At 36.6% G+C, this 72,089-nt stretch overlaps 3 protein-coding genes, 1 long non-coding RNA gene and 1 other non-coding gene across 6 annotated transcripts; 3 read left to right on the forward strand and 2 right to left on the reverse strand.

The window, feature by feature from the left end:
• Positions 1 to 25,283: 25,283 nt before the first annotated feature.
• Positions 25,284 to 26,141, forward strand: LOC121990260 (protein DMP7-like). Its single transcript, XM_042544431.1, has one exon. The coding sequence runs from the start codon at positions 25,331 to 25,333 to the stop codon at positions 25,949 to 25,951; it is 621 nt and encodes a 206-aa protein (XP_042400365.1). The 5' UTR covers positions 25,284 to 25,330; the 3' UTR covers positions 25,952 to 26,141.
• Positions 26,142 to 26,276: 135 nt separating this feature from the next.
• Positions 26,277 to 26,348, reverse strand: TRNAG-UCC. Its single transcript has one exon. It is a non-coding gene; the product is annotated as a tRNA-Gly (tRNA).
• Positions 26,349 to 27,520: 1,172 nt separating this feature from the next.
• On the forward strand, positions 27,521 to 28,873 carry LOC121991098 (protein CUP-SHAPED COTYLEDON 2-like). Its single transcript, XM_042545123.1, has 4 exons — positions 27,521 to 27,682; positions 27,750 to 27,928; positions 28,008 to 28,291; positions 28,415 to 28,873. The coding sequence occupies exons 2-4, from the start codon at positions 27,757 to 27,759 to the stop codon at positions 28,871 to 28,873; spliced, it is 915 nt and encodes a 304-aa protein (XP_042401057.1). The 5' UTR covers positions 27,521 to 27,682; positions 27,750 to 27,756.
• Positions 28,874 to 29,470: 597 nt separating this feature from the next.
• On the reverse strand, positions 29,471 to 41,695 carry LOC121992619 (elongation factor G, mitochondrial-like). Its single transcript, XM_042547112.1, has 20 exons — positions 41,176 to 41,695; positions 40,213 to 40,434; positions 39,417 to 39,538; positions 39,186 to 39,336; positions 38,966 to 39,037; positions 34,570 to 34,665; positions 34,382 to 34,470; positions 34,201 to 34,267; positions 33,386 to 33,424; positions 33,218 to 33,278; positions 33,017 to 33,126; positions 32,867 to 32,941; positions 32,725 to 32,793; positions 32,463 to 32,584; positions 31,285 to 31,410; positions 31,086 to 31,206; positions 30,899 to 30,999; positions 30,734 to 30,794; positions 29,922 to 29,975; positions 29,471 to 29,819 (listed from the first exon to the last, which is right to left on the reverse strand). The coding sequence occupies exons 1-20, from the start codon at positions 41,566 to 41,568 to the stop codon at positions 29,715 to 29,717; spliced, it is 2,256 nt and encodes a 751-aa protein (XP_042403046.1). The 5' UTR covers positions 41,569 to 41,695; the 3' UTR covers positions 29,471 to 29,714.
• Positions 41,696 to 53,468: 11,773 nt separating this feature from the next.
• Positions 53,469 to 55,863, forward strand: LOC121992621. 2 transcript variants are annotated; one of them, XR_006114966.1, is made up of 4 exons: positions 53,469 to 54,185; positions 54,288 to 54,362; positions 54,582 to 54,690; positions 55,701 to 55,863. It is a non-coding gene; the product is annotated as an uncharacterized LOC121992621 (long non-coding RNA). The 2 variants fall into 2 exon arrangements; XR_006114965.1 differs by lacking the exon at positions 55,701 to 55,863 and having other exon boundaries at positions 53,470 to 54,185; positions 54,582 to 54,988.
• Positions 55,864 to 72,089: the final 16,226 nt, after the last annotated feature.

Consider the following 72,089-nt stretch of genomic DNA (forward strand, 5'->3'; position numbering starts at 1 on the left):
TTGGATCGAACGTGTTAAGTTCCGCAGGAGATCCGAGTCTAAACCTAAAAGAACAAATAGATTAAACTTTGGATCAAACGTGTTAAGTTTCGCAGGCGATCCAAGTTTAATTTAAAAGAACACATGGTAGCTAGGAAAAGGTTCAGACCTTTGTACAAAATTTTTGTACAGTGGAACTATTAGGTTTTCCGAGTAGCAACCAAGAAGGCGTATCTCGATGGGTAGATGCTCCATTCAGCCATTATCTCTGTGCTTTAGTCGACGGTTAGTCCTTTTGAGGTATTCTGGCTCTGATTGCACTTGTCGGTGTAGTGAGGCCGACAAGAAGGGGTGAATTTCCTATAAATTAAAAAGGGACATTTTTCTTGTTAGAATTTGAGGGATGTCCTAAGGCAATTACCTTACGATTTTTAATATTTATTTGATAAGTATAAATTCACTATTTGAGTGTATATTATATGTTTAATTGTCTTAAATTCATCTACTGAATGTTCATAATATAATTCATAGCATGAGAGAATTTGTGATTGGATCATAACTAATGACTATCTCTACATGTGCAATTATGAATATATTGAAATTTCCTTAGTCGTCGAATTAATGTATTCGGACACCATCAATTATGTAAGACTAGCACGGGTTATACTGCTTGGTTCAATCAAGTAGCTATTTTCTCACTGGCTGGAGACATTAAGATGTCAAGAGTTAAATGTGGATGCTGGTTATGGTAACTAGTTCATTGGAGTAACTAACTGTAAGACTTCATATGGTTCTCCACATATATATAGATATGTATGTGAAGTTCTTACTGCAGCACAAGTGCAAGTTTCCTTCAGCTTGAGATATACAAGTCATCTTAGTCACGGAGACTTATACTTTGACATCTTAAGCAAACATCTCATTGAGTTGTGGATCCGGGATGATTGGGTATAAGTTGAAGTACCCGAAGATATTTGGATAGCGTACAGAGGATTCACCGCTCCTTGCGAGGAGACGTATATCCTATGGTCACTCGTTAGGATTATTATTCAAAGTCTTTGGCCAAAGCATCACATGTTAAGAGTGCGAGACTCTTGTACACATGTATGAATAATTTGAATCCGTAGAACGAGTAAATATTATTTGAGCTAGGTGTAATGTAGTCAGTCTAGTAGGGACAAGACACATAGATCATACCTCAAACCAAGTGGGTAAAAGATGAGTGAAAGAAATGAGGCACGACTCACTATATCTGTTAAAGGGTTTAGAATTAATTCTAAGATAAACTATGATTTTCTGACCAATTGGGAATCATAATGTACTACTAGGTGACACTCATGATCATTCTATAATTAAGTAGTTAATTATGAGCAGCTAAGATAAACCAGAAACCTATTGGGTCTTATGCACTAACAAGTCTCTAAAAGACGTAAAACAAGTTAAAGAAAAGGATTCTTAGATCAAGAGATAAATGTTTAGTTGAACCATACATAAGACAAATATTGAAATATTTGTCACAATGGAAGCGCAGATGGACCACATCTCTTATGAAAGAGTTGGACCATGTTTAGTTTAATCATGAATTAGTCATGAATCAACTTGGTTTAGTTGTGAACCAAACTAAGGGGTTAATGAGCTAATTTTTAGTTAAGGGATAATGGGTTGAATTTGGGCTTTCTAATTCAACTCATTAATGAGGGCTATATATTGATATGGTTGAAAGAAGATTATACACATGAGATCATTAATTGGCTTGTATGGTGTTTGGAAAACCTTAACCCAATTTCTCTTCTCTTCTCCCTCTCCCCTCTCTCTTTGTCACCGCCAACAAGGGGAATCCTTTCCCCTTGTTGTCGTGACCACCACAAGGGAGAAAACTCTTCCGTGTGTGCTTCTCTTCCTCTTGATCCCTCTTCTTTGCTCGTGGCTAATAACTTTCGAAGGAGAGGCTTGTACTCAAGGAGTTGTCTTAAGGAGCTTGGTGTGGATACGAATAGAGGTGAGATTTGACAACGTCGCTACGGTTGATACCCTTCTCGTTACAGATCATCTGTAAGATACATCTAGCGTAAATTTACTTTCTGTAAAAAGATTAATTATGCGATCATGTTTGACATGTTATATCCTTGTATGTGTGTGATGCGTGTGATGTAATAATTTAAAAATTATTATTGTTTTATTTTTCACTGCGCATGTTTACGAAATATGTTTTAGCACACACCGTATCGGACATATCCCAACAGTGGTATCAGAGTCTGATCGTGTTTCGATATGATTGTAAAATTATTTTATGATTCATAATTTGTGTTGTAATTAATTTTAAAATTTTTCTGAAATTATTAAGATTTTTCTATTTTTGGAAAGTTTCCTAAATTGTTAGGAAATTTTATTTTTGGAAAGTTTTTGATATAATTTTGAAAAATTAAATTTAGAAATATTCTATTAATTTAGAAATTATCATTTCTGAAATTTTGTGAAATTTTAAGAACTATTCTATTTTTTAAAAAATATCTTAGTTTGTTAGGTAATACCAAATATGGAAAGATTCTAATTTTTTTTAAAAAAATCTAGATCTAAGATATTCTAAATTAAATTATAGAATTAATCTTTTTTGGATTTATTAAAATATTTCATTTTTGGAAAGTTTCCTAAATTGTTAGGGAATACAAAATTTGGAAAGATTTAAAAAAATCACAAAAAATCAAGATTTGAGATATTCTAAATTAAATTATAGAATTAATATTTTCTGAAATTTTTAGATTGATTAAAATATTCCATTTTTGGAAAGTTTCCTAAATTGTGAGGAAATACTAAATTTGGAAAGATTTAACAAATTATAAAAAATTCAGATTTGAATTATTTTGTAATAAATTAAGTAATATCAATTATTTATTTCTTAAATAGTTAGGAAATTAATTTGAATTTTTTTCTAAAATAATTAAAGATTCTTGATTGATTGAAAGATTCTAGATGAGATATGTTAATTAAATTTGAAAATTGGTTTCCTAATTTGATTAGATAAATCTTTATTTATAAAAATCATATTTATAACATATTTTTCTTTCTAAAATAGAATTATAACACATGTAAATTTATTTATGAACATACCATATTGTATGCCATGTAGATGCATTAATTATGACATGATTAGATTTTTCCATGCGTATGATGTGATTAGATCTTACCATAACTATGATGTGTCATGCGTGTGATGTTTCATGTCATCATTTATGTCATATGCGCGACGTGTCATGTTATCATTTATGTCATGTGTGTAATGTCATGTAGATAGAATTTTGCATGATGTAGATGAGACCTAAATTCCTTACTCAATATTAAAACCTACACCTTTCGTTAATATAGTAAGAACCAGAGTTTAAGTTCTTGTTTGAGTTGTTGGCCAAAGTCAAGATCAACTTGAAATTAAACATGTTCAAACCATACAGATGCAATCTCATGATTAACGAGTTGGTTTTAAACTTGAACTGTTGATTTGTTGTGCCAAAGTCATGATCAATGTGGATAGAGGTGAAGTTGGGTGATGTGCATTTGATGTATATTTGTTAATGTGTTAAAAATTGATGTTTATGTGAAGATCAATTAGTTGCTAGCATAATGTGATAGTTGCATATAAATGATATGCAATAGGTAAATATGTTATCTACCGCTATAGCTAAGAATGACTTGTTGGCCAAAGTCAAGGTTATTCTTATCGATGGAGGATATCAACCCACTTGAAGAAAACCTACCATCTCCTCAATTCAAAATAAGGATATTTGAATTTGATAAATAAGCGGGTTTTTATGTAAATTATTTACATAAATAAAATCATATCTCTTATACATTCTCATTTTTGTATTTCTAGGTTAATCGTTTAATTATGACTTCTGTTAATCTGCATTCAATTTTGGACTCAAACAAACTGACTAGGCCGGACTTCTTGGACTAGTTTCAAAATTTGAGAATTATTCTCAAAGCTGAGAATCTAGCTTATGTCCTTGATCAACCTCTTCCCTCCAGTCTTGATGCCGATGCAACTGCGGACCAACTGTTGACCCTTTAAAAACATAAGGATGATTCTGTACTTGCTAGTTGCATCATGCTAGCCGCTATGACTCCTGAATTACAACAACAACATGAGCATTTGGATGCTTATTATATTATTTATCATCTTCGTGAGCTATTTGATGAGCAAGCTAGATCCGAAAGGTTCGAGGTCTCCAAGCTTCTCTTTTGCTCAAAGATGCAAGAGGGTTCGTCTACAGTACAATATGTATTAAAGATGAACGGCTACATAGAGCGTTTAGCATCACTCGATTTTACGATGGATTATGAGTTAAGTATTGATTTAATTCTACATAGTTTATCGAAAAATTATTCACAATTTATGATAAGCTATCGGATGATAATTTAGAATCGACCATCCCTGAGATGATAAATATGCTCAAGATTGTGGAGCCTTTTGCTAAGGGTGAACAGAAAACTGTGATGTTAGTAAACTCCTCCAAGAAAGGTTCTAAGAGGAAGCCAAAACATCAGGCTAAAGGGAAAAGCAAAAAAAACCAAGACAGTAGAACTGGCACAAAAGGGTTGATGCCATCATTATGGTAAAATGTGACACTGGTGAAGAAACTGCAAGATCTATCTTGAATCCGTGAAGAAGAATAAGGCATCCAATGCCCCATCCTCTTCAGGTATTTTCATTATTGATTGTCATGCTATTTTCTCAGACACTTGGATATTGGATACTGGGTGTGGGTCACATATATGTAATGACATACAAGGGCTAAAAAATAGCAGAACACTCGTCAAGGGAAAAACAAGTCTGCGAGTTGGGAATGGAGCAAAGGTTGCTACAGTCGCCATCGAAACATACTTGTTAAAGCTTCCTAGTGGACTTGTCTTAGAACTAGATAATTGTTATTTTGTTCCAACATTAATAAAGAACATTGTTTCTATTTCTTGTTTAAATAGAAAAGGTTTCCATTTAACTTTTAATAATAATTGTTTTTATATAACTTTAAATGACATTCTTAATGGCACTGGAACTTTATGCAATAACATCTACATGTTAGATATATCTAGTGACGTACTCAATATAAAAAAGAGCAATAAACACGCCTAAATAAATAATCAATTAACCTCTTACTTGTGGCATCGTCGCCTTGGACATATAAACAAGAAACGCATGTACGAATTGCAAAAGATTGCAGTTATCAAATCATTTGAATTAGATACATTTGATACATATGATTCATGTTTAAAAGACAAGATGACAAAGTTACCTTTTTCTCAAAAGGGTGAACAAGTTGATGAGTTACTTGGGCTCGTACATATCGATGTATGTGGACCAATGACAACTCATGTATTAGGAGGTTATAGCTATTTCATTACTTTCATTGATGATCACTCTCGTTATGAGTATGTGTATCTAATGAAACACAACTATGAAGCCTTTAAAAAGTTTAGAGAATTTAGAAGTGAAGTAGAAAAATAACTTGGTAAAAATATTAAGATACTTCGATCTGATTGAGGTGGTGAATATTTAAGCCAAGAGTTTCTAGATTATCTAAGGGACAATAGTATATTGTCTCAATGGACTCCGCTTTATACGCCACAACATAATAGTGTATCAGAAAAGCATAATCGAACCTTGTTAGACATGGTTAGATCAATGATGGATCATGCAGATCTTCCCAAGACCTTTTGGGATTATGCACTTATGACAGTTGTTTACTTGCTAAACAAGTCCCGACGAAGGCAATCTCAACTACTCCATATGAGGTATGGACTAGTAAGAAACCCCTCATATCTTATTTGAAGATATAGGGATGTCCTGCTTATGTGAAGAGGACTATATTAGATAAGTTGAACGTCAAGTCTGATAAGTGTTTATTTATTGGATACCCTAAGGAAACTAAGGGTTACTAATTCTATCACCCCTTGGAATAAAAAGTGTTTTGTTTCAAGGCATGCTACCTTCTTAGAGAAAGAATTTCTCTTACAGGAAGCAAGTGGGAGTATGGTTGAACTTGATGAAGTTGAAGAGACTCTAATAAATACTAATGAGATGCCTAGTCAAGAACCACAACCGATTATGACATAACCTCCTCGTAGATCAGGTAGGATACACAATATTCCTGAGATATATGGATCTCTTGTAAGAGAATCGAATGATGTGTTACTTATTGAGGATGAGGAACCTACTGATTACGAAGAGGCTCTGAATAGTTTAGAAAAGGATAAGTGGCATACATCCATGAAGTCAAAAATGGATTCAATGTACAAAAACTAAGTTTGGAACTTGGTGGACCCACCTGAAGGCATTACACCTATAGGGTACAAATGGGTTTTCAAGAAGAAAACTGACATGGATGGTAATATTATTACCTGCAAGGCAAGGTTGGTGGTGAAAGGTTATTGTCAAAGGCAAGGCATTGACTATGACGAAACTTTCTCACCTGTGACCATGCTTAAATCCATTCGTATACTCCTGTCCATATCAACTCATTATGATTATGAGATATGATAGATGGATGTGAAAACAACTGTCCTTAAAGGAAATCTGCTCGAGGATGTGTATATGACACAGCCCGAAGGCTTCACATTTATCAACAAGAATAAAATATGCAAACTTCAACGATCCATTTATGGACTAAAGCAAGCATCCAGGACTTGGAATATCCATTTTGATGAGGCAATCAAATAGTTTAATTTCTCACAAAATCTAGACGAACCTTGTATGTATCAAAAGGTTAGTGGGAGTGTAGTCGTATTCCTAATATTATATGTTGATGGTATATTGCTATGTTATGTACAAGACCCGATGTATCATATGCTCCGAGTGTTACGAGCAGATACCAGTCTGATCCAGGAATGGATCATTGGGTGGCTGTCAAGATGATCCTTAAGTACATAAAAAGAACTAAGGATATGTTCTTAGTTTATGGAGATGGTGATATGACCATACGTGGATGTACATATGCTAGTTTCTAGATGGACAATGATGAGTCCAAGACTCAGTCTGGATTCATATTAAATGGAGGCGTAGTTAATTGGAAAAGTTCCAAGCAAGACATTGTTGCATATTCTACCTATGGAGCAGAATACATTGCAGCTTCGGAAGCAGCAAAGGAAGCAGTTTGGATCAAGAAGCTTGTTACTGAACTTGGAGTGGTTCCATCCATTGTTGAAGCATTACCTGTTTACTGCGACAACACTGGAGCCATTGCATAAGCAAAGGAACTGAGGTCTCATCAATGATCAATACATGTACTTCGTCGTTATCATCTGATCAGGGAGATTGTTTGTAGGAATGAAATACAACTCGAGAAAATTTTCACTGAAAGGAATCTAGCGGATCCTTTGACAAAGGCTCTACCACAAAGTAAGTTTGAGAGTCATGTCTGTGTTGGAGTGTATACTAAAAGCCTAGCTTTTGTAAACATTTATTTTTGAAATAAAAAATCACATTGGTTAATATCTGTATTTATTTAATGTAATTATTTAATTAATTTATATAGTATATAACATGGAGTGTGGTGTCACACTCAGAAGATCATGTTGTCAGTTCTCTATAAATTATAAACAGTTGCTCACGACTAAGATGGAAAGGAACAAACCATCAGAATAATCGTAGTGTAATTAAGCATTAGTTTATCTTGACTAATAAATTACACTGATACACTTTAAGTGTATTGAGTATGACCATTTAGGTAAGTTCTTTTTATACTGACTTAGTAAAAGAACTAGACCTTAGTTATTATGGAAGTGTGTGCTCTTAATCCTAATATAATAACAAGCACATATATTTAATATTTATTTCTTTGACTTATCAAAGGGTGAGATTTAGCTCGATAAATTAATATGCCCTATAAGTTGGGAAATGATATTACTTATAGTGTGTGTTGTTGATTATAGAAGGAATCTGTGTCTTAGTTATCTAGGTTGAGAATGTCCCCAAGAGGAGCTCATAAGGATTGCCATGTTAAACCCTGCAGGTGGACTTAGTCCGACATGACAATGAAGTTGAGTGGTACTACTCTTGGAGCTAGATATTAATTAAGTAAGTTGTCAGTAACTTACTTAATTAGTGGACATTCGTAATCTTAAACACAGGGAGACTAACACACTCATGATGAGAAGGAGCCCATAATGTAATTTGGGATTGATGCGGTAGTGCGATAATAACTCTCTAGTGGAATGAGTTATTATCGATGAACTTGAGTTGTGTGATCGGGGCGAACACGGGATACTCAAGCTCATCGGAAGGCCAAAACTAATTTTTCCTCTAGGTCCCTGTCGTAGCCTCATTATAGCCTTAAGTCCATCCAAATGTAAGACTCTTCTTGGTGCCCAAGAAGTGGGTCGGTCCAATGCTTGGTGACCAAGCAAGGGTCGGCCACATCCTCTTCTATAGGGGTTGGCCCTTTGCTTGGTGACCAAGCATGAAGGGGTCGACCACAATATTCAAATAAGGAGGGTTGTTTTTGAATTTTTAAAATTTTCTCTTTGTAGAAAAATATAAGTTTTAAAAGAGAGATTTTAATTTTAAAAACTTTCATTATTTGAATTTGGCCACATGTTTTAATAGAGAGTTTTAAAATTTTTAAAACTTTCCTTTTTAACCATCCTTATGGTTTTAGAAAAAAAGGAAGATAAGTTTTAAAATTAAAATTTTCTATCATCATGTTAAAAAAGGAAATTTTATAAGAGAAGTTTTAAATTTTAAAACATGGTTTTAATTTTTAGAACTTTCCTTTTTTAACTCATACTTTAGGAAAGAGAGCTTGTAAATTTTATAAGAAGATTTCTTCTTGTAAATTTTTTTAAAAAATTATATTTCCTTTTCTCTTGATGAGGTGGTCGGCCACCTTGCTTGGTGCCCAAGCAAGGGGCCGACCATAATTAAAAATATAAAATCATCACAAAAATTAATTTTGGTGATTGATTCAATCAAGAGGAAAGAAAAGGAAAAATTAAAAGGGAAAAGGAAAAACTCTTGGATGATTTTATTTTTTGTAAAATTTTTTTCCTTATTTGCCTTGGGCAAGTAATATAAAAGAAGGGGTGAAGGGGCTTTATGAGACATAATTCTTATTCTCTTGCTTGGAGATCATCAAGTGGCCGACCCCCTCTCTCCCTTCTCTTTTCCCTTTTGCTCTCTTCTCCTTAGTGGTGGTGGTGGCCGGATTTTAGAAGAAGAGGAGGAAGCTTTTGGGTGGTGTTCATCTTGGAGGATCGTCGCCCACACGACGTCCAAGGCGAGACGAGAAATACGGCAGAAGATCTCGAGGTCATTAGCATACAAAGAAGGTATAACTAGTAATTTTCTTCCGCATCATACTAGTTATTTTCTTTGTAAGAATTCTAAATACAAGAGACAATTAGATCTAGTTTTTCGAATTTATTTTTCGAGTTTGTGTTTTCTTCTTTTTCGAATTTGTGATTTGATTGTTCTTTTTGGTTAACCTAGAGTTATTTAAGGAAATAAATATTAGCTTTCCTTAAAAGGCTTTGCCTAGGCGGTGGTGGTTGCTCCCATATCCAAGAAGGTCATGAGCCTCGCCATGCAGTCCTGGAAGCCAATTTTGGAAATTAATATTTATGGAATTAATAACTTAGGTAGATTTGAATCAATAGTGTTAAGTTCCGCTTGCGATTCAAATCTAAAGCATTAAGAATAGATAAGTTAAATTTGGAATCAATGATGTTAAGTTCCGTCTACGATTCCTAATTTAACTTCTAAAGAACACAATAGGTTATTTAAGGAAAGATTCGACACTTGTACAAAAAAATTTTGTATAGTAGAACCGGTACGTTATCCTAGGATTAACCAACAATTGGTATCAAAGCTAGGGTTTACCTCTGTGTGTTTAGAATTCAAATAGGTTATGCACATGTCATACATAATTTAGGCAGGATAGTAGTAGGATGTGCTAACTCTTTGGCTGCAGGCTCAAACTATTATGGCTTATAGATGTTGTGTGTGATTGGACCCTTGGACATGTCAAGGGCATTATTTTATGTGCATGATTGTATGTATCAAATACAACAGGAGCTGTATTATTTTTAGAATTTTATTTTTTGTTCGATCTAGAATACATGTACATTCCCTCGTGGAATATATGATCAATATATGTAAAATTATATTTTTGTCGCAGATCAAATTCTTGCGAGACGTGGTACTTTTGGAGCACCAGAGGCGCAGCGGAATAAGAAGCAAGATGGATGCGACGACTCGACCCGATGGCGGTGGCTATAGATGGCAGCAGCTAGGGTTGAAGCATACTAAAGACAGTAACAGAAAAAGACCATAATAGTTGGAAAATGATTTCCATATTTATTGCTTTTATTTACTGTGATGTGTGTGTATGCATGTGATGTATGCTAGCATAGGTTAAAATCCTCATTTTTAAATAACTAAGTGAGAGAGAGATTTTAATAAATCCCATGGTCTCCATTACTAGTTTGTAAGTGATGCAACAAGCTTGCGTGTTGGCTCTGAGTGCCTCCCTCCACAACGGATAGGTTTGTTGTGGATCACTAGATCAAACTTCCTTTTATGGATGGTTATAGGAAATTATTTAGGAGCGTGTGATATTCTCCAACTGAAGGGGCACAATCCTATTTAATGGACTTAGTATCAAGTAATGGTATACACTTAGACGCATTCAATAGTATCCTCCCCAACGAAGTCTCTGCTATTGTTTTGTGTGACCAAAGTGAAACAAACTATTAATTTTATTTGTCCTAAAGTTAGGATGATAAGATAATAAAATTAATGGGTCACACCCTCCTCTTACAAATGTTGAATTTGTATACGTCCAAACTAACGTGGCATGCAATATTCACGGTGATTTGATGTGTTGGTTAATTTAAAATAATATTGTTTGAGGAATCAATATTATTCTAAATTTAGAGTCTTGACCAAAGTTTATTTTTTTGATTCTTAGGATGACTTTCAACCCACTGGCCATTATACTGAAAGAGAACAAACTTACTGGTCCCAACTATATTAATTGGAAAAGAAACCTGGACATTGTTTTTACTGCTGAGAGCTAAAAGTTTGTACTGACTGAGGCTTGCCCTGATGCACCTGACAGTGACTCTACCCCAGAGGAGATTGAGTATCATAAGAAATGGGTAAAAGCTGATAAGATGGCGCGGTGTTACATTTTAGCATCAATGTCAAATGTATTGCAACATCAGCATCAAGATTTACCAACAGCTTATGATATAATGAACAATCTCAAAGAACTCTTTGGGCATCAGAGTCGGACTGCTAGGCAAGAGGCAATGAGAAAGCTAATGACAGCCACCATGTCTGAGAGAACACTCATATGGGACCATATCCTCAAAATGATGGCTTATTTGAATGAAATACAAGTCCTTGGAGGAGAAATTGATGGGGAAACCCAGGTCGATATAATTCTCCAAACGCTACCCAGAAGTTTTGAGCAGTTCCGCCTGAACTATAACATGAACAAAAGAGAGTATACGTTGGCGGAACTTCTGACAGAACTACAGGCAGCAGAAGGAATATTTTGTCATAGTTCTCAAATTTACTATGTTGAAAATAGTTCTACTTCTAAGTCGAAAGGCAAGAAGAAGAAGAAACAGGTCTTTTCAGCAAAGAAGGTGAATAAACCTCAGGGTACAGAACAGAAAGCTGGAATGAAAAACCCCGAAGGGTAAGTGCTTCATCTGCAAGCAGTCTGGACATTGGAAAGCGGACTGTCCTCGTAGGAACCAGAACAATAAAGGTATATCTCATACTTTAGTAGTTGAAACATGTTTAGCGGTGTTATCTACTAGCACCTGGTGTGTAGATACGGGAGCCACTGATCATGTCTGTAATTCTTTGCAGGGGTTCCAGGAAACCCGACGACTATTTGATGGAGAGATAATTGTCTACATGGGCAATGCTACTAAGGTGGCGGTTGTTGCAGTGGGAGACGTCTATTTATCATTTGATAGGAATAGAAATTTGATTTTAAGAAATTGTCTTTATGTACCCAGTTTTAGAAAGAATTTAATTTTAGTTTCTAAACTGTATTTGGATGGATATTCAGTTTCTTTTAGTAACAATGTGGTTATAAAGAGAAATAAAGTGATTATCTGTTCTGGTGCATTAGTTAGCAATTTATATACTTTAAATCTAATTTCTCTCACAAAGTAAAATATGGAAATTAATAACACATCTTCTAACTCTAATAAGAGAAAAGAACCTTCGGAAATGAACCAAACGTATCTTTGGCATCTAAGGCTTGGACATATTAACTTAAGTAGGATTCAAAGGCTTGTAGCCGATGGACTCTTGGGTTCATTAGAGTTGGAAAATTTTCCAACATGTGAATCTTGCTTGGAGGTAAAATGACCAAGAGACCTTTTAAGGCCAAGGGGTATAGAGCCAAAGATGCGTTAGAACTGGTTCATTCTGATTTGTGTGGTCCTATGTCTATCCAAGCAAGAGGTGGTTATGAATACTTCGTCTCCTTTATAGATGATTATTCAAGATACGGATACATTTACCTGATGCGCCGCAAGTCTGAATGCTTTGACAAGTTCAAAGAATATAGGGCTGATGTGGAGAAACGTCTTGGTAAAAGTATCAAGACACTACGGTCTGACCGTGGTGGCGAATACCTCTTTGGAGAGTTTAGGAATTACTTATCAAAAGTCGGGATTCAATCCTAATTGTCTGCACCTGGTACACCCCAACAGAATGGTATGGCAGAACGAAGGAATATGACTCTTATGAAAATGGTTAGATCAATGATGAGTTATTCAGAATTACCAAATTCGTTTTGGGGATATGCTTTAGAAACAACAGTATACATTCTGAATATGGTACCTTCTAAAACAATTCCTTCTACTCCCATGGAATTATGGAATGAGCGTAAGCCTAGTCTGAATTGTATCCGGATATGGGGTAGTCCAGCACATGTGCTGAAGGGAGATACTGACAAGTTGGAATCATATACAGAAGTTTGTCTGTTTGTGTGATATCCTAAGGGAACGAAAGGTGGTTTGTTTTATAATCCTAAAAATCAGAAAACCATTGTTAGCACCAATGTTCGATTTTTAGAAATGAACCATAAGCTCATGAGTGAAATAGTTCTAGAATAAATTAGAAAGGACACGTCTATTTTAGTACCAACAGTACAAGATAAAGTACCACAAGAAATTGCAACACGAGTCACACATGATACACAGCAAGAGACAGTGCCTTATCGTAGTGGGAGGGTTGTGAGGCAACCTGAGAGATTCATGTTTTGGGAGAGTCTTCGGACTTGATCCCAGGTAAACATGAACCTGATCCCCGAACATATGACGAAACACTCTAAGATATAGATGTAGTATCTTGGCAAAAGGCAATGAATTCCTAAATAGAATCTATGTATTCTAATAAGGTCTGGGAGCTTATAGAACCACCTGATGGTGTAAAAGCCATTGGATGCAAGTTGATCTACAAAAGGAAAAGAGGGATAGATGGGAAGGTAGAAACCTTCAAAGCAAGGCTTGTTGCGAAAGGGTATACTCAGAAAGAGGGAATCGATTATGAGGAAACTTTTTCACCAGTAGCCGTGCTTAAGTCTATCCGGATACTCTTATCCATTGCCGCTCATATGGATTATGAGATTTGGCAAATAGATGTCAAGACAGCTTTCCTTAATGGAAGTCTTGAAGAAAACATTCATATGAAGCAACCAGAAGGATTCATTGAAAAGGGAAAAGAGCATCTAGTGTGCAAGCTTAATCGGTCCATTTATGGACTGAAGCAAGCTTCAAGATCTTGGAACATCCGGTTTAATGAAGTAATCCAGTCATATGGATTCATTCAGTGTCCGGATAAGTCTTGTGTATACAAGAAGTGTAATGTAAACGTGGTGGTATTTCTTATACTATACATAGATGATATTTTGTTAATTGGCAATAATGTCAAGGTATTATCGGACGTAAGAGTATGGTTGTCCAAACAATTTGATATGAAGGACTTAGGAGAATGTGCACACATTCTTGGGATCAAAGTTATAAGGGATCGCAAGAAAAGAATGTTGTGCCTATCCCAAGCTTTATATATAGATACAATCCTTGCTCGTTTTAGCATGTAAAACTCCAAGAAAGGTTTCTTACCTTTTAGGCATGGAGTAGCTTTATCTAAAGAGATGTCTCCTAAGACATCAAAGGAGATAGAGGGCATGAAGGCAGTTCCTTATGTCTCGGCTGTAGGAAGCCTTATGTATTCAATGTTGTGTACGAGATCTGATATCTGTTTTACCATGGGCATGGTTAGCAGATATCAGAGTAACCCTGGACAAGGACATTGGACTACGGTAAAGCATATATTAAAGTACCTGAGAAGGACTAGAGACTATATGCTAGTTTACCAGGCAGATGATTTGCTCCCTGTGGGTTACACAGATTTAGACTTCCAATCAGATAGGGACAATAGTAAGTCTACGTTAGGCTATGTGTTTACTCTAGGAGGTGGAGCCATTGCATGGAGAAGTGTTAAGCAGAAATACGTCTCGGACTCAACCATGGAAGCTGAGTATGTGGCAGCCTCTAAGGCAGCCAAAGAAGCTGTATGGCTAAGGAACTTTCTAATGGACTTAGATGTGATTCCTGGTTTGCCCAAGATCATCACAATTTATTGTGATAATAGCGATGCAGTTGCAAACTCGAAGGAACCACGGGCCCATAAAGCAAGTAAACATATAGAGCACAAGTACCACCTGATACGAGACATCATCAAGCGAGGAGAAGTTGTCGTCGCCAAGATTGTATCAGCAGATAACCTGGCAGATCCTTTCACTAAGGCCCTTCCAGCGAAAGCTTTTGATCGGCATGTGGAGGGGATGGGAATCAGATGTATGGCAACAGATATGGCAGCTTAGTCTTTTAGTATAAGTGGGAGATTGTTGGAGTGTATACGAAAAGCCTAGCTTTTGTAAACATTTATTTTTAAAATAAAAGAATCACATTGGTTAATATCTGCATTTATTTAATGTAATTTTTCAATTAATTTATATAGTATATAACATGGAGTGTGGTGTCACACTCAGAAGATCATGTTGTCAGTTCTCTATAAATTATAAACAGTTGCTCATGACTAAGATGGAAAGGAACAAACCATCAGAATAGTCGTAGTGTAATTAAGTATTTGTTTATCTTGACTAATAAATTACACTGATACACTTTAAGTGTATTGAGTAGGACCATTTAGGTAAGTTCTTTTTATACTGACTTAGTAAAAGAACTAGACATTAGTTATTATGGAAGTGTGTGCTCTTAATCCTAATATAATAACAAGCACATATATTTAATATTTATTTCTTTGACTTATCAAAGGGTGAGGTTTAGCTCGATAAATCAATATGCCCGATAAGTTGGGAAATGATATTACTTATAGTGTGTGTTGTTGATTATAGAAGGAATCTGTGTCCTAGTTATCTAGGTTGAGAATGTCCCCAAGAGGAGCTCATAAGGATTGCCATGTTAAACCCTGCAGGTGGACTTAGTCCGACATGACAATGAAGTTGAGTGGTACTACTCTTGGAGCTAGATATTAATTAAGTAAGTTGTCAGTAACTTACTTAATTAGTGGGCATTCGTAATCTTAAACACAGGGAGACTAACACACTCATGATGAGAAGGAGCCCATAATGTAATTTGGGATTGATGCGGTAGTGCGATAATAACTCTCTAGTGGAATGAGTTATTATCGATGAACTTGAGTTGTGTGTTCGGGGCGAACACGGGATACTCAAGCTCATCGGAAGGCCAAAACCAATTTTTTCTCTAGGTCCCTGTCGTAGCCTCATTATAGCCTTAAGTCCATCCAAATGTAAGACTCTTCTTGGTGTCCAAGAAGTGGGTCGGTCCAATACTTGGTGACCAAGCAAGGGTCGGTCACATCCTCTTCTATAGGGGTCGGCCCTTTGCTTGGTGACAAGCATGAAGGGGCCGACCACAATATTCAAACAAGGAGGGTTGTTTTTGAATTTTTAAAATTTTCTCTTTGTAGAAAAATATAAGTTTTAAAAGAGAGATTTTAATTTTAAAAACTTTCATTATTTGAATTTGGCCACATGTTTTAATAGAGAGTTTTTAAATTTTTAAAACTTTCCTTTTTTTAATCATCCTCATGGTTTAAGAAAAAAAGGAAGATAAGTTTTAAAATTAAAATTTTCTATCATCATATTAAAAAAGGAAATTTTATAAGAGAAGTTTTAAATTTTAAAACATGGTTTTAATTTTTAGAACTTTCCTTTTTTAACTCATACTTTAGGAAAGAGAGCTTGTAAATTTTATAAGAAGATTTCTTCTTGTAAAATTTTTTAAAAAAATATATTTCCTTTTCTCTTGATGAGGTGGCCGGCCACCTTGCTTGGTGCCCAAGCAAGGGGCCATCCATAATTAAAAATATAAAATCATCATAAAAATTAATTTTGGTGATTGATTCAATCAAGAGGAAAGAAAAGGAAAAATTAAAAGGGAAAAGGAAAAACTCTTGGATGATTTTATTTTTTGTAAAAAGAATTTCCTTATTTGCCTTGGGCAAGTAATATAAAAGAAGGGGTGAGGGGGCTTCATGAGACACAATTCTTATTCTCTTTCTTGGAGATCATCAAGTGGCCGACCCCCTCTCTCCCTTCTCTTTTCCCTTTTGCTCTCTTCTCCTTGGTGATGGTGGTGGTCGGATTTTAGAAGAAGAGGAGGAAGCTTTTGGGTGGTGTTCATCTTGGAGGATCGTCGCCCACACGACGTCCAAGGCGAGGCGAGGAATACGGCAGAAGATCTCGAGGTCATTAGCTTACAAAGAGAAGGTATAACTAGTAATTTTCGTCCGCATCATACTAGTTATTTTCTTTGTAAGAATTCTAAATACAAGAGGCAATTAGATCTAGTTTTTCGAATTTATTTTTCGAGTTTGTGTTTTCTTCTTTTTCAAATTTGTGATTCGATTGTTCTTTTTGGTTAACCTAGAATTATTTAAGGAAATAAATATTAGCTTTCCTTAAAAGGCTTTGCCTAGGTGGTGGTGGTTGCTCCCATATCCAAGAAGGTCATGTGCCTCACCATGTAGTCCTAGAAGCCAATTTTGGAAATTAATATTTATGGAATTAATAACTTAGGTAGATTTGAATCAATAGTGTTAAGTTCCGCTTGCGATTCAAATCTAAACCATTAAGAATAGATAAGTTAAATCTGAAATCAATGATGTTAAGTTCCGTCTGCGATTCCTAATTTAACTTCTAAAGAACACAATAGGTTATTTAAGGAAAGGTTCGACACTTGTACAAAAAAATTTTGTACAGTGGAACCGGTACGTTTTCCTAGGATTAACTAACAGTCTGTGCTTACGGTTTACGACACCATGGTGATTGGCTTTAGGCCAAGTTGGAGTGTTAGAATTTGAGGGATGTCCTAAGGTAATAACTTTACGGTTTTTTCTATTTATTTGATAACTATAAATTCATTATTTGAGTGCATATTATATGTTTGATTATTTTAAACTCATTTACTGGATGCCCGTAATATAATTCATAATATGAGAGAATTTATGATTGGATCGCAACTAGTCATTATCTCTACATGTACAATTATGAATATATTAAAATTTCCTTAGCTGTCGAATTGATGTATTCAGACACCATCAATTCTATAAGACTAGCACGGGTTATACTCCTTGGTTCGGCCAAGCAGCTATTTTCTCACTCGCTGGAGACATTGAATGTCGAGAGTTAAACGTGGATGTTGGTTATGGTAACTAGTTCATTAGAGTGTCTTGTTGTAAGACTTCATATAGTTCTCTACATATATATAGATATGGCTGTGAAGTTCTTACTACAGCATGTTAGAGTGTCTACTAAAAGTCTAGAATTTAGTATAAACATTTATTTTGAAATAAGAATCACATTGGTCAAATGTCTACATTTATGCTAAGTGTAGTTGTCCGTTTAATTTATATTATAGATAACATGGTGTGAGGAGACACATAGAAGTTCATGTTATCAGTTCCTTATAAATTATAAATAGTTGCTCACAACCAAGATGGAATGAGACAAACCATTAGAGTGGTTGTACTGTAATTAGGTATTAATTTATCTTGACTAATAAATTACACTAGTATACTATGAGTGTATTGAGCAAGACCATTTGAGGTAGTTTCTTTTTATACTGACTATATTAAAAAACAAAACCTCTGTTATTATGGAAGTGCGTACTCTTAATCATGATATAATAACAAGTACGTATATTTAATATTTATTTCTTTAATTTATCAAAGGATGTAATTTAGCTCGTTAAATCAATAGGGCCGATAAGTTGAGAAATGATATTATTTATATGGTGTGTTGTTGATTATAGAGTGAAACTGTGTCCTAGTAATCTATGTTGATGATGTCCCCTTGAGGAGCTCATAAGGATTGTCATGTAGGATTTAGTCTGACATGACAATAAGGTTGAGTGGTACTACTCTTGGAACTAGATATTAATTAAGTGAGTTGTCAGTAACTCATTTAATTAGTGGATATTCAATATCTTAAACACAGGGAGACTAACATACTCATAATAAGAATGAGCTCATATTGTAATATGAGATTGGTGTGGTAGTGCAATAATAACTCTTTAGTAGAATGAGATATTATTGATGAACTTGAGTTGGGTGTTCGGGGCGAACACGGGAAGCTCAAGCTCATCAGGAGACCGAAACAAATTCCTCCTCTCGGTCCCTATTGTAGCCTCTTATTTATAAAGTCTTATATCCACCAAAACCCAACTTCTTACCCACCTCTTGGTGGTCGGCCAAGCCTAGCTTTGAGCCCAAGCTTGGGTCGGCCAAACCAAACCAAGAAGGGAGCCAAGTTGTGGTCGGCCCTAGCTTGGAGCCCAAGCAAGGGTGGCCGGCCACATTAAGATTAAAAGAAGGTTTTAAATTTTAAATATTTCCTTATGTGGAAGCCATGGTTTTAAAAGAAATTTTTTAAAATTTTAAATCTTTCCTTTTATAGCTTTATACAAAAGATTAAGAGAAAGGTTAGATATCTTTCCTTATTTGTAGTTAAAAGGAAGATTTTAATTTTTGATAAAACTTTTCTTTTTTGCAACCATCCACATGTTTTAAAAGAAAGATTTTAATTTATATAATTTTCCTTTTACAACCAATAAGGGATTTAAAGAAAGAATTTTTTTAATTAAAATTTCTTACCGGAAACAAATAAGGAAGTTTTAATTTTATGTTTAAAACTTTCCTTGTATGAGGCAATAGATATGGCCTGCCATGACAAGTATAAAAGGGAGTTTTAATTTTTTATTTTAAAAATTTCCTTTTAGTCATTGGCAAGGAATATAAGGAAGTTTTAATTATGTTTAAAACTTTCCTTATTTGCCAAGACCAAGGAATATAAAAGAGAAGGAGGGGGTGCCTCACCGAAGAACACTTCTATTATTCTTCCTCTCTTATTCCTTGTGGTCGACCCTTCCTCTTCCACTTTCTTCTTCTTTGTGGCCGGCGGCATCTACCTCTTGGAGCTTCATTGGTGGCCGGATTTCACTTGAAGAAGAAGAAGAGAAAGGTGACATTGTTTCCTAGCATCCCTTGAAGATTGGTTGGTGGCCGAGACTCATCATCCTTTGGAGGTTGTTGTTGGCCAAAACTTGGAAGCAAGAAGAGAAGGCTTGGGTGGATTTCATCTTGGTAGATCGTTGCCCACACGATGTCCAAGAGAAGGAGAGGAATACAATAGAAGACCAAGAGGTCTATAAGCTACAAAAGGTATAACTAGTTATTAGTTTCCGCATCATAACTAGTTCATCTTTTGTATAGATCTTGAAAAACCAAACACAAGAGGTTATCGGTTTAAGTTATCATTTTTGTTATCGATTTTATGTTTTCGATTTCATGTTTCGATATTGTGTTTCTATTGAGGTCTCTGTAGTTAAACCTAGTTTACTGTAAGAAGTTAAATATTCAATTTCTTTGTGAGGTCTAGGAAGTGGTGGATGATCCCATACCCAAGAAGGCCTAGTGCCTCGCCATATTTAACCTAGAAGCCGATCCTTGAAATAGATATTTGATAACTTCTATAATGTGGTTTAGCTTAGGAAGATCACATCGGTTGAACTTGGAGTAAGAATGTTAAGTTTCGTTCCCAATCCAAGTTTAAATTCTAAAGGGAAAATTTGGATTAATAATGTTAAACATCGTTTGCAATCCAAATTTAACTTTAGTAGAGTACATGGGTAGCTAGGATAGTTCTATGCTTGTACAAAACTATAAGTTTTTATAGATCACTTCGGTTGAACTCGTTGAATTTTTAAAATCTTCTCTTTGTAGAAAACTATAAGTTTTAAAAGAGAAATTTTAAAATATAAAACTTTCCTTATTTGAATTAGGCCACATGGTTTAATAGAAAGCTTTAAAAGTTTTAAAACTTTCCTTTTTTAACCATCCTCATGGTTTTAGAAAAAAAGGAAGAGAAGTTTTAAAATTAAAATTTTCTATTTTTGTAACCATGTTAAAAAAGGAAATTTTTAGAAGAGAAGTTTTAAATTTTAAAACATGTTTTTAATTTTTAAAACTTTCCTTTTTTAACATTCACAATAGGAAAGAGAGCTTGTAAAATTTTATAAAAATTATTTTTCTCTCCTTGATGATGTGGCCGACCACCCTTGCTTGGTGCCCAAGCAAGGGGCCGACCAATCAAAGATTAAATCAAATCATGATTGATGATTGATTCAATCAAGAGGAAAGAAAAATAAAAATAAAAGGGGAAAAGGAAAAAACAAGAGGAAGATTTTAATTTTTGTAAAAAGTATTTCCTTATTTGCCTTGGGCAAGTAATATAAAAGAAGGGGAGGAGAGACCACATGAAATAACAATTCTTATTCTCTTGCTTGGTGATCCTCTTGTGGTCGGCCTTCTCTCCCTCTCTTTTCCCCTTGCTCTCTTTTGCTCCTTGGTGGTGGTGGTGGCCGAATTCTAGAGGAGGAGGAAGAAGGCTTTGGGTGGTGTTCATCTTGGAGGATCGTCACCCACATGACGTCCAAGGCGAGGCAAGGAATACGGCAGAAGATCTCGAGGTTATTAGCATACAAAGAGAAGGTATAATTTGCAATTGTTTTTCGCATCATGCTAGTTATTTTTCTTTGTAAGAATTCCAAACACAAGAGGCATTAGATTCTAGTTTTTCGGATTTGTTTCAAAGTTGTGTTTTCTTTGTTTTGTTTTTCGAATTTGTGAGTCGATTGTTCCTTTTGGTTAAACCTAGAGTTATATAAGGAAATTAAATATTAGCTTTCCTTAAAAGGCTTTGCCTAGGCGGTGGTGGATGCTCTCATACCCAAGAAGGCCATGTACCTTGCCATGTAGTCCTGGAAGCCAATTTTAGAAATTAATATTTAATGAAATTTATAACATAGGTAAATTTGGATCAATAGTGTTAAGTTCCGCTTGCGATCCAAATCTAAACTATTAAGAACAGATAAGTTAAATTTGGAATCAATGATGTTAAGTTCCGTCTGCGATTCCTAATTTAACTTTTAAAGAACACTATAGATTATTTAGGAAAGGTTCGACACTTGTACAAAATTTTTATACAGTGGAACTGGTATGATCTTCCTAGGACTAACCAACAACAACATTATTGGTAAGAAAATTTAATAGATTTATTAGATCTAACAAACGATGAAAAAGGATTTAAGAAGCAAAAGGAAGATTCGATGCTATAATTGTCAAGAAGAAGGGCACATCAAGGATGACTGCCTTAAACTGAAGAAAGACAAGGGCAAAAGACCAATAAAAGCAAAACTCAAGAATTTAAAGGCAACATGGGATGAATCTTCATCCTCTGAATCCGAGATCAAGGCCTACGTCGGACTAGCCCTACTGGCCGACCACCAAGGAGAAGATGAAAGCAACTCAGAGATGAGCATCGATGAAGGGGGAGGATCATCAGAAGAAAGTTGTGATGAAGAGGAAATATCATAACACAAGGTAAGTAAGGTACGCGCCTTAACTCCTAAAAAGTCATTTCAATTTATTAAAATATTTTCCAAGGATTTAGTAAAACTAACATGAGAAAATGCTGAATTAAAAATAATCTTAGCAAAAACCTACCCTTTAGAAATGTATGATAAATTAAAAGAAGAAAATAAAAAATTGAAGGACTAAATTAAAAAATCTACAAACTTTGCATGTCTTAATGAAACTGTCTAGAAAAATGATAGAAGTTTAAATTGGTATTTTAGATACCATAAGGGTCAAATTAGAAAGTTATCAACAAAATATGTTCCTAAAAGATACTTAATCAATTCAGTATAAAGAAACCTATATTAGGTTCTTAAATCATGCTTAGAATAAATTAAATTTTTTTAAGTTACAATTTACAAAAAGAAAATTAAATATTTAATTTTTTTAAAAGGTTTTGTCTAGAAGTGGTTGTTGTTCCAATATCCAAGAAGACCTAGTGTCTCGCTACAGTTTAGAAGCCAATTATTGAAATAAATATTTAATAGACTAACTGTTAAATAGTAAACTATCATAAATTTTTCTAAATAAAAAATAAATAAATTTAAAAAGGTAGTTTTAAATTATTTTTTAAATTTTCTACTTAAGTTAACTCCTTTGTGTAAAATTTTATAACTATTAAATAATGAATTTTCTATAAATTATTTGTCCAAAACTTCATTTCTAAATCTGAAAAATCTTGAAACTTATTTTTGAAAATTTTAAATTCTGTTGACCCTTAAGAAAAATTTTCTTTAACCCTTAGAAAATTTAATTCTTTATCTAACTTTGCCTTTCTCACTTTATTTTTGATGTAATCAAATGGGAAGAAATTAGTACAAGTTCAGGGGAAGTTTGGATATTTGTATAAATAATTATTTTTACTAACTTCTTTAATTCATTGTATTGCAATTGCTATTTGGAATTTATTTATGTTATTGTATTTTTTTAACCCTAACTTGAACTTGGATTGATGAACATAAAAAATGGAGAGATTGTTAATAGAACCCTAGGATGGTTTTGATGTGGTCAACCAAGTTTAGTTAGGTCATGTTATACTTGATCCTTGTGTCTAAGTACGCAAGAGTTTAGGAACACAAGAAGTCGAGTGGAAGACGCAGCTAGCGAGAAGGGTGGAACCGTAAAGGAGTTGACTGCCTCGGTGCATCTGAGGAATGAAATGTTGTGAAAGAGTATACCGATGGACAAGAAGAATATGCACGACGTTCCAGGCATGAGAAGTCGGGGAGGAAGTTTGCTCGATGAGAAGGTCGGAAGATGGCTCCAGGTGAGCCTAATTCCGGATGAACGAAATCACCCGGACGATCGGAGCAACGAAAGAGCAAACGGAGCTGCTGAAGCTGCTGAAGGCACCTCCAATGCTTATGGAAGCGCCCTCGCGCCTTTCTGGTGGAAGGTGCCTTCGACCCTTTATAGAAGGCGCCTTCAACTACTTGAAGGCGCCTTAGACTAGGCAAAAGCGACTGTTGGCGAAGTTAAAACATTATCTTCACTTGCCTCGCTGGAGGTGCCTTCCACCTCGTTGGAGGCGCCTTCCAGCTTCAGATAAGATTTTCTAGGGGCTATAAAAAGACCCATAGAGTTAAGAAATAGATAACAACTTCTGTATTCGTTTCCTAGCAACTTTCTAAGTGTTCAAAGTGTGTAAAAGATTTTTCTGCCTTCAATGAAGGAGAATTGCTAGTACTTTTCAACGTCTTGGATTAACAACCACCTACATTGTAACCAAGTAAGCCTCTGACCTTTTACCTATTCTTTATTTTATTAGTTGTTCATTTATTGTTATTATAATTGTGCTATCGTGCTGCTACTCTATGTTGAAAGAACGAGAAGGATTTTTCTATTTTATCTTATACAGGCAATTCACCCTCCTCTTGTCGGCTCTCGCTGGGCCAACAAATCCAAGGCAAAAGAAAGCACTAAAGATTTCCTTCGGTGAAGGCAGAGAAGCCTCTTACACTTATTGAATGCTCAGAAAATTACTAGAAATGAATAATTGAGTTGTTGAATATTTCTTAGGTCCAGGGATTTTTTTATAGCCCCTGAAAAATCTTATCCAAGGCTAGAAGGCGCCTCTAACAAGGTGGAAGGCGTCTCCAGCGAGGCAAGCAAAGATAAAGTTTTATCTTCACAAACGGTTACTTTTTGCCCAGTGTAAGACGCCTTCAAAGGGTTGAAGGCACCTTCCATGGGTGGTTGAAGGTGTCTTCCCACAGAAAGACGCGGAGGCGCCTCCAACCACATTGAAGGCGCCTCCAGCAGCTCCGCAACTCCTCGTTGGCTCTTCCGCTACTCTGATCGCCTAAGTGATTTTGTCCATCTGGAATTGGGCTCATCCGGACCTATCTTTCGGCCTTCTCCTCGAGCAGGCTTCCTCCCTAGCCTCTCGTCCCTCGAACGTCGCGCACGTCCTTCTTGTCCGCCGATGTAGTCTTCTGCAGCACCTCAACCCTTGGATGCACTAAGCCCGTCGGCTCTCTCCCATGTCATTCTCCTCGCTAGCTGCGTCTTTCGCTCGATTTTCTGTGCTCCTAAGTTCTTGCACACTTAGACACAAGAGTTAAAACACAACCGAATCTAACTGAACTTGATTGATTATATCAAAACTACCCAGAATACTTAAATATTATAAATTATTAATGATAATATTTACAGATAAAGCTCCTAAACTATATTGACCAATAAAACTCTCATTAGCTTATAAAAAAATTTAAAGAGATTTCAATCAAATAATCTTATCTAAATAAGTCAAACTCAAAACAAACAAAACAAACTGAAAAAAAAAAAGTAAAGTCGAACTTAATCATCATTTCAATAGTTTACTTTATCCAAAAAAAAAAAATAACAATACAAAATTATATAAAGCCCTATATCACATACTTTCAAACATATTCACATAATTACTTAATGCCATATTTAACATTTATTTTAATATTTCTCAAGTCAAATAATTGTATGGTTCATGGCATTCATGCTGACCTTTTCAATTACTCCATTTATTGAGATCCAACTAAACTTCTCTATCACGAATCACATGTATAATTTTTATTATTTCTATTTCAATCCATTTAACATATCTCGGAAATAATTTGTTTTGAAAATAATTAAAATATTCAGTAATATTAATGTTGGGTAACTTCTTGCCCTCCCCGTGGCTTATTAATTATCCAATTATATACTTATAATTCTTTATAAATAATTTTTTTATTAAATTTTTCTTCATTTATTCCTATCTCATGTTTCATATGTTTTTCGGTATCGAGCACTACATTTATATCTTCTAGTTAATAATTCAAATTAAATTCAATATTAATGGCGACGCACCAAGCTGCGGCGGCCGCCGGCGGACATTGTCTGTTAGCCGACGACAACGGCCGACACGATCCGGCGCCGCCGACGGCCCTGCAGCGGGTGTACGAGAACGCGGCCCACCTGGCCAACTTCCTCCCCACCGGCACCGCCCTCGCCTTCCACGTCCTCGCCCCCGTGATCACCGACGACGGCCGCTGCCCCGCCCCGACCGACCGCGCCATGACCGCCGCCCTCCTCCTCTCCTGCGCCATCTCCGCCTTCCTCCTCACCCTCACCGACAGCTTCCACGACCCCGCGACCGGCCACGTCCGTTACGGCTTCGCCACCGCGCGCGGCCTCCTAGTCATCGACGGCCACGGGCCACTTCCTCCCGGCCTCGCCGCCCGCCACCGCCTCAAGCCCGTCGACTTCGTGCACGCCTTCGCGACGGTACTCGTCTTCGCGACCGTCGCCGTATCCGACAACAACGTCCGATCCTGTTTCCAACCGATTCTGTCGGACGACGTGGACCGCGCCGTGACGGCGATGCCGATGGCGGTCGGGTTCGTGGTCAGCGCGGTGTTCATCGCTTTCCCCACGACTCGCCACGGCATCGGATACCCTGTCATGCACAAATCTTGAAGCCATCGATGTCTAATTATTTGTTCGTTAATTATCAGATCGATATGTATCTATCTTACGAAGTTGATTCACTGGATTGTTCGTGCGCCGTATGTTTGTGTTCGTGTCCAATTCGACTTCATGAACAAAAAAGTCAACGTTGTGCCGCCACTGATCGTCGTATCGTTGACATATAAGGTCAATTCAAGTTTGGTGGATTGTCTTTTGATACTTCATTTGATTATAATCAAAGGTTTCTTCATAATGACTATAATTATAAAGGAAAAATAGTTATATCGAGCCAAGAACAGATCCACAATTATAAGAACTATTAAAAAAACAAAATTGCGTTTGCCGGGAGTCGAACCCGGGTCTATTGCTTGGAAGGCAATTATCCTAACCGTTGGACTACAAACGCTTCATATTCTTCAAGCTCAAAAAGTGTTACTCATTTACATTAATTATTGAAAAATACGTATTTACTAACATAACATATATTAAGCCTAATTTAAATATTTTATCAACCATAATAAAATTACCAGTAACGCAAGTTTATCTATACCAATTGCCAATTGCACCAATAGTACATGAAGATCTTTAATAATATAATATGATTTAATGCAATTGGCAAAAAAAAGAAAAATCTATATAATATTTGACTAATAATAAGATTTCAAAAAAGTACTCTACCTCCTTTAATTTCGAAACAAAGAGAAGGTATCATTGTACACTGCTGCACAATTGGACGTGACAAGTCAAATACATCCCGTCACTGCATCAAATCAATCCAACACTGCAATACTACTCATTCACATGAACCACTCAAACTGCTGGAAATTAATTAATTAATTAATTACTACTGAATCAGCAGTTTAAGTAGTTGATGGACAATTTTATAAGCTATTAATTGATGTGTACGACAGTACGAGCACTCGACCAACGGTTCATTTGATGGACCGGGTTCATTAATTTGGTGACCAACTGCAGGGTTTATATATAGCTGGTTCAGTCGGATCACCAGCAGTCTATTGGATGCATGTAGTTTACGTGATCCATGCAAGAGAGGCAATTAAAAAAAATAGAAATATCAAATATATAATAATTTTCAATTTTATTTTTTTTATTAGAAAATGGATAATTTATCTCCCCTACTCTTCGACCTGTCAAACCCCCACACACAGACACAATGAACATCTAATCGCCATCGTCTCTCGACTCGACGGATCGATCGACGTATGCATGCAATGCCATGCACCACCTCGGCATGGCAACGATTCCTTGAAGCCGCCATGATAATCCTCTTCTCCTTGCTGTTCTTGATGACTTGTGCATGCGGCGAGATGCATAAAGTTGATGTGATGGAATCCGCCTCATGATTTATTGAATCCTGTACTCTTCCTTCTCTCTGACAGATTGAGATTTCGCAGCAGCTTTATCTAAGGCGAGATCACCTCGAATCCCTTCTTCTGTTTATACCTTCTGTTCCCCCACTCTGACACAGAAAATACCTGCACACTTGCTCATGTTCTCCATCTCCGCCATGGCTGGGCTCATGAGGAGCTCTGTTCCGTAGCAGAGCGGAACAGAGCAGAGAGAGTTTGCTCTCTGTTTGGCTACTTCTGACACGCCTTGATTCGTCGAATCCCTACCCGTCTGTTTTTTTTTTTATTCTTTATAAAGTGAGGATTTAGAGAGCTTGTTGAGAAGTATTCTTGGAAGAGCTAGAGAAGCTCGATCGAGTTCTTTCTGAAGGTGATCTTGTGTGTTTTATTTCGAGCTTTTTGGTGTCTGATTTCAGTCGTGGAATGATCTTTAACAGTGTTGGAATGGAGATCTACGTCGCCGGCGAGGCTCAGCTGCCGCCGGGCTTCCGATTTCACCCCACCGACGAAGAGCTCATCATGCGTTACCTCCTCAAGAAAGTGCTCGACGGCAACTTCGCCGGACGCGCCATCGCCGAGATCGACCTCAACAAATGCGAGCCATGGGAGCTCCCTGGTTCGATCTTTTCGCTCTTCTCTTTGAATCGATCGGCGAGAGAGAATCGTGATTGAATTGGGCAAGAAATTAATTGCAGAGAAGGCGAAGATGGGGGAGAAGGAATGGTACTTCTTTAGCCTTCGAGACCGGAAGTACCCCACCGGACTGCGGACCAACCGGGCCACAGACGCCGGTTACTGGAAGGCGACGGGGAAGGACCGTGAAATCTACAGCTCGAAGACGATGTCGCTGGTGGGGATGAAGAAGACGCTGGTGTTCTACAGAGGGAGAGCTCCGAAGGGGGAGAAGAGCAACTGGGTCATGCACGAGTACCGGCTCGAAGGCAAGTTCGCCTACCATTTCTTGTCGGCATCTTCCAAGGTGAGAACGAAAGATGCGATTTTGATTTTGATTTTGATTTTATTTTAAGCAGGATTTGTGGATCTTCTGACGATATTTTTTATGGAAAGAATGGATTTTGATCAGAATCTAGTGTTGTTGCAGGACGAGTGGGTGGTTTCCCGCGTGTTTCAGAAGTGCGGCGGTGGTGGAGGAAGCGGCGGGAAGAAGGCCCGCCTCGCGCTCGCCGACCAGGGATGCGGAATGAAGGGCCCTGACCGCGAGAGTTGCGGCTCCTATAGCAACGCCTCTGAGAGAGAGGCGGCGCACGTGCCCTGCTTCTCCACCACCACTATCTCCGCCGCCTCTACCGGCATGGACCTCCACTTCCCACCGCCTCCTTCGGCGATTCCTCCGACAGGCTTCTCAAGCCTCAGGTCGCTGCAGAATAAGCTTTACCTGCCGGTCTTCTTCTCTGATGCGACCGCGTCGGCGGCGCTGGAGGCGCCGCAGTCAGCAATCGCGGAGACGGAATTCGATCGGGCGTCGCAGGCTGACGCAGCGGTGCGCGCCCACCCGATGCCGGTAGGGTCCACTGAACTAGATTGCATTTGGAGTTTCTAAAGTCACCCTGTTACAAGTAGTTGCTACGAAATCCATTCCGCTTTGTACTCCGAAACGTTCGCTTTGTTATGTGAAATTAACGTAACTGTCACGTACGACTGCCGTTAAACGGTGCAGCGTTAAACGTTACCGCGGGCTGTTACGTTCAACCGCGTGCGTAACAGTCGCCGATACCAAGTCCACTGTGAACATTTTGTCGTTTTATTATGAGAATTTATCGCTTCTCTCTCGTAGATGGCAACAACAGAACAAAGGGACATTTCATTGGAAATTGTTAGAACTTCACATTTTATATATGACATAATATTATTTGTTAAAATATTGTAAATAATATCTTATTTTTCAAATTGACAATTTAATATCTGATATTACTATTATGGCAAAAGCAATAATCAAAGGAAGAGTAAGCATGCAATAGACCAATTCACTTTTGTGTGTGTGCACTATCATGAATGAAAAATTAGATTAAAAAATAAGATAATAATTTCATTAAAACTATCAAGTACATATAGAGGGCATATACTAGCATTTTTTGGCATCAATTTACACAACAAAAATCCATATCTTTTTCACCAAAGAAATTGGTAGTTAAGCATATTTTGGTAAAGTACAAGACCAAGATTATTCATTTTTTGAATAAAAAGGTCTAAACTCAAAAATCTTAAATATTGTGCAGCTGATATCTATCCTTGCTTATTACAATAAGTAATCCTGATAGCTATCATCTGCTTACAGTTGGATCAAAAATTTGGCATGTAGTACACAATAAATAGGAAGTTGAAATAATGGTTTCTAGTGAATGGTCTTAATATATTAAATTTGCAGCATATATCGTGTGCATTTACTGTTGGGACTTGTCTACATTGTGTTGATTGACTAGTTGTGTTTGTACTTCTTGTGAGACAGGAGAGTGTTCCAGGTATTCCATGGTGAACTCGCCTTTGCCCTACCGAAACAATTATTCGTAAAAACCATTTACGAGATAGCAAACCTGTACAACACCATTTCTTCCAAAAGACATGAGGAAAAGGAATGGCTAATTAGTTACCTGTGTCATGGAGCGGAGGGATGTCGAATATCCAAACATGTTGTTTAGTGGTACCTGAAATTCCAAAAAGGGGTTTTCATCAGCACAGTTTTTCTACTAATCTTTGTTCGGGTAATTAATGGTTGGTAGGCAAGCATTGTATTAATATGCTATGCAAGTAGAAGTGTCTGAAGACAGACGGTAACAAGAGATCAGTAAAACCTAAAGCGAAATTTTATGATTATGCTGACAAGTTTTGGGATTTTCCTGTAGGCTTAAGGTCAGAGCTCTGTGGTGTATGTATACCATTATCAGACTTTGGTACAAGTATCAAGGATAGGTATGAATACAAGTGTCTACAAATTTTTTATATGAGAAACAATAAAGATATTGGAAGTCCACCTGAAGAGTAAATATCCGAGTGTCAGTACCAGAAACAGATGCAAGGATAGCATCATTACTACACAAACTATAAATTACAAACTAGAGAAAATATTGTATTTCGAGAAAATTCAACTGTTATACTCATAGGCATAGGCATCACCATTACACATTAATTTACAGTATGTTTATGATTGTTTCAACAAAAAATTAGCTTAAAAAGTAGTTTATAGTTGCTTTCAAACTGAAATATATTGGTTTGGTTTAGGTTTTCGTTATCAAACCGATAAATTGAACCATGTCTACTATTATGTTCATTGGCTTTAAAATAATTATGCACATATGGTTTTCAGCACAGTTATTGCAAGTTTGATACAGAGCCAGTGGAACCAAAGCAAAACATTATCACTGTGTTATCTGATCATTCAAAGAGAGGATTGAATTGTACATACATGAGAAACCACCACTGTATCATCGCCATCCTGGTCATTTCCAACGATCAAACCTTTCCGCCTATCATTCATACAAAGAGATTATATACTCACAGGAACCATTTAGAGACATCAGTTCATGCAAACACAAGTAGCTAAAACATAGTTCCAAAATTAGAAACCCACTTGTTAATATCACCAGTAACAGTGCCCTGAAATTCTGTCGGAAATTTCAACTCCACCTTCATCACTGGTTCCAATATGATAGGTCTAGCTGTAGAATAACACTATCGAGGAAATACTATCAGAATTTTTTTGGATAAAGACGGTTCTTCCTCGAGGGAAAACATAAAAGGAAAGCAAAACATTCAACCTTTCTAAATGCATATATAGCTGCCAGCTTAAATGCAAGCTCACTCGAATCAACAGCATGTGATGCCCCATCTGTCAAAACTATTCGGATGTATTCAACAGGATGTCCAATCAAGGAACCACTGTGGAAGCAAGATTCATGATAAAGGCTAATTATCTTCTACATGACCATGGAGTAAGGAAAATATGGAGTTACTCACGAGTTGCAAGCTTCTCGGAAACCTTTCTCAATAGCTGGGATGAAGCTTGAGGGTATTGCTTGTCCTACAATATTGTTCTCAAATTCAAATTTTACAGGAGAATCCATTGGAAGAGGTTCAATGTACCTAAATAGACAAACAAAGAATATTATTTCTTTTTAAGAAAAGAAGCAATAACAGCTAATAACTACATTTTTCTCAACCTATGCTAACAATCTAGTATATGTGAAACACTTATGGCCTGTGTAGTTCACAAAATGGAATGGACAAGGAATAAGAGAATGGACCAAACCTAGATTAACTATTCATATGTTCGATCCGTACAAATATTAATAGTTTTGCAATGAAAAAATATTCCTGCATGAAATATTTTGTTCAACTCTAGCTCAGACGATCAATACAATCCAGTCCACCTGATCTGCCTAGCTGATAGGACCAACCAATCTGTTGATCCACCTTCCAAATTTGAACAGCACATTGGCGTGACCGACAAGGTTGACTCACTCATATGGGTCAAACGAAATATTTGACCCGACTAGCCCAATTGGCCTGTCAGCCTGTTCAGCCTAACAGTCTGACCAGTCTACGTGGCATGATTAGCTTGTCAGGACTGTCCAACCTTACATGTTTGCCAGCATGACCAATTAGTCTGGCATGTAGACCCACCAGCTCACCCAATCGAACCCGACCCACTTTGCACGTTAATATTTTGGGGATTAAATAGAGTAAAACCATGCACTGTTTAGAATTCGAATAGATAAGAAATAGTATTTCTAGAATAGAGTAAGGATTCCTTATCAATAGAGAATGATACTTTCATGAAAATTGGGATTCTGGATTAATTTTTGGAACCAAACATAAGAATGATTATTCCATGGAAATTGACAGGCAATTGAGATATAGCATAGCTAGATTTAGAATCTATTAAATGAGGAACCTTAGCTTCTAATAATGCACAGAGTAAGACAACAACCATGATAATGATTTATTCTGACTTGACTATCTCTCTCTAATTATTTCATGTGTCAGCATTTGTTTGTGAATCAAACTCATACACTAACGAAGTGTGATTTGACAGGTGCAGTATTATTTTATACAAATTAAGGCATCGAATCTACAGAAAAAACCAAAAGTGAACACTGAATAGCCAAAAATAATGATTATGCAACTAAGCTTACCCGCACACTCGTCCATATTGACCTTGACCTCCAGTTTGTTTTTTGTGAAGATAATCAAAATCAGAGCTTTGAGTAACAGTCTCCCTGAAGTTAACACGAGGCTTTCCAACTTTTGCATCGACCTTCATTCCCAGATACAAGTGTAACTCAGTTAATTTTGTTTCAAGAATCAGGAAGTATTTTAGAGATTAGAAACATCTCCAGTAGTTGATTACTGATGCATTAAGAGATATATGTCCTAACACAAGTTAAATATTCTTACTTTGTATTCCCTCCGGATGCGCTCGACATAAATGTCCAAATGCAACTCTCCCATCCCAGAAATAATTGTCTGCAATGGAATGACAATGGTGTTTAGTCTTTATCCCTAAAGAGAAAAGATACAATCAGCTGAAGTAACTAACTTGGCCACTCTCAGTGTCCAATCCAACACGAAATGTAGGATCCTCTTTCTGGAATCGGTTTAAAGCTTTTGAAAACTGAAAGGAGGAGTAAGTCAGTAATTTTAAAATGAAAATTTCAGTAACTAAATTCAATAGCATTCAATTAATTACTTGTCCTCCAGAATCTTTTGATATAGGTGAGACAGCCAAAGACATGACTGGCTCAGGAACATTCATGGAAGTCATGGTATATCTAACTGAACCATCTGTAAAAGTATCACCTGAGGGAAAGCGCAAGAATGTTTTAAAAAAGCAAGAATAGGCAATCATTCAATAAGGAAATTGGATAAGTTGACTGATTAAACACATTACCTGATGCACAATCTACACCAAAGACTGCAACAATCTGCCCAGCATGGGCTTCTTGAATATCCTGCAAAGAATAGTATGATTACATGCATCAATAATGCAAACACTATATACATGAATGACACTCAATTTACACATGAAATAAAGATAAGGAAAAACTTGTTAACCAACCTCCATCTCATCAGAATGCATCCTAACCAGACGAGGAACCTAAACATGGAAGATTCCTCATATTAGAGTAGGTATATATGAGAGTAAAGAGATGCAGCACAAGAAAAGGGAATTCTTTGCATGAAAATCTGAATTAAGTTAATGCTAAAAACAAAACAGCAACGTGTATATACAAGAAGGGGCACGAAGTTCCATGCTCAAAAAACCTTCAAACAAAACCTTGGTATACAACTAAAAGAAATAAATATATATGGACATAAGTATGAATTTATGAGATACTACATTGTAAAGGACATAGAATTGCTACTTATAATCCTAAAGATTTTTTAATCAAACCAAAAAAGATGAATGTTTGATAACTATTCTAGCATTTGTACAAGATAACTGAAAATTGATACTAATCTATCATACGTTTTTACTGAAATGCTAAAACTATGCCTTAGCCCTATAAAAAAAACTAATCCAGGATAAGGAATATCAATATGTTAAACATCTAAAGATAATATGGATTTCCTATACCTAGTGACACAATAACAATGATAAAAAACTAACAACCATTACTAATAGCAAAAACAGACCTAAGTTGAGAAAGTTTAGTAGATTCTAATTCAAAAAGAGGTTTTATTTCCTAAAAGAAATTATATATCAAAATACTTGATTACTAGTGTAGGTGCATTGATAGGCAAATATTTTCATGTAAAAAAAAAATATGCCCCGACGAAGCAATGTAAAGAGAAAAGAGCAACAAAACAAGATCCAAGGAATTGTTTGTTGACTAATAATATATAGAAATAAAACTGATGATCAAAACTCACTTTAATCTTTTTCCCTGTGTTTACATTTATCATAAAGTCACCTCTGCGAATGACACCTTCATAGATTCTGTCAAGCAAATGAATAACATTACTAATGTTCTTTGATAGACCATTTGTGTATAAAACAGAGTAAGAAAAATAGATGGCAGAGAGCAATAAACCACCCAGAATGGAGTAGTACCTCAGATAAGTCAATTGACCAAAACGACCTTCTTCCAGTTTGAAAGCTAAAGCAACAAATGGCCCAGATGGAGTCCCAGATAATAAAATCTTTAACAAAGTCCAAGAGAAACATTTGACTTTCGAATACTGATTCTGGAATACTAAAATAAATAATGGTGTATAATTATAAAAAAAAAAAGCTGGTACCTTTTCTTCATCCTTGTTTTGGTCAAGGGCAAAGTTTTCAACTTCAGTTGGGCAAGGCAAATAATGAAGAACTCCATCTAAAAGTGGTTGTACCCCCTACAAATTGCAATCCAGAAGTTTTCTCAAATCCAAATCCCCACAGAAACAAGATGAACTAAACAGTGTTATTTAGATAAGAATTGCCTATAAAATTACAAAAAGGCCGATCATGAACTAATAGCATAGTTATTTAAGGCGTGAGGCATCCAAAAGCGCATATGTGTTGTGGGGCCTAAGGCGCTAGGTGCAAAGTGAGGCACACGCCTTACCGAAATAAGGCTTTGAGTATAAATTTTTACAATTTAAACAAATATAGAAAATTTCTAGTAAAATATTTCACTAACAAAATTATAGTCCATAAAATATTAAACAATAATGTAAATATCAAATTTACTAAGAAATAAATACATTATACGCATAATTCAAATTAAAGAAAAAATATATTAAATTAATGAAATAATTTTATTAGAGTTTCATTAAGCCTATTTAAATTATCCCTACTATAGCTAGGAGTTGATTGAAATTATTAACTTAAATTTTATTTAATTAAACCCTAATTTACTTCCTGTTACACGCCGCCTATGACTACGGGGCTCACACGGCTCGTCCGTTGCGATTGCAAGGCTCACACAACACGTCTACCATGGCCGCAGGGCTCGCGTGACGCCTCCACTGTAACACCCCAAATTTCACTATTTGGAGTCCTAAAAGTCCTTATAAAAATCTAGAAATGCTTTAGAAAAATTCTAGAGATTTTTAGGAATTTTTAGAGTATTTTTATATAATTTTTGGAATTCGTTTGGTATTTTTACCAAGAGAAAGAAGTAAAAATAATAATAATAATAATAATATATGTTGAAGCCGGGTTTTGAACCCAAGAACACGGACCCGAACCCGAGTCTTAACGAACTCAGCCCAACCGTCTGGTCTACGAATGTTTTGTTAATCATATATGGAGCAATATATATTTAAGTAGTAGTTAGGAACAGTAAAATAAATTGGAAATAAAAGTGTGCGGCTGAGGAATCGAAGCCGAGATCCCTGACCTGAGCAAAACCCGGCTAACCAACTGGGCTAGCAGTTGTTACTTAATCAAATAAAGGGAGAATTTTATTTAAGTAGTAGAAGTTAATAACAAGAAATAATAGGGAGAAAAATGGTTGCAGCCGGGATTCGAACCCGCGACTCCAACCATGAGCCAAGCCGCGGCTGACCAAGTGCTCCAACCGTCGGTTCTGCTTAGAAAAGGTAGGAAATTTATTTAAAGCAGTTAACAGAATATTAAGGTTATAAGAGGAGAATTTGGGGCTTGATTTACCCGAAACAAAATTCTTTCTCCTCTTCCTCCCGACACGAGCGACGTTTCTGTGCTTGGGCGAAATCGAAGCCGAGTTAGATTTCCTCCCTCCGGCAGCCGGCGAAGGCTTTCTTCCGGCGGACCTTGCTGGTTTCGAACCTCCCGTTGAAGAGAACGCACGGACACAAGGAGAACGTCGAAATCTCAAGCTTTACCCGAACCCTAGCTGCCTTTCTTCGGTTGTAAGTCCAAGAACAGCGAAGTAAGTTGCTACTCACCTGCAGTAGGATAGCTCCGAGGTTTAATCCTTGATTCTCTCCTTGTTCCCGAAGTTTTGCATGAGTTCCCTTGCTTTCTCTGTTTTTGGATCGTGCTGCACAGATTTGCCTATTTGCTGTTTCCTTTTATTTCTGCGGAAGCATGCCTAAGAATTCTGTACAAAGTTAACATGCTAGGGATTTAGTTTTCTAGTTTTGATTGTTCCTTCCTTGCCTACGGAACATGTTGTATAGAATTGTGGGTGCAAGGGATTTAGTTTTCTTTTCTTGCTTCCGGAATATGCCATGCAGAATTTAGTTGATAAGGATTTAGTAACCTTTCTTCAGTTTTCGAAGTTGCTTTTGTTCCTTCCATTTCCTGGATTCTGTATAGATAGGTGTGGCTTGATTGTTTGATGCAGATTTTAGGTTCTGCCGAAACCATATTTAGGTTGCAGATTTAGGCTTCAGGTTTCAGGTTTCAGATTCTGTTGCAGAAACCATATTTAGGTTGGATTCTGATTAGTTGCGGTTAGATGATTTAGGATTGCTGCAGATTTCAGGTTCTGCCGTGGGTTGATAAGCTTTACATAGTTTCAGTACATGAAGAACAGTCATGTTTTTCCTATGCTTTCAGTAGTAAATCTTTGATTAGTTGTAACATGTGTAAAGATCTCTATCACTCTATAAAAGTATAAGCTTTACATGGGTATCAAGCTTTAACAGATTTTTAGTGTTGAATAGCTATGTGTAGCATTTTATTTCTAGTTTCCTTGCTATTAAATGTGCACGAGCAGATTTCTAGATTTATTTGCTATTGGGATAACATGAACACCTGTAGAAGCAATACAGATTTTTGAATTATTTAAGCATGACCTAGGTTTCATTTTAATATGAATTTATCGCTTCTAGTATGCATAGCTTTAAGTCCATCATATTCCTATACATGATTTACCTTAAGCTCTAACTGTTTATACCCAAGTTTAGTTCTAAGTTCATGTTGTTATTTGAACCTGTTGTAGCATGTTTAAAGAAGTTAGATATGCTTTCTTTTGATTTGTCTCTGATATAGCATGCTTATAGAAGTCAGATTTTCTTTCCTTTGATTTAATTCTGTTGTAGCATGCCTATATTCTTTTTAAGAGTTTAAGAAAAATATAAGAAAGATAAAGAAAAGAAAGAAAAAGGCCAAGGCCTTAAGTAGATCCCAAAGTCAAGACTTTAGGGATTTTGGCACACAAGATGCTAAAGAAAATGCCGAGGCATTATATAGAAGTATTAAAAGATAACAAGTATTTTACTTTTATCAGTGGCACTGTGTTGGACTCTCAGTTGTCCTTGGGTTGGGCTCCCATAGTCGTCCCTAGGTTTAGATAACCTAGTAGTAACGGCACGGTCGACGGTCGACGGTCGACGACCCGAGGGTCGCCAAATGGGCCGTCGAATGGGTCGTGCCGTTACAAAAGTAAAAGCACAGTTGCCGGGCCCAAGAGAAGTTGATTATTATTTTAAAGTATTATAAGTATAAGTTTTTGAACAAGTAAAACGAGTTTTACATAAGTATAAAGTATTAAAGAATAAGTCTTTAAACAAGTGGAATAAGATTCAGAAGGTGTTTAGAATTCAATAAGTTTAGTTCTTTATTCTACCATGTTTATCTAGTGGAAGAGTAGTTTCATGTTTACCTATTAGATGAGTAGCATGATTAGCGAGTAGAATTACATGAGTAGATTTCTTAGCCCTTCTTTGCTATTAGTTTGACATGAGCAGTTATGTTTATGCTTTATTTCTTTTTAGAGCATATAGTTTTTAGTTCTTTTCGTATACATGCACATTCGTGGTTTTGTGAGTTAGATAGCGCTTACTAAGCAAATTTTGCTTATAGACTACACTTCCTCTTACTGCAGATACAGGAAAGGAAAAGATATAGAAAGGAAGGCGACAAGGTGACGCGGATGGTGTGTGATGTCAGGACTATGGAAGCCTTGGGACTTAGTTTAAGAATTTATTAAGATTGCCATTTATTAAGAATGTATTAGATGAGTCATTTAGTCTTCCGCTGTTAGTTAATTGTATGTTTATTTTGTTTCCGCTATTCATTACTTGCATGATTTGATTTCATTAAACTGCGTGGTGATGTTATTCCTTTTGTGTGTTTGATATGTGTTCCAGCCGCATGTAGCTTTGTATATTATGTTATGTATGTCAGTTTAAGGTCACCGGTACAGGGAAGACTCTGCCGAAATTTTTCGATAGGGTTTCCATGTGATTTTTAATCATACCGGTTAAGTAGAGTTAGTAGTTAAGTAACGGTCATCCTTAGAGAATAGTAGTAGTAAGAAGGGTGGTTGTTACATCCACGGCCGTCACAAGGGTTAGGCTTTTAAAAAAATTCGCACTTCAATAAGGCGAGAAAAATCGCGCCTTACGCATAACTGTCGCCTCTCAAAGGCGCACGCTTAAGTGTGCTTCTCTCAAGTAGTGTGCCTGGGTCACTGCCAAGGCGCAAATGGCGCGCCTGGCTGTGCCTTGTGCCTAGGCACAGTCAGGCGCACACCTTTCACAACTATGACTAATAGAAACTTGACATCAGGTTATACTCCAAAACAAGTACTTTTGGCAAAAACTGGTATCTCGACCCAAACATCATTGTTTGATTGATCCATCATGTTATATTGTCATTAGAATTACAAGAAAGATATTCAACAAACGTTGTCGCTTAAGATATTCAGAAAAATAAAAATAAATAAAAAATGTGAGAAATGGAAAATGATGGAAATGAAAAAAAAAAGACTTTATGCACCTTATTCTTGAAAGCACTTCCCATGAAGACAGGAACAAATTTGCGTGCTATTGTAGCTCTCCGAATTGCCATCTGGTATAAATAACAAAGACAAAAGATAATAGCATGAGAAAATCATAATATTGTTGGGTAGCTACTTCAGTTACTAGTGCCTTGCATTTCAATCAAATAGAAATGAGAGGCGGTATGAAAATAAAACATGAACATATTTGAGATAAACCTTGAGTTCACTGGGAGAAATTGGTTCGTCATTGAGAAAAGCTTCAGCAAGCTTATCATCTACTTCAGAAACAACTTCGATAAGTTCACGCCGCTTTTCTGCAACCAGAGCCTCCAAATGCTGTGGGATATCAGCTGTTTCAATCTTCTCACTGAGATAGTTAGCAAGTGTTATAAGTAAAAAAATCCTTTTGCAATATTTAAGATTAAGAAAGAAAGAATATTGGAGTACCCATTTGATCCATGAAAGTAATACGCTTTCAGCTCCACAAGATCCACAAGACCCTGAAATGCTTCTTCTAATCCAATGGGAAATTGTAAGGCTGCACTGTGGTGCCGTAGTTTATGTCGTGCCTAAAAAGGTATTAGCACATAAGAAACCACTACATTAAACCAAATGAAAACTGATGTGAAGAAAGGAAAAGAAATATTTTTTATAGATATATAAAATGATAAGACTGCAGCAAATTTATGAAAAAAATGTATTGTAACTCAAATTTAAAACTTCAACAATTACAACAGTTTTTTCATCCAGCCTAGGGTCCAAGATGATGAAACACAAAATGTTAAAAATCAAAATGTACAGATGGCTAGGGAACCAATAAGAGTAAACATACACTGGTAATGCATTGGCAGAACAAAAATTTACTTAAAATGCCAATTAAAATAAATTGCCCAAGAGTGTCACAATTATATTGACTAATAAGTTGAATTTTATATTACTAATTCCTTTAACTCTAGGATGTTGGTGTCAGGGGCATCAAACACAAGCAGTTATACATAACAGAAAACACATTGAGAAAAATTTTATAATACATGTGCATCCTGCATTCATAGCTTGGGCAGAAGCAAATTATATACAACATGAACTTACATCAACTATGCTTGTTTCCATTGGGTTAGAGACCTAGAACCATTAGATCATGACAAACAATACAAGCAAACTAGACCACAAGCTCAGAATCATTTTGATAAAACATGTGCAACCATCAAATGAGAGTAGAGCATACGAAAGATATACACTTTACCTGATTAAGAACCTTCCATGGATCTGCTCCCATCCGGTCTAACTTGTTGATAAATGCAACCCTTGGGACTTCATACCTTCTCATCTGACGATCAACAGTAATTGACTGACTTTGTACACCCCCGACACTACAGAGCACCAAAATAGCACCATCAAGAACACGCAAAGCTCTTTCAACTTCGATGGTGAAATCAACATGACCTGGTGTATCAATGATATTAACCTGCATTGCAATTCAAAAGTTCTGTAAAAAATAATGTTTTTTTTAAATTACTTGTATCAATAGCTGGCTTTGAATTTTTGTAAAGTTCTTATAAGCAACAAAAATATGAAGATAAATTGCTTCGTCAAAGTATGCCTCTTGGGGCGTCAAAGAAGGTAATTTCCAAATCAACAAGTCAATATGCAAAATAAGCAAATGAAACATTATACTCTAAAGGAGACATGGCATAAGATATAAACAGAATTTATCTAATCCACGAGTATATGAATGAGTAGCGTGTAATCCATGAAATTCTTCTGAATGAATCAAGGAAATTCAAAAAAAAAAAAAACTCTGATGAACTAAATCTCAAGTCAACTAAGACTTATAACACCAATTAAGTATACATCGTGGATAGAGTAGCATACTCCTGGCAATATAGCACGCGCATACACAAAAACAAATTCCAGTTAGATAGAGAGATTAAATGGTGATGAATAAAGTAATTCCCAGAAGTAAAAGAAAGAAATAAAAACATAAAATCAGTTGTCGGCAACTCATTTTTCGCTAGATGATACTTCACGTAAACAGTTGAAAATCTTCAACTTTAGAAATAGAATAGAACTAAAGTAAAGAAGCATAGAATATTACGACCATCCATCTCATTTTCGCAATGGAACAGCTATTTTTCGGCAAAAAAAAAAAAACAGAAGATATATATATCCAACCAAAGATGAAAATTTTAATCGGAATAATGCCTACCTGATATCCGCTCCATGTGCAGTAGGTCGCGGCTGATTGGATCGTAATTCCCTTCTCCCTCTCGAGGTCCATCGAGTCCATCTTCGCGCCCACTCCGTCCTTGCCGCGGACCTCATGGATCTCGTGAATTCTCCCCGTGTAGAAGAGCACCCGCTCGGTGAGGGTGGTTTTTCCGGAGTCGATGTGGGCCGAGATTCCGATGTTGCGCATCCGGCCCATCGCCTCCCTCCACCAAGGATCCTTTTCCTCGTTGGCACGCGCCGCGGTCGACATCGCCCGCCGCTCGACGCCGTTCGCGGCGCCCTCGAAGACGAGGATGGACAGCGGGCGGAGCCGGTTGCTCTGTGCGCGGCGGATGGACGAGAGGAGGCGGGTGGCGCATGGTCTCGTCATGGCAAACGGCGGCGGCCGGCGGAGGAGCGGAGTCGGTTCAGCTAAACCCTAAATACTCGCTGTTAACCCCACCACCGCCTCTGCTTTCCGCCGCCCTAGATCAATTTCGAACCTAACTGAAATAATAGGTGCTGATTATAAAGTAAAAAGAGTATTCATTTACCCCCTTACTATAACTACATTCTTAGAATGCTCCTTCCATTTCACTATTACCGTTTTTTCAAATTCGAGCTTGGCCAGGATTATCAGATTTAGCATCAAACCTGGGCTGAAAAGAATATCTAATATGAATCAAATTAAGGGGTGCTTGATGGGAAGAGATCCTTGGTTCGTAAATACTGGACCAGATGATGGTCCAGCATTTGTATTGATGGGAGTAAGAATCTTCACTTGTTTAATATATGGAAGATATTACCCCCTCACCAATCCATTTTTTCTGGTCCAGGAGCGAACTAGGAAAGGTGGTCCAAAAGATTTCATTTTGTGTTTGGTAGGCTATTTTATCATTCTCATTACTGGTGTTGGATAGACAAAAATCGAAATCAAAACATGAGTTTGATACCTTTAATTTCATAACTCACCCCTCTTAGGTTATTGCTAAACTTATTCTCATCATTCTTACCCTTTTTTTATCGGGCAGCCCAACCCCTACCTCCTTCCTTTTCTTTTCCTTTTCTTCTATACCCCTCTTCTCACCCACCCGCTTGCGCCTTTTCATCCTCATTCTTCTCCTCATCCTCCTCCTTTTTCTTTTCTCCTCCCTTCCTTCTCTTCCTCTCGGCCGGCCCCACCCTTTCTTCCCCACCTTTTTCTCAGCACCTATTTCTCATCCTTCTCCTTGCTCGGTCGTTCGAACTCCTCCACCCCCTTACCCTTCTCTTCCTCCTCTTCTTCTTTTTCTTCTTTTATCCTCCTTTCTTCTACTTCTTCTCCTCCTCCTTTATCCTCCCCGTCCCATCCCAAATTTGTCCGAACCAAAGTTGTCATCAAAAGGAGGGGACTTTGGATTTTGGGACAAACCAAGATAGGAGTTTAGGATTTGAAGAAGCTACTATCTAAAGAATTCATTCAAGAATTCTAGCCAAAAATCTAATAATGATAGTGTTTGTGAAAAGGATTTTTTTTTTACCAAAAATTCCTTCATGTCATGTATAATGTTTATATTTTTTTTGGTGTTGAATAATGTTTATCCATTTATTATTTTAGGCATGGTTGTAAGTTAGATCTGTTTATTTTTTCGGTTGTGAATTGATCTGTTTATTTTTGTTCAATGTTTATGTGATATTGGATGCTATGAATGGTTTTTTGGAATTATGGTTTTTCCTAAGTGAATGGCTTCTGTTCACCTGTGTTGGATTTAATTTTAGATAATTATAAGATGAATATGTTTGATATGAAGATGATGGTATAGAGAATGGTTGTTTGGTATGATTTTGGTTCTGATTTATTATTGGTGACATCGATTGTTATGTGATGTAGATAAATATGGCACGACCACCATTTAATTATAGAAGACGTAGATTAATATGCATTTTGTATAATATGTAGGGAATGCTCATGGTTTGTTTGGTTGTCATACTTTATCAAATTACAATACTTGTATATCGTCGAAGTAAGATTGATCAAATAAAAAGTAAGGAGGATAAACGGATTACACGTGTGGAATGGATGTTCAGCCTTACAAAAAAGAGCAATAAATAAGTATCAGTGAACTTCGAAGGGATAAAAGAACATTAAAAAAATGTGGAACTGCCACATTAGCGACCCCCCTAGAGTCGGTCCCACGGATATGGAGGAAGGTAAATGCAGGTATACAGCTGAAAGCACATAGCCGGGACGCTAACCCCAGGCAATGACACCCCAAGGATCGAACCCTGGACCTCTCGGCCACGAAACCATGCGGCCCCAGCTGTGCTACGCCCTGAGGACGGGATAAAAGAACATTCAAGATATTATATGATATGGTACAAGATGTTGAGGGTTTTAAAGTCATACACAAAATGCCACTACTAATGAAATTGTGGCCTTATTTGTCTATTGTAAGTAGGGGTATAAATGAACCAAGTCGCTCATGAGCTATTCGAAACTCGATTCGATAAAAGCTCGTTTGAGCTCGTTTAATGAGGCTTGTTAAGATAAATAAACCAAGCTCAAGCTTCACAATATTCAGCTCGTTAGCTCATGAACATGTTCATTAAGCTCATGAATCAATTTTTAAATAAAAAAATAATAGTTTTGTTATTGAATTTATAGATTTTACACTCTACTTATGAAATATATAGATAAATATATTAAATTTATTTATTAGAATAAAATTATAAATTTTAATAAACATATAATATTTTTATCTAAATATATAATTTAGTTTTTAATGAATATTTAAATTTATAATTTATATTTATTAAGTTCGATAAAAGCTCAAATAAGCTCGTGAGCCATGAATATATTTGTTAAATAAAGTTCGAGCTCGGCTCGATTACACCCCTAACTGTAAGTTCCCCAGATTAGTTTTAGTGTGATCAACCGAATTAAGTTAGGCTTTGCGTATTTAATGTCTTATGTCTAAGTGCACAAGGACTTAGGAAAACAAGAAGTCAAATGAGCGAGAAGGATGGCTGGGAAAGGAGTTGATGGACTTGGTGCATCCAAGGGACGAGGAGTTTCGGGGCACCGGTGGATGAGAAGGACCACACAACGCATACGAGAGATGAGAAGTTGGGAGAAAATTTGCTTGAGGAGAAGGCTGAAACATCACCTATTGGATCGAGATATACGGGGGGGGGGGGGGGGGGGGAATCGCGTGGTTTTCAAAAACTTTTCTTTTCTGTTTTAAGAACTCAGAATAAAGTACGTAGCAGAAAATTAAAACGAAAAAGCCAACACCAAAATACGCAAGTGGTTTACTTGGTTCAGAGCCTTCGATGACTCCTACTCCAAGACCCAGGTCCTGTAAATACTGCACTTATCTTTTTGTGGTAATCAAGTATACAAGTGAAAAGTTATTGACACTTTAGAAATAGAAGTAAGGCCACTCGTGTGTCAGTGTCGGACTGCCAGCCACGATTAGAAGTTCTTGGAACAGTTGTCAGGTGCAACAGCTTCACAGCAGAGTCGTAGCAAAAGCCTGGAGCAATCGGAAGTTCAATCGGATGCACAGTAGCTCATATAGGTGTTGTGTTTTAATGCCTTCACGAGATAGCCTTATAAAAGGCATGGAAGGTACCTCCAATGAGGCAAGTTCAATCCCGAATAGCCCAGCAATTATCCAGGCTTCGGCCAAAATTTATCATGTGGAATGTGCCTTTCATAACCATAGAAGACGCCTTCTATGAATAGTACGAATGTGCCTTCCATCAAGCTTGAAGGCGCCTTCGGACGCTGTTCATTCGAAGGTAATTTTACTTCTTTGTCCTGCAAAACCATGTTAGTCCAATAAACAAAATAATAACCTGCAAGATAAATGTTAGCACAATAATAATGAGCGGTATGAATTAGTTCTTGTCCTCCCAGGAACAGGAACTAGTCAAAGTCTCAGCTTAGGGATCCCAAATGGACCTAAACTGGACCGACGCCTACTGCCCCTCTAACCGGGATGCGTCCTCACTTGATCACTCTCCTCCAGTGACTTACATTAACTTACTAGTTTGTCAAACATCCAGTCAGCTCATTAACCTATCTCGACTTCATGCTAGCTATCCGGTCGGCCCATTGACCTAGCTGGACTTCCTGCCAGATATCCGGTCAGCCTGTCGACCTATCTGATCTTCGTATCAGCTATCTGGTCGGCCCATCGACTTAACTGAATTTATTGCCAGATATCCAGTTAGCCCGTCGACCTATCTGGACTTCGTACCAGCTATTCGGTCGGCCCGTTGACCTAGCTAGATTTCTTGCCAGATATCCGGTCAGGCTGTCGACCTATCTGGACTTCGTATTGTACATTTAATCATATGGTTAGATCACAATATAACCTAATTTAACTTTCTTGTCATTCATCAAAATCTGAGTTAGACAGTTAGTGCAAATCACACCAACAATCTCCCCCTTTTTGATGCAATGATAACCCGGGTTAAATTAGGAAAAAAATGCAAGCATAAATAGACAAATGATATAATTTAAGTTATTCAGATTTCGATTTGGTTGGTTCAGAGTTTGCTAACTTAGCCCCCTTAACCCTCCCCCTTTGGTATTCATAAAAAAATGTGCTTAAGAAAGTAAATAGAGAACCCTTTTACAATAAAATAATTCTCAGAATTACTTGAGGGAGGAAAAAATGTTATAACCATAAACCCTTTTCAAAATATTTTACAATATATGTTAAAGTATGTTTAAAGATAGTTTTGAAACCACTTAGCATTTAGAATGATAAAGAAAATAATTTCTTAAAAATCTCAAAAAAAAAAAAAGTTTTGAAAAGACCTTTTCAAACAAAAATTCAAAGTATTTTCAAGATATCTTTCAATACAAATTCGAAAACACTGTACATTAGCACTTTCACAAGGCTAATATAGTTGAAAAATACTTTTGAAATATACTAACTTTAGAAACTTTAAAGTTTTTCAAAAAAAATTTAAAAAATGTTAAGTTCTCCAAAAGGATTTAAAGTTAAAGTTCTCCAAAGTAAAAATTAAAATACTCAGTGCTGCAACATTTAACATTGTTTTAAAGTAGTTTGGAAAAATTGAAACAATTTTCAAAATAATTTTTTAAAACATGTGATAATCTTTTTCAAAAATGGATTGTTAAAAAAATGAATGTTTTCAAAATTTATTGACTTATTAATCCTCCCCTTGAACCTGAGCTTATTTCAAATTCTTGTTCCATTAAGGTTATGAATTCTTGTAAAAATTCTGAGTTAGTTGAACCAAAGATTATGTCGTCTACATATACTTGGGCTATAAAGATATCTTGGTTGATTGATTTTACAAATAAAGTTGGATTAATTTGTCCTTGGTTGAATCCTTTGGAAATTAGGTAAGAGGTCAACCTTTCATATCATGCCCTAGGTGCTTGTTTAAGACCATACAATGTTTTCTTAAGTTTAAAGACATGGTCAGGATGGTCTAGACTCTCAAACTCAGGTGGTTGACCTACATAAACTTCTTCTTTTATTAGCCCACTTAAAAAGATGAATTTTACATTCATTTGATAAAGCTTAAATCCTTTATGGGTTGCATAGATAAGTAGCATTCTGATAGATTCAAGTCTAGCTACTGGGGCATATGTTGCATCATAGTCAAGTCCTTCTACTTGACTAAACCCCTTAGCTACTAGTATAGCCTTGTTTCTAATAATTTCTCCACTTTCACTTAGTTTATTTCTAAATACCCATTTTATTTCTATTACCTTTTTACTGTTAGGTGGTGGTACTAAGTTCCAGATTTTATTTCTTTCAAATTGGGCTAGTTCTTCCTGTGTGGCTATGATCCAACCTGGGTCAAGTAAGGATTCTTCTATTGTTTTGAGTTGAATTTTTGAGATTAAAGATATTTGACTTGAATTTCTAAAGGATGATCTAGTCTGAACTCTTAGGCCTGAGTCACCAATTATCTGGTCAATTGGATAGTTTGGGTTAACTCTTACAGTTCTAGTGGATTCATTTACTTGAGGTTGATCTTCTTCTTCGTGACTTAGGTTTTCACTAGCTCCCCCTTGACTACTGCTACCTTAAACAAACTCAATTGTTTGAATCTAGGTTTGTTCTAAGTTTTGGTTGGTCTCTTCAAATTTTACATTTGAGGGTTCTTCAATTCTTAGTGTGACTTTGTTATATACTCTGTAACCTCTATTGTTTAATGAGTAGCCTACAAATATTCCATTTTATACTTTTGAGGAAAATATTTCTAAGTGTTCTCTTGTATTTAGTATGTAGGTTGGGCATCCAAATACGTTAAAGTATTTAATATTAGGTTGTTTATTATAACAGAGTTCAAATGAGGTTTTATTATAAGTTTTATTTATTATGATTCTATTTTGTACATAGCATGCTCTGCTAACAGCTTTTGCCCAAAAATATTTTGGTAATTTATATTCATTTAACATTGTCCTAAAGGCTTCAAGTAGAGTTCTATTCTTTCTTTCTACTATTTCATTTTGTTAGGGTGTCCTAGGGCAAGAAAATTCGTGATGATATCCATTTTCAAGGCATAATTGATTAAAGTTGTGATTTTTAAATTCATTTCCTTTATCACTTCTGATTCTTTTAATTTTTCTATCTTTTCCATTTTCAATTTATTTGCAAAAAATGACTAAATACTTCAAATGTTTCATCCTAACTTTTTAAGAATTTTACTCAAGTGAATCTAGAGTAATCATCTATTATTACTAGGCATAAAAGCTCCCATTTATTGATTTGATTCCATGAGAGTCAAATAGGTCCAAGTGTAATAGTTCTAATATAGAATTTGTTTGAAGTTGATTAGTTAATTTGTGAGTTGACTTTGTTTATTTTCCTTGTTTATAGGCATTACAAATTGTTGAGTCTAAGTTGGGTAATTTTGATAAGCCTCTAAATAATCCATTTAATTTACTTAGATTTCTAAAGTTTGTGTGTGACATTTTTCTATGTCATAGCCAGGTTTCTTCTTTTTCTGTCAAGTGACACTTAAGTGAAGAACCAGTTAGGTTGATTGCATAGATATTATTCTTTCTAAACCCTTTTAGTTTTATAGTAGGGTTATCTATGTGCTTAATTAAGCATTCATAGGATAATAACCTAACCTTATATCCAGAATCACATAATTAACTAATACTAAGAAGATTGTATTTGAAATGTTCAACAAGTAATACTTTCTTAATAATAAAATCAGTTTTGAGTTCAATATTGTAAGATATCGCAAATTAAATAATAGGGTTATTTGAGAAATAATCTTATTGGAATTTTTATGAATGTTTAGAGATTTTTCAGGATTTAAACGGAGGTTGTATGCCACGTTTAGGGGATGATTATGGGGTATAGAGAAAGTCTGTTTAGAATACCTAGAATCAAGTGGGAGTTGATGGAATTAATTAACCTAAGCTTATATATTTACACCTAAGTTTTAAATCCTATCCCTAATCCCGTTTTCATTATTCTACCTCCCCCGATTCTGATTTTTCCTTGAGCACGCGTGAAGTCGCCCCTGCGCCGACCACTGCGAGCTCATCGCCGGCAACAATCTCCTCCTCCGGCGTGTCTCACCACTAGTAAACCCTCTTGGATACCAAGCCACCAAGCCCTCTTCCTTCCCCTTCTCTGTGGTCGCGTCACGGTCGCCAGCCATCCGCGCGGGATTTGGCGGTGACGCAGTGACACCGACCATTGGACTCTCCTGATCCATCGAGCATGGCCACCCTTTTTCTTGATCCACCGTTGATCTCTCTGTTTTGCCCTCTTTAGAATGGACTCAGCCTGCTTCTTGCAATGCATCTGGAGTTGGTGCCCTCCTCCGTTCTTTCTACGTGACGACGAATTCAAGCCCTAGCTTCATCTTGTTGCTGGAAAGGTAGAGTTGACGAGTAGGGGTGAGGGCAAACTCTTCATCCTATTGGCGGATGTGAGCAGAGCTGTGACGATTCCATCAGGGGGGTTCATCGCCTCCTCTTCATCAGAATTGCAGTACCCTTTTCATCTTCGGACAGATCCGATTACCTTCTGTTGTAGCTACCTTGTCTTCTTGGAGGTAAGAAATTAGATCTAGCTGTGGATTTTGGGCGTTTGATTTATGTAGAGTTGATTAGGGCAGTGGCATTTCTTGTGCATAATAGGTGTTTGACGAAATGCCTTAAGTTTCTTGTCTCCTTTGTTTATGCCGGACCAACTGTGAATTGGTGGGGAAGCTCCATTTTTCTCCACAACAACTTCGGATTTCTTCATCAAGGGTGTGGATCTGTTTTAGGTTAAGGTAAGATATATAGTATTAATTTTACAGAGGTTGGATTTCATTTCTGGTTTTTGGGAGATTGTGAGTAGGATTGAAGTGAAGGATTATGGATTTAGTTAAACCTAATTGGATTAATGAATTAGGTTAATTATTTTGATTATGATTTTTCCTAATTAGATTGGGGAGTTTTATTTAGCTATTTGCTACCTATGTATTAGCTAAATATATTACATGATCGCAGGACTTTGTTTCGAGGCGAGTGTCTCGACGTGGGATTGGTTTATCTCACACGGTCGATAGATAAAGGCGGGTATTTCTTGCTTTATCCCTTTAGTACATTGATCTTAGTGCATGAGCTATATTTTCATATAGTTCCTGTATTTATCTTGACTCCACTCATATTTTTCCTGTACTTGATACTTATCCACTTTGAGAAACTCATTTCTATATCTATACAGTCTCTCGTTGCTATCTATGATATTTAGCAGATACCATATACCATATACTAGATATTAGATATTGGATATATGGATACTAGATACCATGCTTACTTTCTTGAATGTTGTTATTTACACACCTTACTGAGCATACTAGCTTCATGTAGCATACTTATTTTCTGTTTATATATATATGATGCATGTTGCATTTTACGCATCATGTCATTGCATGTATGTCGGCGACCATGTCTCCCTTGTGGTTGAGAGGGTCGTTGACCAGGGCCGCACGCTCGACCACTCATGGGTAGTGGTAGCTGGAGCGTACCGCTTGTCCTGTCGTGCCCCCACTCGCTCACTCATGGGTAATAATAGCTGGAGTTGCGGGCAGTAGGGACCCCCCATCGCAGACGTAGCTAGTTAGCTACTATGCAACTGTCCCCTCGGCCACTCGAGAGTAATGGTAGCTGGAGTTGTGTACAGTCTGTCACTGACCCCACCTCTCGACCATACAGGGGTCATGGTGCAAAGGGGTGGGTGGGAGTGACCATCCGTGCATACGCTGTTATTATTATACCTGCTGATACTATTTCTTACTTATGCTGTTGTTGCTAGTTTATGTTGTTGATGCTTACTTGTGCTGATATGTTTACATAGGTTGAGATATATACCTGTGGTATGTGTTTAGACACTGACTTACTTATTGTTAACATGTATATACTTCACATGATACCTATGTAGTTATGAGTTGTACTATAGTAGGTCTTTGCTACACCTGACCTTCTATTACTAGCCTAGGATATGGTTTCAAGTATAAACACTTATTATGATATCACTGTAGTATCTGCTATTTCTCCCTACGAGACTGTATACCTTTGTATCTCTAGTTCTTTACTATACTCATGTACTATCTATCTATTACCCGCTGAGTCTTAGTACTCACCACCCCATAAACTGGTTTATTTCGCTAGGTAGCAGGTAAAGGATTTATGGAGTCACTTGGAGGTCCTGTTCGCCAGCCCCACGTCACATTCGAGGATGATCTCCTGGTTTCGGTTTCTTACGCTATTTTGTTTTAGATTTGTGATCTTAGCATTGTAATAGTTTGATGTGGACTTGAAGTTTTGTCTTGTGGTATCTTGTATTTGGTTTGGTGATGTTGTGTCAAGTCGAGCCGGCTTGTAGTTAGTTGTTTGGTTTGTTTTATGTTCGTTATTTTGTGATTTCTGCTGTATTTATGTTATAACCGTGTGGGCTGTCTATTAAACTACGTAGTTATGTTTTCATCTAGCTGTGTGGGTTATTGCATATTTCTAATGAGTATGCTTGTGGATGTATGTATATATGTCTCAGATTGTCACCGATATAGAGGAGATGCTGCTGAAATTTTGTCGATAGGGACTTCTCTGGGGCGTGACAAATATTAGATATCCTAATTATCTTGAGTTTGTCGTTATTTCCAAAGGCAACTGTTCCTAAACTTTTATATGTTAATTGAGTGAATTTGGCGTGATCCCCAGACATGTGTTTGGAACAACCACTGTCCAATATCCACTTGGTTTCCTATAGCAGGTTAACCAATTTAGTTTAAGCTTGATTCGAAATTCTTTAAGTTTTAAATTTTAATTTGAGATTTTAAATTAATTTTAATTTTAAGTTGAGTTAAATTTTAAATTTAATTTTAAGTTTTAAGTTTAATGTTTAGTTTTAAATTTTAATTTTGGTTTTAATTTTTAATTTTAATTTTAAATTGAGTTAATTTTATGTTTTAAGTTCTATTTTAAATTTTAAGTTTAATTTTAATTTTTTAAGTTTAAGTTTAATTTTAAATTTTAAGTTTAATTTTAAGTTTAATTTTAATTTTAATTTAAATTTAAATTTTAAATTTTAAGTTTAAGTTTAAGTTTAATTTTAATTTTAGTTTTAATTTTAAGTTTAATTTTAAATTTTAAATTTTAATTTTAAATTTTAAGTTTAATTTTAAATTTTAATTTTAATTTTAATTTAAAATTTTAATTTAAAATTTTAATTTAAAATTTTAATTTAAAATTTTAATTTTAATTTTTTTTTATCTTTAATTTTAATTTTAATTTTAATTTTAATTTTAAATTTTAAGTTTAATTTAAATTTTAAATTTTTTAGTCATCTCACCCGATCTGCGTTTTCAATCAGGGAATCCTATAATTTTGTGAGATGAGTTAAGTTTTATTTTAGGGTTTGGTTTAACTTTGTGTTAGATTCAGGTTTAGTTTTGGGTTCAACAAACAGACATTCTTTGGATAAACTTCTGAGCTATGGTGAGTCACCTGGACATCATTAGCGCAACCATGTCGTTGATGTTTTTCAAATAGTCCTATCCATTGAACTTAGCACAAAACCTTGGTCTAATTAGTTATGATCCGTAAGGGGTAGCTTTAGTTAGTTCCACTAAGTCAAATGCACCAGGTCGAAGTCATATCTTTCTAGATATACATAGACAGAGTTTCCCTAACTTACTATCATCCAAAACTTCACCAATACTGTTGATCAATTTAAATTGTTGTCCCTATTTTAGACTAGTCCTAATTACTCATCCGGATAAATTATTATTTTGGAGGTGCCAACTAATTTAGAGTTTCTCCCTGAATTATTGAATCTTTTGGGTTAAGTTTTGAGTTTATGTCGATTAATTTTATAGTTGTAGTACACTTGGTTATAATTTTTATTTATATTGTATTTATTTAAGTTAGGTTTAAATAACTTAAGGTTTTTCTTTTATTTTGTATTTATTTTTGAAGATTTAACTTTAGAGTTTAAGGGGGAGTCTTTTGATTTATTTTGATTTATATAATAAATTTTATCTTTAGGTATATAATATTGATTGAGTCCTATTTGCGTAGTTAAACACGTTTTCGGAACCCAAGCTTTACTTTGATTTTTATTTTGATTAACTAAAGAAATAAAGGTTTTGTTGGTTGAGCTAGACTTATATCCGAGTTCGGACTTGTTATATATAGCTCTTTGTGATCTAAGTATTATGTCAAGGTACTTAGATCTAGTTGTAAATTTTTCAAGTAATTCTTTTAATTTAACTATTTCAATTTTTAGTATGAAATTATCCTCCTCAAGTTTTACAACTTGAGTTGGGATTTTAGTTTAAATTGGTTCAGTTGTTGAGTTTAGTTGTTCATTAAGTGATTTATTTTCTTTACTTAGATTGCTTATTTGATTTTCATAAGTAGTTAATTTCCTATTTAAGCATGCAATGATTTTAAAGAACTTTTTATTTAAACTAAAATATACCTTATCAGAACCTTCGAAAATGAGTGCGGACTCGTTGCTCAATTCGGGTTCGGACTCATCTTCCAATTCACTTTCCTATTCTGATTCGTACGCCATCAGTGAGAGGTAGTTGGAGTGCTTCGGTTGTAAAATACGGCAACAAAAATTAATTAAATAATAAGGTTAAATAGAGGAATAACCTTAACAGAATTTTTTGGATTTTTTAGAAATTTTCTGAAATTTTTTTGGAGACCATAGATTACGTGGATAAATATTGGGCCACGGGAAAGCCTGTTTAGGCTACCCCATTTAAACGAGGAAAAGTTTAATTTCTCTTTTTCTTTTTCTTTTTCTTCATCGCCGTTTTCTCTCCTCACCTGCACCTACCTCCCTCACCCGACATCGAAGCCTCTTCATCTTTCCCCCAACCGGCACCGCCCTCCCGAGCTCTTCGCCTTCTCCATATTAGACGCGGCGTTTCTTCTCTACGAGTACAAAAGCTTCGAGTCGAGCCTTCCCCTTGCATCGATTCTTTTTCCTCTTCTTTCCCTCTGCCCTAGCGTCTCCACCCTTGCCCCCTCTCCACCGATCGCCGGTCACCAGCGCCTGCCACCTAGTGACAGCAACCTCTTCCTCCCCCTTCTCTAGAGGCCAGATCGGTGACGCAGCCGAGCACCCGTGTCTGTTGGGTCGTGCCCTAGATTGGGTCCACGGCTATCGGCGCCCCTTTTTCGGACGCCGAGGGAGTTGTCCACAGCTGCGAGCACCGTCATCACTAGAGTTGAGCCGCTGGACTTCCATCAGCCTGAGGCAGCATCTCCTCCTCTCGGGCTCTAGTAGTGTTGTTCTGATCGCCGACCGCTAGCTCCTCTGCCAGACTAGGCACCATAGTAGCCACCACCAGACCTTCCTCTTCCCGATTCTTCACTGTCATCTCCTCTCTGTGCCCTAGAGCCAGCGTCGCACATACCTCGGGTAACTTTCAATCTATTCTCGATCTGTTGCTAGCAACAGCTCTGTTTGATTTCTTGCTGCCATCACCGAAGAAGAGGAAGGTTAGGTAAGGATTCTGGTTAACTTCAACAGCAGTGTAGATTTATAAAAATTATTGTTAGGATTCCTAACTAGTTGATTTAGGGATTGTTTGTTTTCCAAATGGCAGTGGGGAATTGGGCGTAGTGGTTTGATTACAGCCATTTTCTTCGATGGTGAATCATTAGGGCAGATCTGGATTTGGGTGAGTGGTTGGCATTGATCTATGTTTAGTTAAACTATTGGATTGTGGAATGGTTAGTAATTATTCATGAAGTAAATGTGTATGATGGATCTAATTAGGGTTCGTTAATTGTGTTGGATTTATTAGGTGGATCCAATTTAGAACTTCTTAATTGGATTAAAATTTAGTTTGACCAATTGTTGTATGATAGCATTAGCTAAACTAGACATTTTTTATCAGGACTCTGATTCACGACGAGTTGCCTTACGTGGGATTACCTTTGGCACGCGCTATATCGGAGGCGGGTACCTTGACTTATCTCTTTTGATATGTCATGTTGATATGCATAGTAGGTTATAACCTTTAGTATTAATTATGTTTATCTTTGCTTTGGTATGTCACTACATGATACCCGTTGCATACTTTTATCTGTTCTGCATTCATGTTTTATACCCTCTTGTTTATTGCCATAATTATTTTTGCTCATAGTGGTAGTAACATACCATGCCTTAGGATACACCGGACTAGACATTTACCATATCTGACCCGTGTACTTAGATCTGTTTTATTTGATCCATTTATTTTTGGTATATATTTTATGGAGGTAGATATGGTCAGGGTTTTCATGCTTAGTGTTATGCATCATCTCACATGATTGCATGCTGAGCGATTGGCATCTCTATTATTGTTGAACACATCGCTGTTACATGGATCTGCACACACAACCACTCATGGGTTAGTGATTTTTATTCAGGCAGGGTGTGTTGTAGTAGGTTGCTCTATCAGTGCTCTGCTGGTCCGCTCATGGATAGTGTGACTGCAGCATGGTAGCACGTAAGGGATCCCTCCTCTAGACTGGCTCAGGGAGATGAGAGCATTGAGCTCCCTCACTTATGATTTGAGGTAGGAGGATAGGTGTACTCTGACAGCATCCTGTCCACTCGGTCACTCATTAGGAGCAGTGATGGTAGAGTGCACAGTTGTCATAGCCCTACCCACTCGGTCTCACCATCGTGTGTGAGATGGTTGACTAGCGTCAGGGGTGACCATGACATGTCATTGGCATCATATGCATGATTATATTTATTGCTTGTGTTTACTGCATTTTATTTGCTACATATTAGATGGATGCATATATTTGACATGCATACAGGGACATGTTACCTTTGGTCTGACGACCTTATTATTCTGATAGGAGGTCCTGGTGAGTACAGTTTCTCCTTTTCTTATAATTTTGCATTTTCCATTACTTCAGGAGACTGTACACATATTTATTACTATTAGTTATTTCTTATTATGCATGTCTGTCCGATACCCGCTGAGTTGTTGAACTCACCCCGTTGATTATTACTATTTCAGGTTGATGTTGTCAAGAGGTTCCAGTCGCTAGTCCCCACTACATGTCGCGATGGATTCATATATTTTGGGGTTTTGGTTTACTTATTATGTATTTTCTATATACTTGTGATGTAGGATTGTACTCGAGGATTTTTATCGAGTTTGGTCTACTGCCGTTGTTTTCCGCTGCGTTGGATTTTCTGTTGTGGGTTTGTATTTTTCTGTCGTTGTAGTAAAGTAGGTTTGCATTTAATATAAACTGCGTGGTTGTGTCAGCCGGAGGCTGAATATATAAACTACGTGAAATGCTTATATTTTATTGTTATTATTCCGGTCGTCTTGGCCGAGGTTTGTGTGACCCAGAGGGCTATGTATATAAGTCTCATATTATCACACGTACAGGGGAGATGCTGCCGAAATTTCTTCTAGCATGGGACTACCTGGGGCGTGACATTGGTTCTTCGTTGTCTGAATCTTCCCCTGATGATTCGTCCCACGTTGCTTTAAGAGCCTTCTTCTTTTTTAGATTCGGGTAGTCGGTCTTGTAGTACCCCTTCTTGTTGCATCCAAAGCAGGTCACATTCTTATTGTTAGAGTTGGAAGTGGAGTTGATCTTCTACAAGTCCTTGTTGGTGAACTTCTTCTTTCTCCTGGTGAACATTTTTCTTACCAAGTTCACCAGGTGTTCTTCATCATCTAAGTCTGGGTCAGACTCAACTTCAGGTTCAAGTTTGGTTCTAGACTTTTCTTTTGAGGAACCTGCAAAAAGAGCAACACCTTTCTTGACCTACTTTGAGTTAGTCTATTCATGGAGTTTAAGTTCACTAAACAATTCATCTAATTTTAATTTAGATAGGTTCTTCGAAATTTTGTAGGCATCTACGATGGATGCTCACAGTGCATTTCTAGGAAACACGTTTAGGGCATACCTTATCAGGTCACGATTTTCCATCTGGTCGCCGATGGTCTGAAGTCCATTGAGAATGCCCTTTATTCTTACATGAAGTTGATTTGCAGATTCTCCTTCCTGCATTTTTATGTTAAATAGTTTATTTAAATAAAGATCCCTTTTTGTTACCTTAGCATCATTGGCCCCTCATGCAATTCGATGAGTTTATTTCACAGCTCCTTCACATTATCGTGTGGGTCGACGCGGTTCAGTTCTTCCTTCGTTAGCCCGCATTGGAGTGTGTTGAGAGCCTTGAAGTCGATCTGAGCCTTTTTCTTCATTTTCGGATTCCAATGTACCGGGTTCATTAGAATTCCGGCATTGTCGACGGGAGCTTTGTAGCCTCTGGTGATGCTGAATCACTAGTCGAAGTTGGTCTTCAAGTATACCTCCATCTACTTCTTTCAATACGAGAAATCATCACCGTTGAATAGGAGAGGGCGAACGGTGATGTACCCTTCAAGTTGTGTCATTTCATAGCTGTAGAAAAAAAACTAAAACGAGGTACCGAGACTTGGTCTTGAATTAGTAGTGTTTGAGATATATTTAAAAATGTAGAAAGTTTTGAGAGGTGTTGCACCAATCTTAAATTAAAATTGAATGAAAAAAATTATCTGAATAGGTAAAGTTTTACCAATTCAAATAGAATGCGAAAAACGAAGAAATCTGAAAATGATTCCCCCGGCTTGATCGGTGGTTGTACCAAATCAGAGCAGAACCCGCTCTGATACCACTTGTTGGATTGAGATGCACGTGAGAGGGGGGGGGGTGTGAATCACGTGGTTTTTAAAAACTTTTCTTTTCTATTTTAAGAACTCAGAGTAAAGTACGCAGCGGAAAATTAAACGAAAAAACCAACACTAGAAGACGCAAGCGGTTTACTTGGTTTAGAGCCTTCGGCGACTCTTACTCCAAGACCCAGGTCTCATGGACTTATCGATGGGTAATCCACTAAAGGACTCTTCCGGTACCTCCGGAAGAGGAAATCAAGTACAAGAAAAGTTAGACCAAGTGCAACACACTGCACTTATCCTTTTGTAGTAATCAAGTATACAAGTAAAAACTTACCGACACTTTAGAAATAGAAGTAGGGTCACTTGTGTGTCGGTGTCGGACTATCAGCCATGATTGGAAGTTCTCAGGATAGTTGTTGGGCATAGCAGAGTTGTAGCAGAAGTCTGAAGCAGTCGGAAGTTCAATTAGATACGCGGTAGCTCGTATAGGTGTTGTGTTTTAATGCCTTCTCGAGACAGCCTTATAAGAGTCATGGAAGGCACCTTCCATAGCCATGGAAGGCGCCTCCAATGAGGCAAGTTCGATCCTGAACAGCCCGACAATTATGCAGACTTCAGCCAAAATTTATCCTGCGAAAGGCGCCTTCCATAGCCATAGAAGGCGCCTTCTATGAATAGTACGAAGATGTTTTCCATCAAGCTTGAAGGCGCCTTCGGACACTGTTCATCCGAAGACAATTTTGCTTCTTTGTCTTGCAAAACCATATTAGTCCAATAAACAAAATAATAACCTGCAAGACAAATGTTAGCACAATAATAATGAGCAGTATGAATTAGTTCTTGTCCTCCCAGGACCAGGAACTAGTTAAGGTCTCAGCTTAGGGATCCCAAATGAACCTAAACTAGACTGACGCCTATTGTCCCTCCAACTGGGATGAGTCCTTACTTGGTCACTCTCCTCTAGTGACTTACCTTAACTTACTAGTTTGCCAGACATCCGGTCAGCCCGTCGACTTGTCTAGACTTCATGCCATTTATCCGGTCGGCCTGTTAACCTAGCTAGACTTCCTGCCAGATATCTGATCAGTCCATCGACCTATTTGGTCTTCGTATCAGCTATCCGGTCGGCCAGTCGACTTAGCTAGATTTCTTGCTAGATATTCGGTCAGTCCGTCGACCTATTTGGACTTCGTCCAGCTATCTGGTCGGCCCGTTGACCTAGTTGGATTTCTTGCCAGATATACGGTCGACCCGTCGACCTATCTGGACTTCGTACTGCACATTTAATCATATGGTTAGATCATAACAAAACCTAACTTAACTTGTCATTTATCAAAATCTGAGTTAGACTATTAGTGCAAACCGCACCAACATCACCCAAACAAACCGAGGTTAAAGAATGGTCAACCTGGAAGTTGACCATTCCAAGCGCTTGGATTAGGTCCAAGCACCCAGATCGAGTCCATACACCCCGACTGGGTCCAAGTGCATGGATAGTTCAGCCATGTCAGTGAGAGCCGTTGCCGAAGAGGATCAGCATAGAGTCCATGTCAGCAGACTCTAAGCGCTTGGACTAGGTCCAGGTGCCCAGGAAGTCCAGAACCATTGGAGAAAGTCCATTGCAGAATGGATCGACCGAGTCCAGGCGCCCGGACCGGATCCAAGCACCCGAGAAGTGTTATATCAGCAAACGAATAGATTTAACCATTAGGCTATAAATAAAGTCTTGGTGCTCAAAGTTCAATACAACACACTGATATAACTCGCTATTCTTAGTCTCTAAATTCTATAGTTTCATTTTGTTCGTGCTTCAACTTTTGTTAGAGGCTACTCCACCTACGACGCTTTGCTTGAAGAAAGAGTTTTTAGTAGTGTTTTTATATAGTTCTTGGTGTAAGTACCTCAGGTAGTTTTGATGTGGTCAACCAAATTCAGTTAGATTTTGTTGTGTTTAATCCTTGTGTCTAAGTGTTCAGAAGCTTAGGAACATAAGAAGTCGAGTGGAAGACGCAGCCAGCGAGAATGATGACACAAAAAGGAAGTCGACGGGCTCAGTAAATCCGATAGACGAAGTGCTGCAGAAGAGTACATCGGTGGAGTAGAAGGACGCGTGTAATGGTTTGAGGGACGAGAAGTCGGGGAGGAAGGATGCTCAAGGAGAAGGTCAGAGTTGGGTTCAAGTGCACTCAATTTCGGATGGTCGGAGCATCACCTAAGCGAACGGAGTGAAAAATGGTTAACAAACGAAGTTAATCATTTTTGGATAAACAATGCTGAAGGTGCCCTCAAAGGCTTTGAAAATTCCTTCTGTGAATAGTACTAAAGGCGCCTTCAAAGGCTTGGAAGATGTCTTTGATGAATAGTATGAAGGCACCTTCCGATAGCCGTTAGCGAAGATAAAGTTTTATGGTCGCACGGATAAAACTTAACCAATTGAAGGTGTCTTGAACCCTCTTGAAGGTGCCTTTTACCCTCGGATAAGATTTTCCAGGAGCTATAAAATGACCCTTGGAGCTAAGAAATAAATAACAACTTGAACTATAACTCTTGTACTATTTCCTAGTCAATTTCTTGAGATGTCAACGTCTGTAAGAGGCTTCTCCGTCTACAACGAAGGAGATCTTTTTAGTGCTATTCACTGCCTTGGATTAACAACCATTTAAGTTGTAACCAAGTAAACCTCTGGTCCTCTTACTTCTTTCTTTAAGTTGTTTAATTCAATTTTATTATTGTTATTTTAATTGTGCTACTAATCAAGTCCAAAAGATCAAGAAGGTGTTTTTTTTGTAAGAAATTCACCCCCTTTTGTCGGCCCAACCTGGTCCAACAAGTGGTATCAGAGCCAGGAAGCCTCAGAAGGACTAACCGTCGACTGAAGTAACGAAACGATGGCTGGTGCAAGCATTCATCCATCAAAATTTGAGGGAGACTTCGCGTAATGGAAACACCGGATGGAGGTATTTTTTTAAAACAGAGTTTGAGATTCTGTTAATTATGAAATATGATTTTGTAGCCCCTAATGACCAACATAGAGCTGGAAAGGAAGAGTGTTTATGGATGAAGAAAGAATAAGTCAACTTTATGGCAAATGGTAAAGTAGAGTTCCATCTGTAAGCATCCTTCCACCCCAGGAGGTCAATCGAATCGGCAGCTACAACTCTGGTAAAGAATTCTAAGAGAAATTCCTGGAACTCCACGAAGGTACTTCGAAAGCAAAGTTAGTAAGGCGAGACATCCTCCGAACCCAACTAATAAACCTACGAATGAACAATGGAGAAAAGGTAGCGCAACTCCAAGCACGGGTCAAAGAACTCATCACTCAGCTCAACAATCTTAGAGAATCGGTAACGAACTGAGATTCAATCTGGTACATGCTCAATGCCTTCCCGAAAACTCCAGAATGGTCATCCTTAGTAAATGCACACTACATCTTTAAGGACTTCGAGGTAAAGTACACTAGAGAATTTGTTTTCTACCTTTGAACTTTACGAAACTCGATGCACAAATCCTAAAGAAATCAAAAAGTCAAACAACAATCATGCCTTGAAAGCCAAGAAGGAAGATCCAGACTCCAAAGCATCAATCAATGAAGACGAAGCAACCCTAATAGGAAGAAAATTCAATAAATTTATTAAATTTAATAAATTTAATAAGTTGTGGGCAAAGAAACAAACTCAGAGCAAAAGGAAGGTCCGGTGTTATAACTACAATAAAGAATGATACATCAAGGACGACTACCCTAAACTGAAGAATAAAGGCAAAAGATCAATAAAATCGAAGCTCAAGACCCTAAAGGCGACATGGGACGAAATGTTGTCATCAGAATCCGAAGTTGAAGAATATGCCAGACTAGCCATATTGGTAGACCATCAAAGAGAAGAGGAAAGTAACTCAGCAATGAGCATCGATGAAAGGAGAGGCTGTTCAGAAGAAAGCTGCGATGAAGGGGGAGTTTCCTCAGAAGAAAGCTACGATGAAGGGGGAGCATCTCAACACAAGGTAAGTGAGGTACGCGCAATATCTCCCAAGTAGTCTTTCAATTTTATTAAAATGCTTTCAAAGAACTTAGTAAAATTAGAAAAAGATAATGCTAGGTTAAAATTGAACTTAGCAAATTCATGTCTCTTAGATATGTACGATAATTTGAAATTAGAAAACGAAAAATTAAAAACACAAATAGAGAGATTGAAAGATAACCATGCATGTTCTAATCAAAAACTAAGATTTGGAAATTATGGTAAAATCAACTGGTACATTAGAAATCACCAGGGCCAAATTAGAAAAATATCACAGAAATACATCTCTAAGAAATTTTTAATTAACCCACTAGATAGGAACTTATATTGAGTTCCAAAAATATGTTTAGATTAAAGTGTTATGTTTAAAAGATAGACCTAGAATGTTCAGGAAGAAAATTAAATATTTAATTTATTTAAAAGGCTTTGTTTAGAAGTGGTTGTTCCAATATCCAACATTTAAAAATATTAATCTAAATTATCCATGAATCTCAATGACCAAGAATTGACAATTGGTGTGTAAAAGAACCATAGAATACCAAGAATCTCAGAGAAATATTTGTTTTTATCAATTTTTCATTCAATTTATTTCAAATAAGTCGTATCTTGTTAAACCAATGAATAGAGCTGGGGTTATAGTTAAAGCAGCTAGTAGAAAACTAAAATTGTCTAGAAGTGGTTATTGTTCCAATATCCCAGAAGGTCTAGTGTCTCGCCACAGCTTGAAAGCTAATTATTAAAATAAATATTTAATTAACTAATTGAAATGAAAGTTTTTTTAGTCTTTATTTTTAGCTTAAAAATAATTTTAATATCGTTTAAATTTGTTTTTATAACCATTCAACTGGTATAAAAAATTTTCAGATTTTTTTTTTAAAAATTCTAAAACCTTCTTGATTTTTTTCTATCCCTTAGACTTCTACTGAAAATTTTTTCTAGTTATTTGTGTAGAGTACCCCTAGAAGAATATTTCAAATTTTCTAAAAAGTTTATTTTGTTTTTCCCAACTTTTTTTGAAGTGAACAAAGGAGGAAAAATATGTACAAGTTCAGGAGGAGTTAGAATTTAGAATTTTTACTTATTTGTTTGCAAGCAATTTGTTTATTTTATTTTATTTTGCAAGCAATTTGTTATCACTTTTATTTTATTGTAATTTTTACACTAACTTGAACTTGGTTTGATGCACATTAAAAAGGGGAAGTTTGTAAGTACCCCGGGTAGTTTTGATGTAGTCAACCAAACTCAGTTAGGTCATGTTGTATTTGATCCTTGTGTCTAAGTGTGTAGAAGCTTAGGAACACAAGAAGTTAAGCAGAAGACACATCCAGCGAGAAGGATGACATAGGAAGGGAGTCAACGGGCTCGGTACATCCGAAAGATGAAGTGTTGCAGAAGAGTACAATGACAGACGAGAAGGACGCGCAAGACGGTCTGAGGGACGAGAAGCCAGGAGGAAGGCTGCTCGAGGAGAAGACTGGAGTTGGATTTGGATGAGCTCAATTTCAGATGGTCGGAGCATTACCCAAGCGAGCAGAGCGAAAAATGGTTAACAAGGGAAGTTAAACCATTTCCGGATGAACAGGCTGAAGGTGCCCTCAAAGGCTTTGAATGCGTCTTCTGTGAACAGTACTGAATGTGCCTTCAAAGGCTTGGAAGACGCCTTCGATGAATAGTACGAAGGAGCCTTCTGACAGTCATTAGAGAAGATAAAGTTTTATCTTCACATGAATAAAACTTAACCAATTGAAGGCGCCTTGAACCCTTTTAAAGATGCCTTCCACTCCCAGATAAGATTTTTTAGGAGCTATAAAATGACCCCTAGAGCTAGAAAATAAACAACAACTTAAACTACAACTCTTGTACTATTTCCTAGTTAATTTCTTGAGTTATCAACGTCTGTAAGAGGCTTTTCCGCCTATAATGAAGGAGATCTTTTTAGTGATGTTCACTGCCTTGAATTAACAACTATTTAGGTTATAACCAAGTAAACATCAGGTTCTCTTACTTCTTTCTTTAAGTTGTTTAGTTCAATTCTATTATTGTTGTTTTAATAGTGCTACTAATCAAGTCTAAAGATCGAGAAGGGGTTTATTTATTTTTTGTAAGCAATTTATCCCCTCTTGCTGGCCCAACTTGGTCCAACACTTGGACTACCAACTATCTAGTTACAAACCAAGTAATCTCTAGTCTCTTACTTTATTTTTATATGTTTTGTTATCAATTAATTTATCTATCCTTGCTAAGCTGATAGTAAGAGAATTGTTAACTTTGATTTACAGGTTATTCACTCACCTCTAGCCGGCCAACCTAGACCTATAGTGGCATCAGAGCCAGGTTGTTTTAGAAGGACTAACTGCTAACTAAAGCAAGACAGTGGTCAGATCTAGCATCTATCCGCTAAAGTTCAAGGGGGAGTTCACACTTTGGAAGCACAAATGGAGGTATTTTTTGAAACCGATTTTGCTATTTTACTTTCTATTAAATATGATTTTGCAGTACATAAGGATGCAATGGAGAAGACAATGAAAAACACTAGTGCAATAAAAAATGGCAATCTGAGTTCATGGCAAACAATAAGACTAAATTCCACCTCCTGAATGTGCTACGGCCTCAAGAAGTCAACCGAATTGACTCTTACAACTCAGCCAAAGAACTCTAGGAGAAATTCTTAGAGCTACATGAAGGCACCAATGAAGTAAAACTGACCAAGAGGGATCTTCTCATAAACCAACTTAATAATCTTCGACTTGAAAAGGGAGAAATGGTTACTCAGCTATATGCCAAGCTCAAGGAGTTGATCACCGGACTTACCAATCTCGGAGAAATGGTAATAAATCGAGACTCATTAACATATGCACTTAATGTCTTCCCAAGGACCCTGGACTAGACATCGATAGTAGACTCATACTACATCTCTAAAAATCTCAAGGTAAGTATTGGCATTATGAGTCCGACATGGATGTGTGCTTTAGATGTTTTAACAAAACGTGCGTAGTGAAAAAATAAAAATATAATAAACTCCTAATTTATTACAACACACTCTCACTTGCAAGATATAACACATGCAGACATAAGCACAAAATAAAATTTTACAAAATAAAAAAATAACAATTATTCTAGACGTACCTTACGGATGATGCGAAGGGAAAGGACATCAACTTTACCAACATTCATGAACTTCGCCTTTATTCGTATCCACACCAAGATTTTTAAGACAACTCTAGTGAACAACAAGGTTTGCCTTTGTTGGGACACTTCGAACCTCGAGGTGGGGGTGAATAGCTTCTCGCACTTTGTCGATGATGATGTGCAGTGGATAAACTTGATGCAAATCTTCTCAATGCTAACAAGATAGATTTACTTGGTATCCACCTCAATAAGAGATGACTAATCCAAGGATCCACACACCATACACTCTCCACTATGAAAATAACTCCTTCTCGGAACAACCGGAGGCAGAGAAATCTCGTACAACAAAAGAACAAGGATACAACTCTAGACAAGAATTAAATGTAAAAATACAACTCGAAATCTCTTCTTGCTTGATCTCTTGTTGCTTGTGGATGCCTCTGGATTAGTTGGAAAGTGCTACAACACTTGTCTTTAAAAGCCCAAGTTTCGACGAAATGTGTGTAGAAGAATCGTGTGAGCGCTGCCAAGAGCAGTGCTGGAAAAACCCTTTTCTAGGGTTACCATTGGCGCCTTAATCAATTAAGAATCCCCTTAATCGATTACCATGTTAGTCGATTAGGCATTGTTGAATCGATTAGCCAGATAGATTTAGTAACCTTCTGTTAAATCGCGAGAAACCCCGTAAGAGATTAAATCTTCCTGCTTAATCACTTACCGAACTCTCTATGCCTTTCCCGAAATTCAACTTAAGTGATCACCCTGATCGCTTAAGCTTCGAACAGATCCTTTTGTTTGACGTAGAAGGCATCATAAAGTGATTACCCTAATCACTTATGGTATCCTAATTGATTACACCAATCGATTAGGAGACCTTTCTCGCGATTCCAAGCTTAAGCGATTACCTTAGTCGCTTAAGCTATGGTAATCGACTAGGTCAGTCGATTACCAAACCCTAACTTCCCAACTGAAGTATAGGGTTTATTTACCTAACATCTGGTCAACCTTAACCTGTTAGAACTTATTCACTAAGTGTTCGATCAATTCTTTGACCCACTTGGACTTTTCTTCTTATGTCAAATATCAAGTCAATCCTTTGACCTAATTAGATTCCAACACTAAGTGTATGATCAACCATTGACCCACCTAGATTTTCACATGCCTGGCTCCATTCACCAGGATTTTCTCATTGCCTAGCTTCCCTCACTAGGACTTTCATCTGGCTTCACTTACCAGAATTTTCCTTCTGCCTAGCTTCACTCACTAGGGCTTTTCACTTGGCTTCACTCACCAGGATTTTTCAACTGCTTGGCTTCACTCACTAGGACTTCTCATCTACCTAGCTTCACTCACTAGGGCTTTTCACCTGGCTTCACTCGCTAGGACTTTCCACACCAGATGTCCGGTCAACACTGACCCACCTGGATTCCATCTTCTGCAAACCTTTCCGTTGGACTTACCCTTGCCTAACTTTCAATTAGGACTTCCCAATCAAATATCTGGTCAACCTTAATCTACTTGACTCTTCTTCACATCAAACTGGTCAAACCTTGATTAATCTTCCCATAACGGACAATTGCACTTGCAATCTCCATTTATTGTTAAACATCAAGACTCAAGCTTGAACCAACTCAAGCTTAGTCAAATTGGTCAACCTTAACCTAAGGAAATTACACCAGTAGTCTCCGATTAGTACTAGCCAAGCGTGGAGCTGATGCGATCCAAGAGCGGAAGAGGAAGTGGAGAAGCTTTGGATGAAAAATCTCCCTTGGCTTCTTGGTGGCCGGTGACAAGGAGAGGGAGAGGAGAGAGAGGGTGGCTAGGGTTTTCCAAAAACCTAAGCCAATGGATCTATGTTAATATGTTTCTCCTCATAGAGGAGTATTTATAAACCTCTACATGACTTGAGGAGAAAGTCATCTCCTCAATCCAATCCAAAGAAAAATCAAACTGATCCATTACCATTAAGAATAAATTTTGTTGAAAACTAAACCATCTTGGTTCATAATTAGACTAAAACTATTTGGTTTATTATTAAATCCAGTTGTTTCATAACTAAACTACACCCCTTTTGGTTTATTATCAAATCATTATGAAATCATATCTTCGACAATAGTCATGGTCAATCCGTACTTCCGTTTCGACAAATATCTTTCCATATTTATCTTTTGTTTGGTCCAACCAAACATCTTATCTCTTGAACTGAGAATCAAATTCTTAAACTTGTTTTACATCTTTTAAATACTTATAGTGTGTGTGAACCAATAGGTTCCCGATTTATCTTGGTCGTCTATAATTAACTATTTAATTATAGATCGATTATGAGTGACACCTAATAGTAATGATCCCCAATTAATTAGAAAATCATAATTGATTCCAGAATAAGTTCTAAACCCTTCAGTAGCTACAATGAGTCATGTTTCGTTCCTTCTACTCATCTTATACCTACTTAATTTAGCACATGGTCTATATGTTTGTCTCTACTAGGTTGACTATGTCACACCTAGCCCAAGTAATATTTACTCGTCATATAAATTCAAATTACTCTAATCATGTGTCTTAGAGTCTTATACTTTTAACATGTGATACTTTGTAAATGCTTTAAGTGACAATCCTGACAAGTGGTTATAGGGTATACGTCTACTAGCAGGGAGCGATGAATCCTTTGTGGGCTATCCAAGCACCTTCTACCACTTTAACTTATACCCAATCGCCACGGATCCACATCTCTAAGGAGATGCTTTACTTAAGATGTCAAAGTATAAATCTATATCTCAAGTCGAAGGAAACTTGCACTCAAACTGTAGTAAGAACTTCACAAACATATCTATATATGTAGAGAACCATATGAAGTCTTACAGCAAGTCACTACAATGAACTAGTTGACATAACTAGTTCTACATGTTACTCTCGACATCCCAATATTTTTAGCTAGTAAGTAACAGCTGCTTGGTCAAACCAAGAAGTATAAATCGTGCTAGTCTCATAGAATTAATGATGTTCAGATATATTAATTCATTGACTAGGGAATATTCTAATACTTTCATAATTACACATGTATAGACGCTCACTAGTTGTGATCTAACTACAAATCTCTCATGCTATGAATCGTATTATAGACATTCAGTAAGTGAGTTTAAGACCATTCAAACACATAAACAATGTACACTCAAATAGTGAATATTTATTTATCAAAATAAATAGTACAAACCATAAGGTGAGCCTTAGGACACCTCTTAGACATAATAGTTAGTATCTTAGAAATTTTATTTTCAACTTCGAATTACACGAAACTCAATGTGGAAGACTAAGAAAGGAAAAAGAGCCAAATCAGAATCTAACACTTAAAGTCAAGAAGATCAAGCCGGATTCAAAATCATAACTCGACAAAAATGAGGCGTACATGGTAAGGAAATTTAAAAAGTTTTTTAAATCTTACAATTTTGATAAGTCTCAGGCTAAGAAGCTTCTATGGAATAAAAGAAAAGTACGATACTACAACTGTGATGAGGAGGGATACATTAAAGATAACTATCCAAAATTGAAGAGTAAAGAAAAAGGACAAAGACAAAGGGCCAAGAAAGTCCAAACATAGGAACCTCAAAACAACGTGGGATGAGCCGTCATCAGAAGAGTCCGAGATTGAGGAGTATGCTGAACTAGCACTATTGGTGAGTCACCAAGAAGAGAGCATCGATGAAGGGAGAGCTACTTTAGAAGAAAATAGTAATGAAGGGGGAGAGGCAAACTACAAGTCCGACATAGTAAATGAGGTACGTCTTCTACCTCCTAACCAAATGTATGATGCAATAAAAATGTTGTCTAGATTTTTATGCAAATTATGAACCAAAGTATGTAAATTTAAAAAAGGATAACATTAAATTAAAAATTAACTTAGCTAATGCATGCCCATTAGAACATTTTGATAAAATTCAAACTGAAAATGTCAAATTAAAAAATAAAATAGAATTGCTAGAAAAGAATTTTGCATATTCAAATTCAATTTTTTGTATGAGTTTCAAATTTTACAAATTATAAAAGATTTAGTTAGTATTTCTGAAATCATAAGGGTCAAATTGTAAAAGTATTTAGAAATTATATTCCTAGAAAATTTTTGATTAATCCAGTAAACAATAATTTATTTTGGATCTCAAAATTTGTTCTAATCTAGTGGATTAAGTTTTATTTGCATCCTTGAATTTATTATAGTTGTTTTTTGGTTAAATTAATTGATTCATATACTTTCTGTTTGAATTTAATTATCTATTACTTTTTCTGTGTTATACAAAAATACTATATCCTAATAGAAAAATTTTCAAAATTTTTTTGACCATTATATTATTTTTTAAGAATTTATTAACGAAAATTATATTTTTAAAATTAAAAATTCTTGATTATTTATTTTTGAAGAGCTTAATTTTTCTGTGATAAAATTTTTACTTTATACATTCAGGAAAATTAGCAAGATTTTTATAAATCAAAATATATTTTTAATCATTGAATTTTAAAAATACATATTTTTATCTAAATATATTTAATCTAATAATAAAGAAAATAATATTTTCATTTAAAATTTTTATTCTGATCCGAATATTTTTGTGTAACATTGACAAAAAAATTTTAAGATTTTTTTAATATTAAAAAAATATTTTAAAATTATTTTTAGCAAAATTGAGGATTAATTGTTAAAATTATTTTTCTTGAAAAATAATTTTGATAAAAATACATATTCTTAAATATTCCGTTTAGAAGCCTTAGACAATTTTTTCAAATATTTTTTCTATTTTTTCGTATGTTTCCTTATTTTTTTATGTGATTAAAGGAGGAGAAAATTTGAGCGGTTAAGTTGAGGAGGAGTTTGCAACTTTGTTTTTTTGCAAATATGTACTTTATTGCAAAATTTAATATTATAATTTTTGCAATTTAACTATCATTTTTTGTTTGCTGGCCCTAACATAACTTAGGTTGATGCACATCAAAAAGAGATAAATTGTAAGTACCCCAAGTTAGTTTTGATGTGATCAATCGAGTTAAGTTAGGCTCTGCGAATTTGATGTCTTGTGTCTAAGTGTGTAGAGACTTAGGGACACAAGAAGTCGAGTGGAAGACTCAGTGAGCGAGAAGGATAGCATGGGAAGGGAGTCGACGGACTCAGTGCATCTGAGGAACGAGGAGCTGCGGAAGAGTATACCGATGGATGAAAAGGACACGTATGACACATCGAATGAACGAGTAGCCGGAAGGAAATTTGCTCGAGGAGAAAGTCGGAACATCACCCAAGCGAACTGAGGTAAAATAATGGTCAACCTAGAAGTTGACCATTCCACGTGCTTGGACAGGGTCCAGGCGCCTAGCTAATTAGGCCATGTCAGCGAGAGTCATTACTGAAGAGGATCAACACAAAGCCCACATTAGCATACTGCAAGTGCTTGGACTAGGTCCAAGCACCCGGGAAGTCCAAAGCCATTGGATAAAAGCTATTACAGAGTGGATCGACTCGACCAAGTCCAAGCGCCCAGATCAGATCCAGGCGTCTGGGAAGTGTCACGTTAGCAAACGATTAGATTTAACCAATAGGCTATAAATATAGCCCTGGTGCTCAAAGTTCAATATAACACACTGATATAACTCGTTGGTCTTAATCTCCAAATTCTGTAGTTTCATTTTGTTCATGCTTTAACTTCTGTAAAAGGCTACTCCGCCTTCGATGCTTTGCTCGAAGAAGGAGTTTTTAGTAGTGTTTTGACGTAATTCTTGGACTAGTAACTATCAAGTTGTAAACCAAATAATCTCTAGTCTCTTTATTTTTATGTGTTTTATTATCAGCTAATTTATGTGTCCTTACTAAGCCGATAGCAAGAGAATTGTTAATTTTGATTTGCAGGCTATTCACCCACTCTAGTCGGCCAACCTGGACCTAGATCTATGTGTTGGCACATCATAAAAAAATTGAACGATGAGACTTTTTTTTAAAAGGAAGTCGAGAGACAGTGAGTCGTCATTTCAATCTATGTTTTCGAGCAATTTTACAAATGCACAACATATTGCTCAAGAAACATGAACCAGTACACGATAACTACGAAGAAGATAGGTGGAAACTATTTAAGGTAAGTATTTTATAATCACCTATAATTCTTTAGGTTAATTGTATTTTTTTTTATTTCAATCTATAATTCTAATAATTACCTCTAATTATTATAATTAAAAATTGATGGTACTTTTATCCAAGTGACACTTCCCAAAGAAGAAAAATAATATTATTGCACAAGAAAGGGAGGGATTGCAACAAATATATTGGGAGTATGTTACCCATAAATGCAATTCATATATGTGTTGCCTAGGTGGGAAGGTTCTGCTCATGATGGTCAGGTATACTTCGTGATTCCATCAGTAGACCATCTGTCTTAAAGTCCCTCAAGATAAATAACAAATACTTTTTTACTTTGAAGTTAGAATTATGACAGAGTTTCAAATTTCTAGAAAACTTATATTTATTAATTTAACAAGTGCCCTTGATTTAGACTGTTATTATTTGGTCGATGTTGGATATTACAACTTAAATGGATTTCTGGCACCTTATCATGGGCATAAGTATCACCTCAATGTATGGGAAGATGGTTGTCCTGAGATAGTTACGTTGAAAAATATTTTAACATAAAGTACTTTAGAGCTAAAAATGTTACTAAGAAGTGTTTTGGATTGTTAAAGGGTCGTTGAAAAATCTCAACTTCCCCTTCATTTTTCCAATGCAAACCTAAGTTCATATTATTATTTCTTGTTGTTTGCTTCATAACTTGATCCGTAAATTCATGAGTCATGATCCTCAAGAGTATATCCCTAATGAAGGCAAACAAAGTGAAGATGATGACAGTGATCGCGAGACTAAAACAGAGTACATATAGACAATTACTCCAACTGATCAGTGAACTGTATTTAGGAATAATTTAGTACTCCAAATGTTTAACAATTAGGAAAATGAAGTATTTGATATGGAATGACTTTCATTGTCATGATGTTTCATATATTTTCTATGCAACTTTGTGAAAGCTTTTATGGGTACTCCTATTTTTTTCATCCTAATATGCTTGATATTTTATGTTCCATTAACATTCTTTCAACCTGGATATTCTTGTAATTTCATTGTTATATAATGTATCATATTATGAAGCTAATGTTTATGACATTTATGTTTCTTGTTGTTAGGACCTTCGGATGGCTAGAGAGGGGGGTGTGAATAGCCTCCTTTAAAACTCAATCAATTTTCTCACACAACTTTGTTAGCACAGCGGAAATAAACAAAAAGAAAACTGATGCAAGGAAGGAAAACAACCACCACTAACAAAACGATGTAAGAGGTTCGGGGATAACTTGCCCCTACTCCTCGGCGTGTCCGTAAGGTGGACGATCCCTTGATCTTTCGGTAGATCACACCCCGGACAAATTCCGGCTAAGTATTTCTCCTTCTCGGTGGAGTAACCTCTCCACAAAAGTCACAGAATAGATTTGAAAATAAAGCACAATGACTTACATAGTTCAGTGGCTAAAGGATTGAACAAATGAACTTACAGCCATGAAGCAAAAT

The sequence above is a fragment of the Zingiber officinale genome, chromosome 6B (assembly GCF_018446385.1).
Source record: "Zingiber officinale cultivar Zhangliang chromosome 6B, Zo_v1.1, whole genome shotgun sequence".
Lineage (NCBI taxonomy): Eukaryota > Viridiplantae > Streptophyta > Magnoliopsida > Zingiberales > Zingiberaceae > Zingiber > Zingiber officinale.

Coding starts and splice junctions, on each gene's coding strand:
- LOC121990260 (XM_042544431.1), top strand. CDS start 25,331: ATGGCGACGCACCAAGCTGCGGCGGCCGCCGGCGGACATTGTCTGTTA.
- LOC121991098 (XM_042545123.1), top strand. CDS start 27,757: ATGGAGATCTACGTCGCCGGCGAGGCTCAGCTGCCGCCGGGCTTCCGA. Junction 27,929..28,007: donor CGAGCCATGGGAGCTCCCTG/GTTCGATCTTTT, acceptor AATTAATTGCAG/AGAAGGCGAAGATGGGGGAG. Junction 28,292..28,414: donor TCTTGTCGGCATCTTCCAAG/GTGAGAACGAAA, acceptor GTGTTGTTGCAG/GACGAGTGGGTGGTTTCCCG.
- LOC121992619 (XM_042547112.1), bottom strand. CDS start 41,568: ATGACGAGACCATGCGCCACCCGCCTCCTCTCGTCCATCCGCCGCGCA. Junction 39,337..39,416: donor TACTTTCATGGATCAAATGG/GTACTCCAATAT, acceptor TAACTATCTCAG/TGAGAAGATTGAAACAGCTG. Junction 33,425..34,200: donor ACACAGGGAAAAAGATTAAA/GTGAGTTTTGAT, acceptor TTCCATGTTTAG/GTTCCTCGTCTGGTTAGGAT.